Raw genomic sequence first — 70,302 nt, 5'->3', positions numbered from 1 at the left:
CCTGAATAGTGAGCTTCCTGCTGTAACTTGTATTCACAGCAAACCCTGATCTGCACTCAGGGAATGAGTACACAGCTGAACTACAGGACCACTCAGAATATGCAGATGAAGATGGATTGGAGAGCATTCCTTTCACTGACCACCCAACTGAGGAGGGGTCAATCAGCAGAAAAAAAGGTGGAAAGCTGAAATCCACCCTGAAGCGCACACACTAGGCAAGTTTGGTCATGTTGAATCAGCTGTTATGGCTAACAGGTTTGCACTGTATATTAAGCAGGCTCTGTCAGAATCGAGTGAGCCAGACATGAATTGACATCAGCCTGGGACCAAATACTCATCCAAGTCCAACCATAATGGATCTGTGACCACCAATGCAGCATCCACAAATGTGAAACAGGGCATCCATGGGAGCACCTGGAAGTCACCTCATGTCAGAATGGCCCCTGCAAGGCCAGATGCAGATGTTCCATCTCCTGATGCAAAGAGATCATGCAAGCAAACAGGCAGCAATCAGAAGTGGAAGTAGTTGTTGAATCCCTCAAACAGTCAGAGTGGAAACCTTTTCTGGAACTTGTGTACAGTCTATAGAGGGCTTAGCCTAGTGTGACACATTAGAATACAAGTGTATGGCATGTACAGTAGCTCATGACACCATGGTGGTTGTGAGGGGTGTCTTTGATATCAGAGAGGGATAAGCAACTGGCAGCTATCTATGTAGGGAGATATTGCTGCTCATCTCCCATGTATTGCTGTTACCCAAAATTTGGCTCCATCCACCATTGTCCAACCTTGCTTCCCATGGTGTGAATGATATTCTTGCCATTGTTCCTGTAAGTTTAAATCCTGATTGATCATCAACCTATCAGTGAACCCATCATTGTCAAATATGTCCACCAAACAGTCCTGCCAAGTTCATTTCCATCATCAAGGTGAGGTTGTCTCCATTGTTGGATCCAGTGACCTAAGCCATTCACAGCTAATGTAAGACCAATTGAGCCAAGGTAATCTAGCTCCTGCATGAAGCAGTCCAAAAATCTGGAGGAGACACTAGTACAATTGCATGAGTTGTGAGAGCCAACTTATCCGCATTCCACCTTTGAAAATTGTCCCAAGCCATTCATTGCCAGCCAATCACACCCATCTCACCAGTCTGTGGTAGAGATGGGTATCCTCTACTTGGCATGCCAGATCGAGGTGGCCTCTGTACATCTGAAGCAGACTGCCAATATCATGGGATGGCCTGTGCATTGGTTTGCAAACCTAGCAATGGACTTGGTAGGTTTTACATCAATTTTTCACAATGTGGGACTGATACATAGTTCCTTCAGAATCAGCTTAATAGCTTGATTCTGGTGACAGTGTTGTGTGCCAGTTATACTCCTCCCCTCCTGGTGTGCTACCATGCATACCTCAGACACCAAGATGATGAGGTTAGCTTCTGCAATCAAATGCAGCTAATTCCCCTTAGCACATTTTGCATAATCGACAATATCAGCACCATCATCCCAAATTGGACCCCACACACAGCTGATCCCAATTCTGGCTTTGCATTCCTTTGGTGGCTATATCATTCTGAGGAATATGCAGCAGATTCCAAAAGATTGCAAGGCAAGGGATTGTTTTCTGTGGCCTGGGATTTTTTTAAGGTTTGCTGCTTATTCTTGTTGCTGCAAATAGTTGATGATGGCCCAGGGCTTATGGCCATTGCCTGAGGTGCCAATCACAGACCATCTCAATGGCCATATTGAGGAGCAGGTAAACTACTGCATTGAAAATATTTGGAAAAATGCTGATGTTGTCAATGGTCAGGGTCAACAAATTGACCATTTCTATGCTAGGTGGTGGGCATTGTGTGGGTTGTTGGGCATGCCACTTCAATAGTTTACATCTTTATGTTGTGACAGGGTGGCATCTTAATAGATGGGCCCATCTATGTGTTGTGACACTGTAAATGATATTACTGATGGGCCTGTCTTTATGTTGCGACAGGCATACATGTTGCTATTGACAGGCCCATCCATGTGTTGTGACCATGTAATTGATATTACTGATGGGCCTGGCTTATGTTGCGACAGGGGCATATCTTACTAGATGGGCCCATCCATCTGTTGTGACAATGCAATTGATAATACTGACTGGCCTGTCTTTATGTTGTGACATGGGTGCATCCTACTAGATGGGCCTGTCCATGTATTGTGACCCTGTAAATGATATATATTGAAGGGCCCATCTTTATGTTGCAACAGGTACATCTTACTATGGACAGGCCTGGCCATGTGTTGTGATGGTATAACTGATATTATGGAAGGGCCTGTCTATGTGTTGTGATGCTGTAAATGATATTACTGACAGGCCTGTCCATGTGTTGTGACCATGTAATTGATATTACTGATGGGCCCATCCTTATGTTGGGACAGGGGTGTATCTTACTAGACAGGCCTGTCTATGTGTTGTGATGCTGTCAATGATATTACTGATGGGCCCATCCTTATGTTGTGACAGGCATACATCTTGCTATGGACAGGCCCATCTATATTTTGTGACAGGGGTATATTATCCCAAAGATGGGCCCTTCCATATGTTGCCAACTCTGTAATCTATCATAGAGGGGCCCCTCTTTATGTTGTGACCCTATAAAGCATATGATGGGTGGGCCCATCCATATGTTGTGACCTTCTTCATGATACAATAGGTGGGCCATCCATGTCTTACAGTAGCTCAGCATACTTACTTGGTCACAGACCCATCTATATGTTGTGGCATCCTTACCCTCCACAGGCCCTCCCATATGTTGTGGAATTGCGCTTACAGGCCTGTACATATGTTGCTCTCACTATAGGCCCTCAGGCCTGCCCATGTGTCATGGCTAATCCATTCAGATGGGCCCATTGTGGGGTCTATATAAGTTTTGGCATTTTGGCATGCAGGCTACCTATATGTTGTGACTAAATGGACTACATGGGGTCCTCCTGATGGAACTTACCATTCCATCTGACCCATGCAGCCCAATACCTGACAGGACATCCAATGAAGACAATGCCATTTATCATGATAGCAGTTGTGGGCATACATCCAAGGAGCATACCCCTGTTACAACATATAGATGGGCCCATCCATAGCAAGATGTATGCCTGTCACAACATAAGGATGGGCCCATCAGTAATATCATTGACAGCATCACAACACATAGATGGGCCCATCTAGTAAGATGCATCCCTGTCAGCAATGTCATTTATAGTGTCACAACATATGGATGGGCCCTTCTGTAATACCATTTATACCATCACAACACATGGGAGGGCCCATCCATAGTAAGATGTACCTGTTGCAACATAAAGACAGGCCCTTCAATATATATCATTTACAGGGTCACAACACATGGATGGGCCCATCTAGTAAGATGCACCCAAGTCACAACATAAAGACAGGCCTTTCAGCAATATCAATTACATGGTCACAACACATGGGTGGGCCCATCAATAGCAACATGTATGCCTGCTGCAACATAAAGACAGGCCCATCAGTAATATCATTTACAGTGTCACAACACATAGACAGGCCCATCTAGTAAGATACACCATCCCAACATAAGGATGGGCCTGTCAGTAATATCAATTACATGGTCACAACACATGGATGGGCCCATCAATAGCAACATGTATGCCTGTCGCAACATAAAGACAGGCCCATCAGTAATATCATTTACAGCATCACAGCACATAGACAGGCCTGTCCAGTAAGATGCACCCCTGTCACAACATAAAGACAGGCCCATCAGTAATATCATTTATAGCATCACAACATATGGAATGGCCCTTCAGCAGTATCATTTATGTGGTCACAACATAAGGATGGGCCCTTCAGCAGTATTATTTATATAGTCATAACATATGGATGGGCCCTTCAGTAATATCTTTTATATTGCCATAAAACAAGGATGGGTCCATCTAGTAAGATCCACCCCTGTTGCAACATAAGATGGGCCCAACACCAATAGCACATATAGCATCACAACATATTGATCAGATCACAGCAAAATATTGAGGCAAGTGTCCCAACATGCCATAATTTTCCAACAAGCTGCAAGCAGCTCGCCCACTATACAACTCTGACCTCATCCACCCCAAGCATGAATACTATGCAAGACATGTCCAACACCCCCCACAGATGGCAAATGGAACTAACAGACTGCATTGCATCATACATGAAAGCCAGATTTCAAGAGGAAGTATTCCACAGACCTTGCACCCTTCCAGATATATTGATTCCATTTCTGGTGTTATGTGAAGCAGATTGCATATCATCAGTAATCTCACAGGCCTATCGTCGCCCAACTAAGTCCATCATAATGGTGCAATGGAAGTTTTCATCTTTCCACAGTAAACATCAGGAAAAATTGGGGTGGAAAAACCTGCAATGCAGAAGCTGCTGAGAGATACATGGAAGTGACTGAGCTGTTCATTCTGGTGACCAACTCAAACACCATCCATGTTTGGTATTTGCTGGACACTCTCAGCCCAAAAAGCAGGGTAAGGGAATGCAGAATCTCATATTCTACTGACTTAATGCAATGGCAGGCCAACATATGGAACTGCCTTCATCTTCTGAGGGAACCACTGTGGGAGAGCATACAGGCTTCCCCAAAGGCATGGTGGATGGACAAGTCATATTTCCACAATGATGCTGAGTTGAAAGGTGCCATCAACCTGTCACCTGCATGGTTTCAACAGGGTCATGGGGTGGGTGATCATTTCTTTCCTTGTGAATAAAGTGCTCATCTGTCTTGAAGCCCCAAAATGGCTTCCCAGAAGCCTCATGGTTGCTCAAATCCAGGACAGAAAACACTTCTACAAGGGAATGGGTCAACCAAATGTCTGACACCAATGCCCTGTTATCTGTGATCCTGCATGTCATCCATCTGTGAATGTATGCAGATGGCAGGGAAGTGTTGATCTGCCTTGGCAAACAAGTGGAACAGCAGGCAGATTTGGATATGAGCTCCATACTGCTGATATGGAGCTCCACATATAGCAGCATGTCCATGATGGTGAATTGGGCAACTTGTTACCACAGGGATATCAATGGACAGGATCCATGGTATGACATGCTGGTAACCATGGGCAACTACCTGCCCTTGGACTTTGTCATTCCAATGTTGAATCTGCAGCTGTGCTACAACCCAGGGATGATCATTGCATTTTCAGGTTCAGCACTGGAGCATGGGGTGGGAGCTGAAGAGAGCATGCCTGGTGTACTACATGCATGCCAATGTCCATCAGTTGGTGCATGTTCCCATGTGTCAATCACCACAGATGGATGACCTACTACCTAGACCAGTTGCAACTGGAGAACTGTTGATTTGAAGCTGCAAAATTTAATGTAAGATTTAGTAGGCAATGCAGATCTCATATTTTATTAGGAGATGCTGGGTCTTGAACTTTGGATGGGTGGTGTTGCCAAGATTTTGCAAATGGGTGGGTGCTTTGACATCATAGATTGGGCAGGTACTCAGAGCTAAAGGGTGTGCATCATAAACTTCAAAAAAAATAAACCTACTCAGGCCATCATGCAGATGGGCAGATTGTCAGACATCATGTGGATGGGCAGGGATTCAGACATCATGTGAATGGGTGGCATCTCATAAATGATTGACATTTACAGCAATGTATATTCAACCAACTCCACAGTCAAAAACATGTAAACTATTGAAGTGGCATGCCCAACAACCCATGCAATGCCCACCACCTAGTGTAGAAATGGTCAATTTGTTGACCCTGACCATTGACAACATCAGCATATTTCCAAATATTTTCAATGCAGTAGTTTACCTGCTCCTCAATATGGCCATTGAGATGGTCTGTGATTGGCACCTCAGGCAATGGCCATAAGCCCTGGGCCATCATCAACTATTTGCAGCAACAAGAATAAGCAGCAAACCTTAAAAAAATCCCAGGCCACAGAAAACAATCCCTTGCCTTGAAATCTTTCAGAATCCGCTGCATATTCCTCAGAATGATATAGCAACCAAGGGAATACAAAGCCAGAATTGGGATCAGCTGTGTGTGGGGTCCAATTTGGGATGATGGTGCTGATATTGTCGATTATGCAAAATGTGCTAAGGGGAATTAGCTGCATTTGATTGCAGAAGCTAACCTCATCATCTTGGTGTCTGAGGTATGCATGGTAGCATGCCAGGAGGGGAGGAGTATAACTGGCATGGAACACCATCACCAGAATCAAGCTATTAAGCTGATTCTGAAGGAATTATGTATCAGTCCCACATTGTGAAAAATTGATGTAAAACCTACCAAGTCCATTGCTAGGTTTGCAAACCAATGCACAGGCCATCCCATGATATTGGCAGTCTGCTTCAGATGTACAGAGGCCACCTCGATCTGGCATGCCAAGTAGAGGATACCCATCTCTACCACAGACTGGTGAGATGGGTGTGATTGGCTGGCAATGAATGGCTTGGGACAATTTTCAAAGGCAGAATGCGGATAACAAACAACTTCCATCAAATTGAGCATATTGACAAGTTGAAGGCCCTGAGAGGCTGCACCATACTGGTCCCTTGCAGCTGTGCCCAATTCTCTCGCAATGGCATTTGCAGCCCACACAAGGTGCCTCTTGAGGGTGGGATTGAACAGCATGTCACTGGGAGTGGTGTTTCTGTGATAGCGAGATACTGTGGCATGTAAGGCACACAGGACTAAAATTATCAATGTCAATGCTGTATCAGATTAAGCTCATGCCCATACCTTTATTGCATCATGGAACAAGTGCCAATCCCCATTGTTCCATTTGAAGAGATTGCTGTGTGGATGGAAGTTCACCTACATAATCAATGGATATCACTGATCACATGAATAGAATCAAATAAATGCTCACCATTGCATATTTCCTCAAAAAGATCCCTCATCTCTGATTGTTTGGGCATGCCAAAAGTCAAATGGTTTGTGCCATTGTCCTCCTCCACTGCCAAGTCAAAAGATTTGATGGGTACATTTGAAATGAGTGGGGGAGGTGTTGGTTCCCTCATATCCTGCAATTGAGCAAGCAGGTTAGTTGGAGAATCAGGTCAAGGAGATCGGTCCCTCAGATTTGATGATTCGAGGGTGATGGGCAGAGGAGATGGTTCCCACACATTCTGCAAGTCTGCCAGAAAATTGACCTGCATAGTAATGTCTTGTGCAGGTGTTGAAGACCTGTCCATCCTGTTTAATTTCTTGTGTGTGACTGGCAATGCTGATGGTTCCCATGCATTCAGCAATTGCTCAAGTAGATCCATGTTCATACCATCCACTGGGGGAGCAGTTGGTTCCTGTTCATTCATGAACTGATTCATCAAGTTGTCATGTGGATCTATTACTAGAAAATTAGTTTGTTTGTTAGCTTGAAGGGCAATTGTGCCAACTCACTAGCCATGATTCTGCCCTCTTCCAGAGCAGTTGGCTCCCTTTCCTGCAGGAACTGATCCACCAAGCTTTCGCATGAAGCTATAGCAAAAGGATGTTTGTTGTTTAGCTTTGAGAGAAATCATGTTCACTCACCGGCCACAATATCCATGTTGGACCCCACCATATCCACCCTTCCACTTGAGACAATTGGTGGAGGGGTTGGCTCTCACAACTCATGCAATTGTACTAGTGTCTCCTCCAGATTTTTGGACTGCTTCATGCGGGAGCTAGATTGCCTTGGCTCAATTGGTCTTACATTAGCTGTGGATGGCTTAGGTTGCTGGATCCAACAATGAAGACAACCTCACCTTGACAATGGAAACAAACTTGGCAGAACTGTTTGGCAGACATATTCAATGATGATGGGTTCACTGATAGGTCAATGATCAATCAAGATTTAAACTTGTAGGAACAATGGTGAGAATATCATTCACACTGTGGGAAGCAAGGTTGGACAATGGCAGATGGAGCCAAATTTTGGGTAACAGCAATACATGGGAGATGAGCAGAAATATCTCCCTACATAGATAGCTACCAGTTGCTTCCACATGGCCAATATGTAGACCTGTCCCACTCAGCTCTCCACTCAATTGTCATGCTCAACTATCCTGCTTAACTATCCCTCTCTCTGATATCAAAGATGCCTCTCACAACCACCATGGTGTCATTCAGGAAGATGGTGGGCTGCTATCATTTCCACTTGATGATGACCAAAATTCTTGAATGGCATTGCTGACAAGGGATTTCTGCATGCTAATCCTGATAGCACTCATTAGAGATTGAGGACACTAAATACTCTGGCCACTCATGGTAGTGAGCAGTCACAAATCCACGAACCATTTTTTGTAGTTGGTCCCAGCTAAGGCCCATGATTTCTCCTATCCAAATCTCTCCATCAGCATTTTTCACCAATTTCACAGAGTCAACCTTGCCAGTCCTTGTTGCTTTGGCTGCTGTCTTTTCCCAAGCACATTTGGGACTTGACTCACCATCATGCTCAGGCAGTGTTCCTGGTTCCTCAAATGTTTCCCCAAGGTACTCTCACCAGCTTCCTTCCAGTGTGTGGACATCATTGAAGGGGATTCCATCTGCGATTTCATTATTGAAGTCTATACTGTCATTGCATGAGTCTTACCTAGGCCTAGAGGAGAATATGGTGGACTCACATGCATGCCTGTATAGTTCCCTCCTCATTTTTCCACCCAGCCATACACACTATGCACATTCCACAATACCTCCACATCTCCATTGCAAAGTTTTGGACATACTTGTACCCATACTTGGCTGCATTCCTGGGAACCAGGATAAATTGAAGACTGGGAAGGTGACCTCATACAATCACACCTTGCTTTTGTCTCTGGCATGGGGCCTTCCCGCCCATTCCACCTTTCTGCTATATCTTCAGCTGCAGCCAATTGTTCCTCTGTCAGGTCATCCTGAATAAAAGCTGTCAATGCATTCTGATACTGTTGGATCTGCTTGCTTCCATGGGTATCACCTTCTTCTACTTTCATTTTTTCAAGCTTCTCCTGTATTTGCTCTTGGTACAATTCATGGACCACTGCCCACACAGAGTATTTGTAACTGGATCTAAGGGTAATGTGGGGCTTCTTTGAACAGAGGGGCTTGTTCAACCAATCTTGTATTAGCTACAAGGGTGCTTTGAATTGTGAGCATCTGAATCAGAACTTTTAGAGCATACCTTGCACTTGATCTGGACTTTGCTCCCTCTCAACTCCTTGTTCCTGTCCAATTGCTGCATCTCCTGCCATATGGATAGCAGAACTGCAGGCTTCTTCTTCTTCCCTGCTTGCCTCCATTCCTGGCATTGGCACCCAAGGATCTCCAACTCTTCCACTTCAAACCTTTCTTCCTCCCTTTCCCCCACATCTGATGGTGCTATGTCTTGCTCACCATCAGCATCATCTCTTTCTGTCTGATCCCAGGTGTCTGATTCATACTGGGACTCCATGGAGTATGATGTGGTATGATGTATAATGGTGTATAATAGATGGTTGGCTACTAAGTTTTTTCACACCCTTGTTTGGTCTCAATGCATTTCAGTACTAGTGCAGCCATGCCAAGGAATTTGTTCAGACCTCTGTGAAGCAACTGAAATATCCAATCAGGCTGATCTCTTTGACAGGATCCCACCCAAAGGTGGATTAGCTCCCAGTTTGCATCTGGGCTGTCAGTTGGCTTGCCCAATCATATCCATACTTATATTGATACCAAACATCTCATTTCACCTTCATCAGCTAATATAGCTCCAAATTCACCATCATAATCCAGGCAAAGCACCCAGGTAATGTTGAAGCAGGAAGGGAATGTGTGGGCAGGGATTGAGCAGTACTAAGAAGGCAGCACCATGCATTGTGCATGGCCAGTGTAGTTGCATTTGTATTTATGCCCTGACATGTGTTAAGGTACTGACATCAATAGAGCTAAATGATAAAGTGACTTGCACTAGCAGTAGCATTTCTAACAACTGACCTCATACTGTGAAATCAGCAACCTCCAGATGGCCAAGGGAAGCACTCAAAAGGGTATGAGAATGATTGGTCCTACCCCAGGCCATTGGGTGAAGCAGCTGGAAGTCAAGACTCAGAGAACTGGAGGTAGATATAGATTGCAATTGGTAGAAGTCACAATCAAACAGCCAGATCCAACAACCCCTGTCCATGGTCCCTGATCCTCACCATCCAAGCATTCAAGGTCTTGCTCCCACAAGTACTTTGATGCATGGGCAGATTCAGCCTTCAATGGACATGAAAGCATGAGCCCACTGGTCCAGCAACTGATGTTACTATGGACATAGGTATGCAGCAGTTTGCCAACCCAAAAGTGGACTTCACATGGTGTGTCAGATGCAGAACAATTACATCTGTGAATGGGTTCCACAGAAGAGGGAGTTCTTGAAGATACTCCTGGAGCTCAAAGCCTAGGAACTGCACCTGGTGTGGCAATGATGGGGTATACAGATGTCTGGATTGCTTGCATCAGCCCCTATTCTGCACAGAATGTTGCTGGAAGAGTCATGAGAGCCTGCCTTTCCACAGGATCCAACAGTGGACAGGGGACTTCTACAAGGAATCTGCCCTCCACATGGTGAGAGATCAGTTGGTTGCCCAGAATTACATTCACATCAAGACTCACAGACTGGCATTCAGATGCACCTAGGACATAGTGGAGCACCCTGTCCCCATGCAATCACACAAGCCCAGCAAGCAGCAGGTGAACCTCTGCCCATGGATGATCAAGAATGGGAAGATGTGGAAGATATTGAAGAAAACCCAAAGCACCTCCATCCTCCAGCAGGGTCAAGATATCTCACTGTTGTGGATGTCACAGGTGTTCATTTCATTGTAGTGAATCAGTGTGAATGCAAGACTGCAGAAACCCGATACATACAGTTACTCAGAGCCAAACTATTTCCCTCAATGTTCGAGAAGCCAAGCACTGCATTCACATTCACAGTTCTGGATGACATCCTGAGGGACAACCTGGAATGTGGAACATCCAGTATGAACTATTACAGCAAGTTGCATCAGATCACATCCAGTGTGTTTCCACACCTCATTCCAGTAAGATTTGGTATTTTGGTTCCAAGTGTTGGAATGTCTGAAGGGTCAATCAGGATAGATACCATGAGCTTCTACAGGTTGTGCAGAAATGGCAATACCTCAAGCTACTTAAATGGAATGGATTCTGTGGGACAACCAGGTCAGCAGAGAAAGGTGGACTGGCATTATTTTGCACAGCATGCCCCCAGCCTGGAATAAATGTTGATACTAATGAGGATTTGGACCAGTAAGTGGCTCCAATAATGCAATCCTCATATGCTGACATTCTCCAGCTGGCAGTTCACCTGCAAAGTAGTAATGGATGGAAACTTTAAAGCAGAACACATGCATGAGTGGAAATCCAAAGATCAGGTGTGGTTGATGGATGGACTAGGTTATATGGTGACCAATCTGCACTACACGGACTATTTGAAGGCCACTCCACATATCACGGAGGTATGAAATCATTCAACCTGTGCAAAACATGATCTGAGCTCAGGCACAGAAATCCACCTGCAACAACCACAGAGCTATCAGTCAGGCAAACTCAGCCCAGGGAAAGCTTCATGTGACTGGAATTGGGGCAACTGCATGCACATGGCATGGATGCTTTTATCCACATTGTGTTGTTGACTTCCAAAAAGGAGAAAGGTATGAGGTTGAATCATCAATTTTGACACCCACTGATGGCACTGCAGACAGTTGAACATGGACTGCTCTTTGGCAAATGCATTGGGATACAATATGGAAGGGATCAAACAAGTGGTTTGCTTCTATGACATTAACTGCTCCTACATGACAAATCTGCAGAAGTGTGTGGGTCAAAGTGAGATGATTGATATCCCATTGTCACTTTGGATTATCCCTGGAATTGGCATATGGCATGTGCATGGGCACAAGAAGGAATGTTATGCACAGTATGCCCTGCTGTTCATCAAGGGGGCTGGATGGGTAGATGGAGAAATCATTGAAACATTGTGGTCCATCCTTAACATGGCATCCACATGGGATGACCTCACCACACTGCCAAGAACTGCTGGATTTCCAGATGAATGATTCCAACTTCATGAAGATGATTTGGATTGGATGGTCTGAGGATCCACTTGCAGTGCACTCTCTGACATCCAAGATTAAGTGGATAGCCTATTGCAGAAGCTCAAAGTGGCTTGAGCAGCAGTGCCATTGGTGAGGCAGGCATATATAAAGCTAGATGAAGCCTTGACTGCAGAGCAGCAAAACAGCTGGCAAACACAAGAGATTCATGCACTGCATGATTGTGTCAACAACCCATCTGTCATGGACATCTTTGAAGTTCAATTAAGGGCAGGTATGGCATCTGCCTTTTTGGATAAATGCAAAATACTGACATATCACAAGAAGCACCAATGGTGTGTGCCATCGAACTAGCATTATTGGAGGAACCAAGACCCAGTGGAAGCCTACATGGAGCAGCTAGTTGGCTAGCATGTGGTTTACACTTAGAAGAGGCCATAACCTCACTTCACATGGACAGAAAGGATGTCAGGGAATGGGCATTGGAATTGAAAAAATTGGCTATGGAATGCCATGCTGATTGCATTGCATCTGAACAATCAGGTTTTATTGCAGATGCCATGATTTACTTGAAGCTGCACTTTGAAGCAGGCTCCAACACTTCCACCAGTGAATCTGTACAGCAGACCACATTTCTTGATGCAAATTCAGAGCAGGATTATGCTTCAGATGATGGTTGGCTGGACAATGTGGGGGATGAGTTGCCCACTTCAGATGGAACCCTGGCAGGACTGCAGGACAAATTGCCACTTCCATCTGCTCTTGGCATTGATGCATTTCAAGCTCGAGGGCTTCAAAATCTTGCAGAAATGGAGCTGAAGCTTCACACAGGTCAAGCTAATGATGTGCTACATGGCCTCCATCTTACATTGGCAGACAAGGTGGCTGTCTTTTGGGGGGTGGTGCACACAGCTAAGAGTTATTCTGTGAAAACTTGGGCCTGGGATATGATCTGCACTATCAATGTCTCAGTAAAACAACAGGCCACAATTTATAATTGATGCAGAGATGCCATGGTTGTACTTGGCACAGGTGCAGATGTCTTAGGATGTTATCAAGAGCTTCATAAAGAAGACCTGGCTGTGCAGACAGCAGCCTTCTCCCAAAATGCACAGGAGCACTGTGGAACCCATCTTCCATGGTTTTGGTTGATCGATGTCCCACAGGACACAGAATCAAAGAGTTGGATGTCTGAATGTATGTTGACCTTACTGTTCAACAGTGCTTTAAGGTTGATGAACTTTCTTCAATTAGTTTATTGCATTCATTGGCTGCAAGCACAATCCATCAAAGATCATTGGGAAGAAGAGGAAGAGCTCATAATATCAGAATTTCAATGGGCTATAAGTTTCTTCAGATTTCAAGCAAAAGAATGGCATAAGATACAGATGGGAAGCAGTGCTATTGGAGCTCCTGGGGTGCGGTGTTATGCAGCAAAGCAGAGGATGATGTATTTGAGGTTGGCTGAGCATGCTGAATGCAAATGGCAGGCTATGAATGCGACTGATATTCAGTTTGTTCTGGAGAAAGATTTGTAGTTAAATGTTAGCTTAATGTGAACCTGCAGTTTCCATTCCCCACCCTTGCATTCTGCCCTGTAGCTGATGGGCAGGTCAGCAGGTACTTTGCAGGAGACATCCAGTGGCAAGCTAGCCCATTCATTCACCTTTTGTATGATTTATTTCCATTGTGGATATGTCTGGCATGACATGAGTATGTATGTTGTTTGTCTTGAAAGGCTCATGTGTCTGCAGGCTGAGATGAATGGCAACAAACCATTGTTGGGAAACAGAATACTCACTTCTCACTACAGAGGGTGAATTGGTCACTAGTGACTGGCTAAATGCCCTTGGTTGTATTTCCATCTGCAGAGAAATATTTATCTGCTCATTAGCCAAGCTTCCACCTATCGAAATACATTGGCTCCTGCAATAGCAGAATGCAACATTTTCCCTGAATTGAACCTTGCAAATCTCACAATCTGCTTGTTTGCACATGTCCCACCTGTGGGCATACCTTGGATCCTACATTAGCACAATGAGAATATTGCTTTGCATTTGCATCTCACACAGTCTGCTCATTTTGAAGGGTTCTGTCTATCAGGATCCATCAAATGCCATGTTAGCAGGTCAAGACAGTCCATATCAACCTTGCATATTGCACAGGCCACTCATTTGGAAGGGTTCCATCTAGCATAGCCTGCTCATTCACCAGGTGTCTGTCTATTCAGATTCATCAGCAGCTGTATTAGCAGACTGAGACCATCCTGCTATCTCATTTTTTAAGTTTCAAGTAAACTATTCTATGTCAAAAAGCCATGCATTCACTAAGCTTCCACCTATTGGGATACATTAGCAGTTGTTTTAGTAGAATGAGATTATCCTTTGCAATTCTGTTGGCTGTCTAGCCATTATTGTCTTTTTCTCACTCTCAAATAAAGGTTGAATATACAATGTGGCACAAGTGGTCAATTAAAACGGAAATACAAAATGACATTGTATGTACTGTGGAGGAGTAAAATGATAGACAGCCTTGTTCACCCTGCTGTCCTATCCACCCTTCTCTCATCTGCCAGAGGCCCTAAGAGATTGATGAGATCATCACCCAATGCTTGTCCATATACCTGAATACACAGAGCCTCTAGCTTGCGAGCCATCCTGTCCAGCATCTGCATGGTTTTGTCCTGTTGTATTTGGAAATCATACATTCAATCCTCATAGTATTGGTGGTGGGCCTCAGCATCACAGAGTTGACATTCCAAATCTTTGATTCACTCTTCAATTGTGTTGGACATTTGTGACACCTCAGTGATTGGGGCACAGATGGGTGACAGTGCACTGGGAGTTGCAGTGGTTGCAAGTTGGATGGGTGCTGCTGTTGTCGATGGGCAGGTGTCTGCTTTGAATACAAGGGTTAACTGTGATAATTCGCATAAATGTAGATTGATTAAATGTACCTGCTGCTGTAGATCCCTCTACCTCCTGCGCAATGGATGGGAAAGCCTCAATGATCAAATCTGCTCATACAGTGGCTGGGATTGGGCAGGAATCCCTGTATTTGAATGCAGGAATACAAATCTCTAAATAAAATTTGAGTCAGCATAAATACATGAAATTGTGAACATACTGAGCGAAGATCCCTTGGGGATTGTCTCTCCCTGGTTGGAGGGCCAAACCCCAGTGTTGATGGCTTTGGAAGCCATCAAAACATGTTGCTTTGGGGGACATTCCTTTGGACTTTGGGATTCTTGGGCCTCCATCATTGGGGACAGACTTTGGGCTCACTTTTTTCCCCTGGCTCATGATGGATTCCATTGAGTCAGAGCAGCAATCCTGCCTTTGGCATGGCTACATTCAATTTTGTGACCATCGCACAGGAAGCAGGACTTCCCAGGGTTCTTGTAGCATCAGACCTTGCATCTGCAGCAACAAGTCACAGGAATGGGGGTTGGGGGAAGGTGTCCTTCTGGCAGCTATGGCAGTGCAACCATATAGTCTGTCCAACAGTGGATGAGGCTTGCATTTTGATTGGCCTTGAGTGGGAATGTCTTTGTCATTGTCAGTTTCCACTGTTGCCTTCCTAGAGCAGGATTGATGTCTGGATCAATGGGATGTCATTTTCACAGCAGCTTTGCACTTCTGCCTGCCTCACACTTGTTCTTCCTCATTGTCCTCCTTCTCTGGCACCTCATCTTCACCCTCATCATCCACCTCCATCCTGTGTGAGCTATCTGCTATCATTTGCTCCACCTCTGCCTTGGTTGCTTTCCATTTTCCTTTGTTGCTCATAGGCATTTCAGTCTCTTGAGTGGGTGGTGTTGGTGTTGGCACAATGTGGGGCATAGGGAGGCCCAACTGGTGGTAGTCATATTGACACTTGACAATGTTGAGCCACTTGTGGTTGGCAATGTCAGTTTTGGAAGGGGATAGCATGGTCTTCCACTCAGGCCATGGGTGCTCGATCAAGCTGAGGTCTTCATGCCACTTTAAGCATGTGTCGATGCTGATGAGGGTCATTGGAATCTCATCCATCCTAGCAATGAGGTCGCATACAGCATCCTGAATGCATCAGTTAGTGAAAAAAATGTGAAAATGCTATGACACACTAGTTCATCATTTATCACCTTGATGGCACCTCTCCACTTCACAATCTTGTCTGCCTTTCCCAGCTTGCTGCTTTCCATGATATCCTTGAAGTAAATTTGAAGGATGTGGTTGGCCACAGCATTGAGCTCAGGTGATTTTTTGAAGAGCTTGCAAGACAACAACAACAACATGTTTCTGATGATGAGACGATGGAGTAGTTTGATGGTGAGAGTGGTGATGGTGATTGGAGAGTGGAAGAGTCAGAGGTTAAAGACAGATGATGAGATATGCAGATGTTGCATTTTTTATCCTGCCTATGAATGATTCCCACAGCATGATGGCAATACCAGTACAAGTCAATAATCCTGAATGCATATATGAAGCAGAAGCTCAGATAAAAATATGATGCATTGTTCTGGAATAGCATTGCTGTTTGTTGTGCATGTTTCCCATCTGCTCCAATGGTGGAGCCTGGCTCGCAGCTACATAGACCAGTGCCTGAGATTCCAACTAAATAGGCATATTGTCCCATGTGAAACACAATTTATAGTGGGAAATTCAGATACTCTATAGTGCAAGAGGTTCCACTTTCTTCATTTCTTGTCTTCCTGGGCCCATCTTATATTGTGAAAGGGGGATAACCCAATTATGGATAGGCCCATCCATTTGTGGTGAGCTTCTATGATATGATGGATTGACCTGTCTTATGCAGTGCCAAGGGTTTGTAATCCTGTGATGGATGGATCAGCCCATCTTATGTTGTAACACTGGTTTTTGTTTTCCCTTATCTGCTGCCTGAGAATACCATGGATGGGCCCATCCTTATGTAGATCCCTTTGATCTCCCTTTCTACTGCCTGAGAATGCCTTACAAAGACTGTCGTTATGTAGATAGCTTGGATATCCCTTTCTGCTGCCTAAGAATACCATACACAGACTTGTCCTTATGTTGCAACAGGGGTGCATCTTGCTAGATGGGCCCATCCATTTGTTGTGATGATATACATGATACTACTGAATGGCCTGTCCTTATGTTGTGATGCTATTAGATGATATTACTGATGAGCCCATCCCTATGTTGTGACAATAGAAACAATACTACTGAAGGGCCTGTCCTTATGTTGTGACACTATTAAACAGCATTACTGATGGGCCCATCTTTATGTTTTGACAGGGTACATCTTACTGGGGCTGGGCCTGCCCATATGTTGTGACAATATAAACAATACTACTGAAGGGCCCATCCATATGTTGTGATGCTATACATGAGATTACTGACAGGCCCATCTTTATGTTGTGACAATATCAATAATATTACTGAAGGGCCCATCCATATGTTGGGACTCTATTAAATGATATTAGTGATGGGCCCATCTTTATGTTTCGACAGGGTACATCTTGCTGGGGCTGGGCCTGCCCATATGTTGTGATGCTATGCATGAGATTACTGATGGGCCCGTCTCTGTGTTGTGACAATATAAATAATATTACTGAAGGGCCTGTCCATATGTTGTGACTCTATTAAATGATATTAGTGATGGGCCTGTCTTTATGTTTTGACAGGGTACATCTTACTGGGGCCAGGCCTGCCCATATGTTGTGACAATATAAATAATACTACTGAAGGGCCCATCCATATGTTGCAACTCTATTAAATGATATTAGTGACAGGCCCCTCTTTATGTTTCAACAGGGTACATCTTACTGGGGCCAGGCCTGCCCATATGTTGCAACAATATAAATAATACTACTGAAGGGCCCACCCATATGTTGTGATGCTATACATGAGATTACTGCCAGGCCCATCTTTATGTCTCATCAGAGGTACATCTTACTGTGGACAGGCCTGTCCATATGTTGCATAATACTACTGACAGGCCTGACCTTATGTTGTGACTCTATTAAATGATACTAGTGATGGGCCTGTCTTTATGTTTCAACAGCAGTACATCTTCCTGTTGACAGGCCTGTCTATATGTTGTGACACTATGAAATGACATTACTGACAGGCCCATCTTTATGTTGCAACAGGGGTATGGCTTATTATGAATGGGCCTGTCTAGATGTTGCAACACCATAAATGATATTACTCCTGGGCCTGTCCATATGTTGCCAACTTTGTATTCTAATCATAGACAGGCCCATCCTTATGTTGTGACCCTCTCCATGTTATGATAGGCAGGCCTGCCTTGATGTTGCAACAGGGGGGTAACCTACCAGGATGGGCCTGTCCATGTCTTACAGCAATTCAGTATGCTTAATTGGTCATGGGCCCATCTAAATGTTTCAACATCCTTACCCACCATGGGCCCTCCCATATGTTGTGGTAATGCCCTTACAGGCCCATACATATGTTGCTCTCACTTTAGTCCCTTGGGCCTGTCCATGTGTGCTGGCAAATCTATTTAGGTGGGCCCATCTCGGGGTCTATATGAGCATTGGTTTTTTGGTGCACAGGCTGCCCATGTGTTGTGACTAAATGTGACTACACTATGTGTTCTTCCAGTGTCCCTACCTGTGCACCCAACAGGCATTCCTCTGTAAAAGAGCATTTTTGTAGATTTTACTACATGTCTGCTCTTTATCTACAGTGTTGTTGGTGTCCACATTGAATATATTCATATATATTTGTATCTCGTTTTTCTGCAATTTTGGTGATTGGTGGACTTGCTTGTGTTGCATGGTTGAAATAACCTGGGAATTGTCTACATAACTCCGCATCACAGCAGTTTGTATCAATCAACCCCTGCTATTCTGGACAGCGACAATCTGATATACCCATTCTTTTTGCTGCTCCTGATTTTTGTCCGAAACCTACATTATCCATCTTCGCCAGTGACGGAGGCTCTTCCTTCTTAGCTGCTTCCTCGCTGTCGTGGTCTTCTACACAGCCGGCGCATGCAAAAAATATCTGAAATTTGATTTTACCTTGGCGTACTGTACCGCGTCTCGGGCCACAACCAAGATGGGGAAGAAATGTGTGTCAGATACAGTGCCGTTCATCCTTTCCCTCCATGTTCCTAAAAACGGCTTGCCCCGACTCAATAGTGGATGTGCTGTCCACGCGCACAGGCCCCGACACCAATATCAGCCGATATATATCCTCTTTTAGAACGATCTGGTCCCGGCCTTCAAAGTAGAGACAACCATATCTGCCGTATCGGTCTGGGTCGGAGGACGAAATTGATGCTGCGATAAGCTCTTGTTGCCCTTTTCCTTCAGTCTTCTCCTCGATCCACTCATATTTGCATTGAAGCTGACCATCCACCATCAGATACCATGAGTGATAAACCACTGCGTGATCGTTTCCAGCATGTCAAATGTCGAGTTCTCGTCATCGGTAGGGCGAATGCAGGGAAGACGTCCATCTTACAAAGAGTCTGCGAAACGACGGAGAGCCCGAAGATATACAGGGTTAGCGGAGATTTCCGTAAAGAGGTAGCGTAGCGTCTTGCCTAGTTTTGAATGCTCCTGACCTTATTATTTGGTTAGATTCACCTCAACCCTACTATTCAAGTAATTCAACCATCTATAGGTGATAGGCATTTTCTAACTGCGCCTCGATTAGCGTGGCAATCACGATATCGAGGACGAGCTTATATTCACCAATCACGAGGGTTATGTTTTCCATGACTCTTGTGGTTTTGAGGCTGGCAACGAAGATGAGCTACGAACAGTCCAGGATTTTGTGCACAGAAAGGTGACTAAGCGCCGGTTGCGCAACAGGCTACATGCCATCTGGTGTGTTACACATTGCTAACTCATGGGATTGGCGAGCTCACGAGCCACTTCTAGGTATTTCATTCCAATGGAAAGTGCTCGTCCAGGCTTGGACATGAAATTCTTTGACGCTGTTTGTTCAGATAAAAATGGTATGTCTGAATTGTGGGGTCACTCAAGTTGAATCTGATACATACATATGTGATACACAGTGCCTGTGATTGCAGTTTTCACCAAGTATGACCAGTTCAAACTAGATGTTGCGCTGGATTTGGAAGACAGATCTGAAGGAAATGCTACTCCAACCTTGGAGGATATCAATGAAGAGGCAGAGAAGATTTTTCTGGATCAATACTGGAGTGTAATAAAGGGGAGTTCACCAAAATATGTCAGGTTGGAAAGTAAGATTCATCTATGTTTACATTAAATTTGATTGATTGATAAGGGTCAGATATGCACAAGCCTGGTGCAAGCTGCAGTGCCTTGATCATAGAGACAGCAAATGCATTGCATGATGATGTGCTAAGACATGTGCTAATTGCAGTGCAAAGGGAAGGTCAAAAGATGAGTGTGGAAATGGCAGTGGAGAGGTAAGCATCAGGTCATCCAGTAAAAAATTACTTCACATATTGCAGTGTAAATCTTGAGAGTGATGGAAGAAGCATTCTTAGGACATGTATTGGGTGCTTTCCACACCTATGGGTATGTACACAAAGCTTGTGCTACATGGCTGATGCCTCATGGTTTCCCTGCCATTGATGTTCTTCAGCTTGTAAGTGATCTTGTGGATCACAATGTACTGGAGTCTCATGGTTGCTCTACCACTGCTGTTCTTCAGGATGTAAGTGATCTCATGTGATGATAGTGTACTGAAAGTTCATGGTTTCCCTGCCATTCCTGCTCTTCAGCTTGTAAGTGATCTCATGTAATCAGAATGTGTTGGAGTCTCATGGTCACTTTGCAACTGTGGCTCTTCAGGATGTAAGTGATGTCATATGATCAGTGTACTGAAGTCTCATGGTTTTCCTGTCATTCCTGCTCTTCAGCATGTAAGTGATGTCACATGATGACAGTGTATTGCAGTCTCATGGTTGCCTCATAATTGCTGCTCCTCAGGTTGTGTGTGATCTCATGAGATTACAGTGTACTGAATTCTCATGGTTGCCCTGCCATTGCTGCTTTCCAGCTTGTATGTGATCTCATGTGATGAGAGTGCAGTGAAGTCTCATGGTTGCTGCTCTTCAGGCTGTAAGTGATCTCATGTGATGATGATGTGCTGAAGCCTCATAGTTTCCCTGCCATTGCTGTTCTTCAGTTTGTAAGTATCTCATGTGATGGTAGTGTGCTGAAATCTCATGGTTGACCTCCTGTTGCTGCTCTTCAGGATGTAAGTGATGTCATGTGATCAGTGTGCTGAAGCCTCATGGTTTCCCTCCCATTGCTGCTTTTCAGGATGTAAGTGAAGTCATGTGATTGCACTGTGCTGAAGTCCCATGGTTGCCCTGCCACTGCTCCTCTTCAGCTTGTAAGTGATGTCATGTGATCACAGTGTGCTGATCTTTAATGGTATCTCTGCCATTGCTGCTCTTCAGGCTGTAAGTGATCTCATGTGCTCCCATTGTGCTGAAGTCTCATGGCTTCCCTTCCATTGCTACTCTGCAGGATGTAAGTGATCTCATGTGATACAGTTGGCTGAAGTTTTATGGTTGCCCTGTCATTGCTGTTCTCCAGGATGTAAGTCATCTCATGAAATCACAGTGGGCTGAAGTTTCATGGTTGCCCTGCCATTGCTGTTCCTCAGGATGTAAGTGATCCCCTGTGATCACAGTGTGGTGAGGTCTCATGGTTGCTCTGCCATTGCTGCTCTTCAGGATGTAAGTAATGTTGTGGGATTACTGTGTGGTGAAGTCTCATGGTTGCCCTGCCATTGCTGTTCCTCAGGATGTAAGTGATCCCCTGTGATCACAGTGTGGTGAGGTCTCATGGTTGCTCTGCCATTGCTGCTCTTCAGGATGTAAGTAATGTTGTGGGATTACTGTGTGGTGAAGTCTCATGGTTTCCCTGCCATTGCTGTTCTTCAGGAGGCTAGTGATGTTGTGTGGTGAAGTCTCATGGTTGCCTTGCCATTGCTGCTTCTCAGTTTGTAAGTGATGTCACATGATCAGTGTGTTTGAAGTCTCATGGTTGCCTTGCCATTGCTGCTCTTCAGGCTGTAAGTGATGCCACATGATCAGTTTGTTTGAAGTCTCATGGTTTCCCTGCCATTACTGCCTTACAGGATGTAAGTGATCTCACATAATGGCAGCATGCTGAAGTCCGATGGTCACCTCATCATTATTGCTCTTCAGTTTGTGAGTGATCTCATGTAATGACAATGTGCTGAAGTCTCATGATTTCCCTCTCATTGTTGTTCTTCAGTATGTAAGTGATCTTGTGTGGTCATAGTGTGCTGAAGCTTCATGGTTTTCCTGCCATTACTATAGCAGCTGGCAGATTTCAGCCATTTTACAGATGGATGAAGTGTGACATTAAATTGCCATTGCAAAAGGGGACATCATTGAGATAGAGGATGAAGATGCTGACATCAACGATGTCTCAGCAGGTCCATCACTCTTACATGCTGATCTTTTCAAGTTAGTATGTAGGCAGCCAGAGCTGAACTAACTGCTGAGTGAATGGCTTCTGGATTGCTTGGGTTGTAACTAAGTACATGGGGGTTTATATACTGTGGGGGGAGTGCAGCCTATGACAAACAAGCCACAAATGCTTGGAAAGTAACAAGTAAGGACTGTAAGCAGTGAGTAATCCTGATGAGTAAGTGAGAAATGAAAAGTAAGCAAGCAAAGAGGATTAGTAAGTATTGGCAATGAACAAGTCAAGAACAGTCAAAATACCACAGAATGAGTCAAAATAATGGCAGAAACTGAGTAAGCACACTGATATCACATTAGTGGGTGGCAATGCATGTCAGATCTTGGTGGAGACATGTCTAGATCCAAAGATGGCATGACAGATGGACAGTGTTTCCAGATAGGGAAGTATTAATTCCAGAATTGAAGGGAATGAGTCAGACATCAGAGGGCTAGGGCATTGGGGGTCTATGGGGCAATGGGAGCATAAGTGATCACATCTCCCACCCATTCATCCTCTCAGTGGAGTTAACAAAAACTTCATGAATGGGGCTCTGATGGATGAGGAGGAGAAGGGGGGACATCTTCTGTTGGATCTTGCAGTAAGAAGGCAAGATGCATGTATACTCATCATGGATGTGATCAGGGAGGCTGGAGAAGAGTAGACTATGCTGCAGCTGTTGCAATGTGGGGAGAATGATGGACAAGATTGGAATAAAGATGGTGCAGGGAGCAGGGAGGAATAATCCATACACTTCATCAAGAGGGGAGACTGAAATGACCACATAAGACCTTTTTAACCAAGTGACAGACCTGAGGTGACCAAAGAATGTCCTTCTGGAAGTCATACTGACAAGGAGAACATGCTGACTAAGCTGCATGGGATGAGATGGGGCTGACAATGACAGGATGAACCAGGGGGCTTCAGGATGGAAGCTGGTGGGAATGGCTGGCAGACATATGTAGCCACTGTCTCTGGCAATGAGACAAGTGAGATGATTGATGAAGAGGCGGCCATTTCTGATGGACCTAGTGAAATGAGTGTCTGATGGATGGAGTGCTGTAGAAATATGTAGGGTGCAAGGATCCTCTCCAAATTTGGAAGGCAGAATTCCATGGCTGAGCACTTTACACAAGTGTGAGAATGGAGTCAATATCTTTGGAAATGGTGGAGATATGATGAAAACTGGAATGCCATACACAGGTGCTAAAAACTTTTAATGTACACTTAACTTGCTTCCTCTTTTCTCTTTATCACTGATAACTTGTTCTTGTGCAAATGATGACTGCTAACATCCAGCAGTCTCTCTATGCATGAGGCCTTTAGTCTACATCTGCATGCATGGGCATTACATGCAACTCATTGATGAGTTAGGCAGAGTCAGCTGTAACCATGTCCACAACACCTTTGGTGTGTGACACTGACCCCCATGCACTTGCCTTCCCCAGAACCAACTCCCTCCCCTCATGATCCTTTGCCAAGCCCCCATCTCTTCTTCTGCAGGGCTACTCCCATGCCTGGGCCATCATTCAAAGCCTCACCACCCCCTATCAACAAGCCCCAACCAACACCCCCCATCAACAAACTACAAGTCAAGCATGAACCATTGTCTGTGACTGCAACCAGATTACTAAATGAACCTGGAGACATCAAAGTGCCAGTCCAGAGTGGCACTCGATCAGTTGCAGAAACTCTGCAGGTCATAAACCCACATGAGTGGTCAACAGCAAACTTTGTTGAACACCTGTGAGTGCTTGAGGCAAGAGCTGAGGACAAGGAATTTGAGCTGGAGCAGTTCCACTGGCTGCTAGAGATGCTGGTGAGGTGGGTGACACTGCAGATCAAGGCTGTGTGGGCCAGATGGGAGGAGTTGCATAGGTTGAAGGACAAACTCTGGGAAGTGTAAATAGCATACACGCATCTGCAGAATTTTTGGTACTAGTATGTTCCAAGAAAGTAAGACTCTTTTGTGTGCTGTTATTAGTACTACAGTAAGTGAAGGAAAAGTAAGACATCTGAAGGAAGAAGTGTTGTGCCTTTTTTTTTTTTGTGACACTTGTTTTGTGGACTGTTTCTTGTGAGTGGTGTGGTTTTATATATATATGAGATGAAACAGGTATTGATAAGAGAAAGAATGGAGAAAGAAAAGGAAGGAAGTAAAGAGCAAGATAGACTACTCATCTGACTTGTCCAAAGGGACACCAGCAAGTGTAGGGTCTGCAAATGAATTGTCTTTGAGGTGATCCAGGTCTTGTATGGAAGCACCAGTCAGCTGGGTGACTTCAATATGAGCATTATTCCATGGGAAATAGGGGTATAGGTGAAAGGCAGTGAAGCAGAATTTTGAGACAGAGCCATCTAATTCCACAAGTATGTACAAGCTGCCTTTGGTGTGTCAGATGACAGCCATTGGTCCCAGGTAGTGTGGTTTGGTTTTCTGGTCAAGTTCTAGTTTGATGTGGGAATTCTGAATGAGGACAAGTGACCTTAGTTCAAAGGTGAAGTCTTTGATGGTGTGCTTGAAATGAGCAATGAAATTCATGGCTGACATGAAGCAGGATTTCAGGACTACCTTGTGGATGCAAGCAAGGTCTTTGGGACATTTCTGGAGCTGGCAAGCATGATGGGCAATGATATCAGTGGTCAAATAGAATTCTGCCTCAAAAGGGGCCAAGAACATCACTTTGACCAGATCAAAAGGGAGTCTGGGTTTGACACTGTGAGCCATATAAAACAGAGAAAACCCAGTTGCCTTATGGATTGTAACCCTCTCTGCCCAAAATACCACAGGGGTGACTTCTGACCACTTTGATGCCTCCCCACCACAACTCTTTACCAGCACCTCTCTTACATCAAAATGCTGCCACTTGACAATTCCATTAGCCTGTGAGTTATAAGGGGAAATATGTATGTGGTGAATTCTGAAGGTCTTGGAGAGCCAGTCAAGAGTGAGGATGTATGGTCCCCCATTATCTGTGACAATCTCTGCAATGGCACCCCAGCAGCACAAACTCTGTTCAAAGATGAACTTTCCAATGGACTTGCCTGTCTCTACATGAAGCATAGCCCATTCAGGATAACTGGTGAGTGAACAAACAGTGAGCTTGGGTGACATAGTGAAAGCCATTCAATTTCAGCATTAAGAACATGTCCATGTATGCCTTGTAGAACAGGGGTTCAGGAATGGCAATGACTGGCAGAATATGTACATGATTGAGATGGAAGATCTGGTACTCATGGCATGTTTTAACATACCAGCAGACATCCTGCTCTAGCATGGGCCACCAGATGTGAGTCAGCAAATGCATGCAGGTCAAGAAGATACCCTTGTGCCCCAGCTCATCATGAGCCTGGTGGAGAATTCCAAGATGTTTGTGTGGGTGTACCACTAGCTGATGCTGCCCTTGGGGCTCCTTCCTCCACAGTTCCCCTCCTTTCATGAAATACTGAGTCACAAGATGCACTAGGCTTTCCAACTCTCCCTCTTCCAATCCTTCTGGCATTTTCTTTGTCTCCAAAAACTCCTTCACCACTCTCAACCTCTCCTCTCTTTACTGTGCTTTTTCTGACCTTGGGATTTTGGTCTTGAGGATTTCTGATGTTGACTCTTCAGTGGTAAAGGTACCTAGACTCTGTGGCAGGGCAAGGAGTGAGTCTGAAATGACACTTGGAATTTCTGAAGGGTAAGGGTGAGACTCAAAACACAGTTCCCTATGGTTCAAGAGCTCAACAGCAAAGGCACCACACTCATCTATCCAATCCTTGTAGTCCTCTTCTCCCTCCTCATCCTCTTCTGCTTTTGGCCTCCTCAAAAGTCCATCCAGCACAGTATGCTTGTGTGCTGGAACATGTACAAGCTCAAAATTGAATAGAAGAATCCTGGTGATCCAATGGTTTATGGTCACATTAGGCTGGGATTGTTTATCATCCCTTTGATGTACCATGCATCTACTTCAACAACTAAATTCTGCACACCAAAGATATGAAGTCTGACATTGTGCAATGCACAGAAAAGTCCAAATAGGTTGAGCCTTGCTTGGCTGTAGCAGAATTTGCAATCATTGAGGGTAATTGAGCCAAACCTAGCAGGGTAGCATTTTCTGTCTTCCCCCTCCTGCATGAGGAGGTACCCAACAGTGATGTTAGAAGTGTCAACTGCTAAGATGACTTTCCTTTCAGAATTATAGTCAATAGTTTGGAATGCAGGGGATGAGACAATTGCCTGGCAGAGGTACTCCATCACTTCCCTATGTTCATGGAATTTGAATGGGACATCTTTCTTGGTCAGCTTGACAAGGGGATGAGTATGCTTGGCAAAGTCTTTGATGAAGATCCTGCAGTACAAGCAGAGACTTAAAAATCTGTGCACTTCAGTAATGTTTGTGCAGTAAGGCCAATCTTTAATCTTTTGGACTTCAGTTTCATCCAGAATTCTGCCATTGAATGACACCTTGTGCCCAACCACTATGATAGACAGCAGTGATGACACATTTCTTCGCTGATATGGTGGCTCCTGCATGATGCAGATGGTGTAAGACTTGGTTGACATTCTGCAGGTGCTCCCAGATGAAGCATCTAATCCCAGAATTCTGTGGGATTGTTTCATAGGTACCATCTGGATTTTGGTAGTGGGATTTGGGGCCTTTGATAGGACAGTTGTTGATAAATGGAATGGTGACTTCTGGAATTTCATCCTTCAAAATCCAACAGACATCTCTGTGGAAAATCTGGACAGCATTTGTGTAGCCCATAGGAAATTTGGTGAGTCAAAGGGTACTGATAGGGGTTTGGAAGGTAGTGAGGTTGCAGAAATTGTTGTGGATGGTGCAATGATTGTACCCAACCATAAGATCTAAGATTCTGTAGACTGAATGGCAGGTGAAGGCTTCAGCAATCAAATTGACAAAGGGGGGAATGGCTGAGTCCTGAATGGAAATGGCATTTAGAGGTTGTAAATCATGGATGAGGTGCAGAGATTTTCTATCCTTCTTGACTACACAGAACCATTCTGAGTGATAGGATGAAGTAGATGGTTTGTAAACCCCTGCAGATATCTTTTCTTTGATGATGTTAATGACTTCACAGAAAATAGCTGGAGGAATGGGAATATTTTGCTTGACCCAATGCTTGTGGGCTAGTGTAGGTATCTTCAGAGGCAGGAACATGTCCTCTTGAAATGTCCCTCTTTCCAAAGCATCCCAAGCAAAGGCATCCTCTTGCTCCCTGACCAACCATTGCACTAGGTCTAATTCTGTAGGCCAAAGGAACTTTGCTGGGTCCAGATTGAGTTCATCAGCTCTTTCCTGAGTAAACCTGGAACCTGGCATGAATGGAGGGAGATGAGTAGGTAAGACAGGCAGATCTGCAAGTGGGTCTTCAGCCTCCCAACCTTCTACCCAGAATTCCACTGGCATCAATGTTCGTACCAGCCTCACCTTCCTTGCTACAGGTTTGTACTTTAAGACGTGATAAATGGGATTGAACTGATAAGTAGAGCATAAGGCAGAGGTTTTCAGTGGAGAAATGGTAGTAGCAGTTGAAAACAAGAAAGGATCAGTTGGAGAAATGGAACTGGTGTCAAAGGGATCGACAGGGGGCATACTGTTGCCTCATAATTCATAGATAAGCACCACAGTGGAATTTATGGGAGTGTCTGTGGGAAAAAGAGTGGTAGACTTCAAAAGGTATAAGGGCAGATCAGAAACATAAAGAGAACACACAGAGGAAGTGCAGTCCTGGTCTCCTTGCAGTTCATATGAGTCCTCAACCAATATTAAAAACCCTGTTCAGGTGGATTCATGTGGTGATGCATTTGTTTTCATGTGAAGAAGTCTTCTTCATCTTCAGAATTTAGTAATTGTGGAAGGGGTTGTAGTCTGTTGCAAGGACACATCAGAATTAAAACTGATTTCCTGGAATTAGGGTCACAGATTTCTAGAGACTATTCTCCATCAGGGAAACCATGAAGGATGCTGGAGAGTAGGCAGAAGATGGGTCGACTGAGCAGTAAGTCAAAAGGTGTGCAATCAATGACTTGGATTTGTAGATGGGCTTTGATGTTTCCTATGTGCAAGGTGGCATTCTCTATGACCCCAAGGTGCTTTCTTTGGATTGGTTAGCAGCCTCAAGGGTCATGGTCATGTCAGTATGGAGAGGGGCCTCTAAGGCTTCCCACAACTCCCATTGCAAGGCCACTACTTGGCATCTGCTGTCCAGAATACATTCAACATGAAGTTTATCCATCAAGATTCCCTTGACAGTGTGCAAGGGAGCCACAGCAAGGCCCATGCACTTCCCTTCTGTGTCTCTGACCCAGTACTGTTCATAGGATGCCCAGGCAGCCAAGGGTGTCATGTCTGATGTGGTTTCTAAACTCCCAATCATCATCTTCTTTGTCACAGCCAGTTCTTTGACCTGCTTGTGAATCTCCAGGCTGACAGCTAATAGGTCTTTAGTGGAGATTTCCATCTTTGGGTCTAAGACCTGGTTTATGATCCACTTGGTTGCTGCAGCCTCATCAAAGCTGCTTTGGTAACAGAATTGAGGCATGGAATTTGTAGAGGGCTTAAGTTTCCAGAGATCTGTAAGATTAGGAGCAACTGGAGTTTTTCTGGCTGCTGGTGCTTCTGAAGAAGAGGCAGGGTGAGCTGGAGTGGGATTACCAACTGGGATAGGGGCCACTGGCATGTTGGCCAATGCTGGGACTGCTAGTGCTGGTCTTTGATGATGAACTGGGATTTCTACACCATTGAAGTGAGCTGTCTTCTTTTTCTTGAGAGCATTCTTCAACTCTTCTACCTGTGCATAAGCGCTTGCTAAGGCACATTGGTCCTCTTTGTCAGTGCCCTCCTCTAGGTCTTTGTCAAATAGATAGGAGGGATGTAAGTTGACTTGGTATTCTGAGGCATCCTCATTGCTGCAGAACATTGTGCTGACAAGCTAGGGAGGAGTATCATGCCCACAGGACAAGGTTGACTACTTGCTGGGTCACTGAACTGAGACAATGTTTGCCAAGGCAATGATTGAGTCATGCATGGTAAGGAAGTCATCAATCTTTTCTTTGAAATTCCAACCCACAGCTGTCCTAGGAATGTCAGAGCCATCTGGAAAAACACTCTTCCCCAAATCAGAGAGCATTTCCCAGCTTTTATGTATTCATGACACAGTGCATACTCTGCAGTTCTGTGGCCATCTGTTCCCCTGCAGAAGAAACACCATAGATCAAAGGAATGGCAAAATTGGCCTTCTTGACCTTCTTTAGGAGGTGGGGCAGAGACTGGTTTCTGAGCAACATGAACATACTCTTGTTTCAAGATAGTAGGAACAGTTGGTGAGGAAGTTGGAGTGGAATTCAGGGGAAACAGTGCTGACAAGTCTGGCTGAGGGAGGTTTGTTTGGCCCCACTGAGGAGGTAGTTGGCATGTTTGTAGACTGTATCAAACTCCCATTGTTTGTTGATGTCATGATCTAGGTCAGAGAGTTGCAATCATGTGAGCAAAGAATTCCAGAACCTCAGGGGAAACCCCTCAAGGAATTTCTCATTGATGTAGTCCTCAGGGAGTTTCTTCTTCTTCTGGATGAGGCTGAGGATGTGTTGGAATTCTTGGACATATTTCCCAAGATCTTCCAGTGACTCCATAGGCTTCTGAACCTGATGGTAGAGTAGAGTTTTGAGGTTGGCTTTGTTATAGTGATGATCTTTTACCAAGGCACCTGGATAGTAGTTCAGGAGTTCTTTGGAGAACACATCCCAGTCATTGAAGCCATTGGTTGCAGCATCTAAGTTGGACCAAAATTCCACCTTGTTGTGGTCAGCATAATGAATGACCCAGTGGATCTTATCTTTTCTGGAAATGAGACCAGTGTTGAGACAGAGTTGTTCAATGTCTTTGAGGTAATGGGTGATATCTTCAGTATGCCCAGAAAACTTCAGGGCTTTGTTGGAACCCCTGAGCAGCATATCTTTTGCTCCAGTCGTTATGTGAAGTGGTGGGGGGATCTGGATCAGAATTTGGGGAATGGTAGGAGTGAAATTTGAGAGAGATGAGGCAAGGGTATTCTGTAGGGGTATTTAAGTAGAAAGGGTGATAGCAGAATTTGTGATTAGGGAGTAGGAAGGAAGGAGAAGCTGTTCAGCAGCTAGTTCTGAATCACTGGATGGCAAGGGTGACAAAGAAGTTAGTTCTGAAAGAGGTGAAAGTTCTTGACACTTGGCAGGAGGAGTGAAAGGTTCATCAAAGTTGAAACCTCCAGGAAATGCTGCATAAAATGCTGGGGACTTTGGGCTCTGAAAGATCTCTAGGATCAGCTACTGGGATTAAGATTTCTGATGAAGAAATAGATAGTCTGCAGAAGGGCTCTAGGAGCTCTTCAAGTTCAGTTCTTTGACAAGTGGGTCATAAGGATCTCCTTTCCAGATCTACAGACCCCTCACAGTGGGCTCCAAAACATTGTGTGACATGACTTCTGGGAGGCATGTGACTAGAGGAAAGCTGAAGGGAGAATTCCCTAGGATTTCCCCAAGGGGTGCTGTGTGGAAGGAGAAGTCAAGGGTTACCCTAGAAGGGGTAGGGAATATGTGTGAGGTTCATGGAATTAAATTCTGATGACTTGTTGATATGCAAGCAACAGTGAGCTGGGTATACAGAATTCTGAGTGACAGATATGTGATGAGAAGATAGAAGCTGAGTCACAAGGCAGGACACAATAGACTGGAAACACAAGTGGTGTAGGGGAAATTAGAGACACTGTGGATGCTGTAGACTCAATAGACACTTTTAGACTCCAAGAACTCTTGAACTTGTGAGACACACACAGATAGTGACTCCAAAGTGGGTGGTATATTTTCAACATTATGGCAGAATTATATAGTACAAGGGACATAGGTATGAGTCAGAGTCAGGTGGGGTGGAAAAACTAAAAGACTGGAAAATAAAAGAAAGAGTGACAGATGTCAGTGAAATACAGATGCACATGAAATGGTCTAGCAAGTGGTAAACAAGAGTAAAATGGGACAATGGTAAGGGGTATCTTCCAACAGAATGAGGGTACATGTACAGGTGAGAGGTGGAGCTGGCAGGAAGGTGGAAGCACAGGAGGGCAGAGCCTACTAGCATGAAGACTGGCTTGCAGAACTTGGGGTGACAGGGACAGTTGGAGTTTTTTAGAGGCAACTGGCACAGATGAGTGGTGATGTGGCTGGGTGGTGACTTGGCTACTGATTTTTGGATGACTCTGGGTGAATGCAGAATTTCTGGATCAGCTTATTGATGACTGAGTGACATGCTGAAGGTCAGGAGAAAATCTAAAGGCAACAGGGGCTGGGAGGAAATACAAGGCTATGAGTGGGAAGAATTCTGAAAGCATCCAAAGGCATAGAGCAATAGGGGTTTGTCACAGAGGCAAGCAGAATTTAGTGACAGATTCCTGTTTCAGCCTCAGGGAGAATACAGCTCCTTACACTGCCCTGCAACAACTTTATTCCAATCTTGTCCATCACTCTCCCCACATTGCAACAGCTGCAGTATAACCTACTGTTCTCTGCCCTCCCTGATTACATCCATGATGAGTATGACATGCAGCTTGCCTTCTTACCACAAGACCCAGCAGAAGACATCCCCCCTTCTCCCTCTCCTCCATCAGAGCCCCATTCATGAAGTGTTTTATTAACTTTGCTGAGAGGATGAATGGGTGGGAGATGCAATTACCTATGCTCCCATTACCCCACAGACCCCCAACACCCTAGCCCTTTGACACCTGACTCATGCCATCCATTTCTGGAATTTGATGCTTCCCCATCTGGAAACACTGTCCATCTGTCATGCCATCTTTGGATCTAGACATGTCTCTGCCAAAATCTGACATGCATTGCCACCCCCTAATGTGATACTAGTGTGCTTACTCAGTGTCTGACATTCTTTGACTCATACTGTGATATTTTTGATTGTCCTTGACTTGTTTGTTGTCAAGACTTACCAATCCACTTTGCTTGCTTACTTTGCATTTCTCACTTACTCATCATGATTACTCATTGCTTACAGTACTTACTCATTATTTACCAAGTGTTTGTGCCTCATTTGCCATAGGCTGTGCTCCCCCTACAGTATATAAACTCCCCTGTACATAGCTACAACCTAAGTGAATCAGAGGTCACCCCAGAAAATTACATGCCTTATTTCCCCACATCAGAAGAATGGATGCACATCAAACTCCCAGCCCAGTCAACTAACCTGATCATACCCACAAGACCCCCAACCATGACACCCAATGTCAATGGCCCACTCAGACAAATGACATTAGGGGAAGTGATGAACCCATGATCTGGCCCACCAAGACACAGACAATTCAACAGAATACATGGTGGAAGAGGTGGCCCACCCATTTGGCACAACATCCTTCACAACACCTCACCAACCTCCACACCCACTTCCACCCCAACACCCCTCCCCCCTCCAGCCTCCAGCAACAGAAAACCAGTTAGAGGACCCAAACCCAACTCCCCTGCCAACTAATGCCTGAAGACCCACTGCAAGCCAACGCACTAACTAAACTCTGTATATGGCAACAGAATCTCAATACATCTCACATTGCTGTTCATCTATTCATGCTGGAATCAGACTACTGGCCTCGAGTGCCTGGATGTATGAAGATAACTTCAGGATCTTTTGAAAGGCTCCACGAGGAGTGAATGCAAGGCTGTATGTTCTCCAATTGGGTGGCAGCAACTCAGGCATCTCTGATCATTGTCAGCGTCTCAACTGGTGTAGCCAGATTGCTCCAGGAATGGATTATTCAACAGACACCAACTTCCTGCATTTTATTCCTCCTGCGGGTTCTGGAACCTGTGAGTCAGATTTCTGATGGAAAGAGTAATGATTGAGCTTGTAAGTTTGTTGTAAGCGTGTGCATGTGTTCGGCAGGTAGCTGGTGACCAGTGACCAGCCTGTCAGTTCGACGACTTTGTGTCCTATAGGTGGGCAGGTCCCAGAATAATACCCTGAGTGTCAGCCTCCCAGAGAATCACGTCCTATAGGCATGCGGGTCCCAGATTAATACCCCAAATGTCAGCCTTCTGGAGAGTAGGCTCTGCTGCAAGCCTCTGGGGAAGACAGCTCTTGTACATCATCCAATACATCCATAACAACCATTGGCCTCCATTGGCCCATTTGCACCTGCCATTGTGCCAACTGTTCAATTTTGTTTCAAGTATCTCAGAAATTTATTTTGGGGCTTCTAGCTTAATGAAAATGAACCTGTGCTGTTGAGATATGTGCCAGCACTACCCGTAAAGGCCATTCACTAACCAGCCTCTCAGGGCCTTTGACTTGTCAATAGGCTCAATTTGATGGAAGTTGTTCATTATCCACATTCTGCCTTTGAAAAATGTCCCAAGCCATTCATTGCCAGCCAATCACACCCATCTTGCCAGTCTGTGGTAGAGATGGGTATCCTCTACTTGGCATGCCAGATCAAGGTGGCCTCTGTACATCTGAAGCAGACTGCCAATATTGTGGGATGGCCCACACATTGGTTTGCAAACCTAGCAATGGACTTGGTAGGTTTTACATCAATTTTCACAATGTGGGACTGATACATAATTCCTTCAGAATCAGCTTAATAGCTTGATTCTGGTGACAGTGTTGCATGCCAATTATACTCCTCCCCTCCTGGTGTGCTACCATGCATACCTCAGACACCAAGATGATGAGGTTAGCTTCCACAATCAAATGCAGCTAACTCCCCTTAGCACATTTTGCATAATTGACAATATCAGTGCCATCATCCTGCATTGGACCCCACATGCAGCTGATCCCAATTCCAGCTTTGCAGTCCCTTGGTGGCTATATCATTCCAAGGAATATGCAGCAGATTCCCAAAGATTGCAAGGCAAGGGATTGTTTTCTGCAGCCTGGGATTTTTTCAAGGTATGCTGCTTATTCTTGTCACTGCAAATAGTTGATGATGGCCCAGGGCTTATGGCCATTTCTTGAGGCACCAATCACAGACTGTCTTGATGGCCATATCAAGGAGTAGGTAAACTACTGCATCGAAAATATTCAGAAATATGCTGATGTTGTCAATGGTCATGGTTGACAAATTGACCATTTCTACACTAGGTGGTGGGCATTGCATGGGTTGTTGGGCATGCTGCTTCAATAGTTTACATGTTTTTGACTGTAGAGTTGGTTGTATATACATTGCTGTGAATGTCAATCATTTATGAGATACCACCCATTTGCATGATGTCTGAACCCCTGCCCATGCATGCAATGTCTGACAATCTGCCCATCTGCATGATGGCCTGAGTAGGTTTATTTTTTTTGCAGTTTATGATGCACACCCTTTAGCTCTGAGTACCTGCCCAATCTATGATGTCAAAGCACCTGCCCATTTGCAAAATCTTGGAAACACCACCCATCTGAAGTTTGAGAGCCAGCATATCCTAATAAAATACAAGATCTGCATCACCTACTAAATCTTACATTAAATTTTGCAGCTTCAAATCAACAGTTCTCCAGTTGCAACTGGTCTAGGTAGTAGGTCATCCATCCATGGTGATTGACACATGGGAACATGCACTGACTGATGTACATTGGCATGCATATAGTACACCAGGCATGCTCTGTCACCATCTACAGCTCCCACCCCATGCTCCAATGCTGAAACTGAAAATGCAATGATCATCCCTGGGTTGTAGTGCAGCTGCAGATTCAATGTTGGAATGACAAAGTCCAAGGGTGGGTAGTCACCCACAGTTACCAGCATGTCATACCATGGATCCCATCCATTGATATCCCTGTGGTAACAAGTTGCCTGATTCACCATCATGGACATGCTGCTATACATGGAGCTCCATATCAGCAGTATGGAGCTCATATCTGAATCCACCCACTGTTCTGCCTGTTCACCAAGGCAGATCAATGCTTCCCTGTCATCTGCATACACTTGCAGATGGATGACATGCAGGATCACAGATAATAGGGCATTGGTGTTGGACATTTGGTTGACCCATTCCCTTGTAGAAGTGTTTTCCATCCTGGATTTGAGCAGCCATGAGGCTTCTGGGAAGCCATTTTGGGGCTTCAAGACAGATGAGCACTTTATTCACAAGGCAGGAAATGATCACCCACCCCATGACCCTGTTGAAACCATGCAGGTGACAGGTTGATGGTGCCTTTCAACTCAGCATTATCATGGAAATATGACTTGTCTGTCCGCCATGCCTGTGGGGAAGCCTTTATGCTCTCCCACAGTGGTTCCCTCAGAAGATGAAGGCAGTTCCATACATTGGTCTGCCATTCCATTAAGTCAGTAGAATATGAGATTCTCCATTCCCTTACCCTTCATTTTGGGCTGAGAGTGTCTGGAAAATACCAAACATGGATGGTGTTTGAGTTGGTCACCAGAATGGACAGCTCAGTCACTTCTGCATATCTCTCAGCAGCTTCTGCATTGCAGGTTTTTCCACCCCAATTTTTCCCAATGTTGACTGCAGAAAGATGAAAACTTCCATCACACCATTATGATGGACTTACTTGGGCAATGATAGGCCTGTGAGATTACTGATGATATGTGATCCACTTCACATAACACCAGAAACAGAATTGATATATCTGGAAGGGTGCAAGGTCTGCTGAATACCTCCTCTTGAAATCTGGCTTTCATGTATGATGCAATGCAGTCTGTTAGTTCCATTTGCCATCCATGGGGGGTTTTAGATGTGTCTTGTGTAGTATTCATGCTTGGGGTGGATGAGGTCAGAGTTGTATAGTGGGCAAGCCACTTGCAGCTTGTTGGAAAATTATGGCATGTTAGGACACTTGCCTCAATATTTTACTGTGATCTGATCAATATGTTGTGACACTATACGTGCTATTGGTGTTGGGCCTGTCTTATGTTGTGACAGGGGTGGATCTTACTAGATGGACCCATCCATGTTTTATGGCAATATAAAAGATATTACTCAAGGGCCTGTCCATATGTTATGACCATATAAATAATACTGTTGAAGGGCCTGTCCTTATGTTGTGACCACATAAATGATACTGCTGAAGGGCCCTTCCATATGTTGTGATGCTATAAATGATATTACTGATGGGCCCATCTATGTGTTGTGACACTGTAAATGATATTACTGATGGGCCTGTCTTTATGTTGTGACAGGCATATGTGTTGCTATTGATGGGCCCACCCATGTGTTGTGACCGTGTAATTGATATTGCTGAAAGGCCCATCTTTATGTTGTGATGTGGGTGCATCTTACTAGACAGGCCCATCCATGTGTTGTGACCCTGTAAATGATATATATTGATGGGCCTGTCTTTATGTTGTGACAGGTACATCTTACTATGGATGGGCCTGCCTGACATTACTGATGGGCCCATCTTTATGTTGTGACAGGGATGCATCTTACTAGATGGGCCCATCTATGTGTTGTGATGCTGTCAATGATATTACTGATGGGCCCATCCTTATGTTGCAACAGGCATACATCTTGCTATGGACAGGCCCATCTATATTTTGTGACAGGGGTATATTATCCCAAAGATGGGCCCTTCCATATGTTGCCAACTCTGTAATCTATCATAGAGGGGCCCCTCTTTATGTTGTGACCTTCTTCATGATACAATAGGTGGGCCCATCCTGATATTGTGACTGGGGCACACCCTACCATGGATGGGCCCATCCATGTCTTACAGTAGCTCAGCATACTTACTTGGTCACAGGTCCATCTATATGTTGCAGCATCCTTACCCTCCACTCACCCTCCCATATGTTGTGGAATTGCACTTACAGGCCCATACATATGTTGCTCTTACTATAGGCCCTCAGGCCTGTCCATGTGTCATGGCTAATTTATTTAGATGGGCCCATCACAGGGTCTATATAAGTGTTGGCATTTTGGCACACAGGCTACCTATATGTTGTGACTAAATGGACTTCATGGGGTCCTCAAATCTAAGTTGATGACTGTAATATGTGTTTTCTTGGATAGACAGATTTGTCAATTTACAGTTGGTGTGCAGTTGAAACAGGGGTCACTCAGCTACCCTACTCTCGAGCCGAGCCACTGATACACTATATCAATGGCACGAAATGCTTGCCCGCAGCCAAATTCGGTGACATCCTATTTTCGTTCGACAAGCCAAACTGATGGGCCGCCCTCCTAGATCACCCTGCATGCTCTGCTGGACACCAATAGTTCATGACGGCCCCCGTCCTTCAATCAGTACTCAACGCTCTATGAGCGGTCGGGTATGCGTCAGTACAAATGAATCAGGCGAGATTCTTCCGAGTCTCGCTTCCATTTGTCTGGGGTCTAAAACATGCGGTGGGAATGCGGGCAACCGGGAGCCTTGCAATCCAGGCCGGTATTTGGGCATTCACCATGCCCGGGGAGTGACCGAGATAGAGACTCCCAATCTGGTTCGATCCATGGGAGACTAAGTGGAGTACGGCGAGGTATACGTACCTACGTCAAAGCACTTGTGTAAGAGAAAGAAAAGAAAAAATGGGGGTTACTTTTCAGCTTGTTTATACAGTCCCTGCAAGACGGAGCCAGCTCGGCTGACAGCAAACTCGACTTTTTTCGTGCCAGTGAACCCACTGTAGTGTACAAAGAAGAAGAGGATTCTACTTCAAGGATTCTGTAGAGATTGTAATACGCTGACAGGACGATCCATTATCTGAGCCCATAAATGGTCAGTTCGAAAGGAGTTCGAGCTGTCTGACTTCAAATCTGCATCGAACTAGTCACAATTTCGAACCGAGGCAAACGTCAGCTCGAGGCCGCCTCACCCCGGCAGCCACACCAGAAAAAGTGTGAACATTTTTTTGACAGCTCCGCTGCAATCGATTACTGCAGTTTGCGAAAATGATGACAACTGTCAAATATTTGCAAGTCGGGTCGTGAGGATTTCCAAATTAGGAAATGAATCAGCGCACGACACAGTGCCGCCGTGTCGCAGAGCTAGTAGTACATTAGAGACCCAAGAATGGCCAAGAAACAGTCAACGGCGGCGAAGAAGCTGTCAAAGGGCATGGCGGGGACTAGAACAAACGTATATTGACAGAGTCCTGGACTACTGTAGAGTACGAGCACTCCTATACGTTGCATGTATTTCATTTCCTAATTTGGAACACTCACGACGCGACTCGCAAATATTTGACTATTGTCATCATTTTCGCAAACTGCAGTAATTTCGAGCTCCGACACGACGGTTTAAGTGTTTCAACAATGCCATTTACAGTAGAATATCAATATCGGTGACTGCAGGTCTGGTAGGCTATTCTTTCATGCATATTCCTATCGATCGACGGCGGCCTTGGATGATCGGTGATGGAAACCCTGGTCGTCGCGGCCAAGTCGTGGGTAGTACTGATGCGTCTCAATAGTTCCCGTCGCCATCGAGCGCATGTGTTCAAATTTGTATGCCACACAGCAACTCCAGCATTTCGAGTGAATAAAATCCTGCTTGGATAAGAAAAAATAATACAGTGTACTGTATGAGGTATGATGACAACCGTCCCCTGGATATACATTACAATGCCATGCTGTTCTCTGATCGCATAAAACAGGCACGCACGAGTTGGTGAATAAACGTGCTTCACAACGTATGGTATAGCCCCTGCGACTGACACGCTCGCATAGCCATCACGATGATATATTCCCCCATCACTCTCCAGGCTGCCTTCTTCATACCCGCTCATCCAATGCGCGCGGACCCTGTGACCAACGCAACCCAAGAGCCGACAGGACGTCCAACGCAGATGAGACGTTCGTCATCACCATCGCTGTGGTTGTGCGTTCGGAAAGTCGGCTCTGGTTCGCTTTTGCGTCCGTCTTCGAATTCACGTGGGGCGCGTTTCCAGTCTTCTTCGCGGTCGTTTACTCTCCCTCGTCTGGACCGCTCTTCATATCCTCCCTCTCCCTCGCTTCTTTTTCCCCTTTCCCTCTCTTCTCTTATGGCACCCCTCGTCCCCTCGCCGCTTCTGTGACCCTTGCCATCTCACTCACCCTTCCATATCCATATAACGTCTTCACGATCGCACAAAAATAAACAAGGCCCAAGAAGAAATGGGTTGAGACGAGTACCCGAGGGCCGGTGGCTGCATTGGGGTTGGTGAGGAGGGAGTGAATGGATCGGTTGTGGATCCGGAATGCCATATGAAGGAGACGATAGAGACAATAAAAAATATCACGGACCTACATGCATGCGTGATGAGAGAAAAGAAGAGGAGAGAAAGAGAGATATGAGAGGCACACCAAGCCAACCATATCCGGACAACGCCAACACCACCCAGATGTTCTACAATATAAATATTATAGTTTTCTGTCTCCAGTATCCACCTCATGACCTTACGCATGCTTTTCATGGGCGCGAATCGGATGATGTATACACACCCATAAAAGAGGGGCGTGGGTGTGGAGGTAGCGAGAGAAGTGCTTTTGTTGGTATGAGCGGGTCGTAGACCATTTCTTAGTTTTGGAACAGTGATAAAACGGCTCTGAAAATCAGAAAAATCAGAATAAAATGGGTGTGAGATACACATGACGGTCACTTATGAGAGTAGTAGTGCGAAGACGATGTTGGGTGTCTTCTATTCCAGAGGAGAGAATCGAAGAATGACTCCCCGGAATCCTTGAATCTGACGAGCGCAGCACCCACGTTCGCCGTGGTAAAAGGCAGATCGTGATCGTGACGATGCACATTGGGCGTCTATGGGATCGGGCTCATCCTCGCTGTCGATATCTGGTCGACTGACCTTTGCTTCTCCAAAGAACCTGGTGACCCCCGAGAAATACAAGGAAGGGAGGCTCAACATGAAGTGTGGATATACCTGTCTCAGGAGCATGTCTGTGAGAGAATTCCTTGGGCACTGAGCGCGTTTATGAACGTGGTCTGCAGGATTTGGCCAAGGGGGGAAATCAAAAGAGATATTATTCGCACGCGATGGGATTGACAACGAATAGTCGCTGGTCTTGTTCGATGCTCAGGAGAACCCGCGCAGTCACCTGCTAAAAGGGTTTAGTGGTACTGTTTCGCGTTCGCGGTCCCGGCGGGGAAGGTCCACTAAAGTATGATCCCCAGCGTAAGCGAGGTGGGTCGAGAACGGGGTTGAGAGTGCTGTGATCTGGGCGAGTCAATCACGCCGGGCGGCCTGCGCAGGCCATAAATAACGCCGACACGATAGTAGACTCGGTGGATGATCGATGAATTGGGAAGATTATTACGTTTCACTTCTGTGCACCAGAGTCAGACTTCCTTGCTGTCCATACACTCATACATGGCTCTTTCAATTGCCTCCCCTCGGCCCTCTTGGCCAATATTGTCTGGACCCTAGACTATCTATGTAGCTCAATCCGAAATGGAATATTGGGACCGGACAGCATGGATGTTAGATTTGAGAGTGGGGCAACTTGGGGCAACTGTCAGCCGTGAATTATGATCATGATGGTCTGTCTGTTAGACGAGTCCAAACCTGGACAAGGGAGTCCCTCGGCATTCTTGAGGGTATTGCCCTGCTGGGGATTTCCTGGCCTATGCACCAGATCCCCTTGCTCTGCACGCTCGAAACATTCAGGTTTGCCTTGTTGACCACCTACGAGTTGCGTCTAAAAACGGTCCGCACTGACTCTTGCAGTACAAAACCCTTGCGATGCATTACGCCACTTGTATCAGTACTCTTCATCTTTTCAAGGGAGTTGACCACACATCCTGCACCAACGGAGTTGCTGGGCAAACAATAAATTGCATGACGATGCCTGAAGTTATGGACACCCCAACGCTACGTACTCCATCTGACGGGCTGCAATGATCTTGTCAGCAGTGATGATTTCTTCAGGCCGAGAGTCACCTTTTGGTGCGGATGGAAGTCATGCACATGTTTGGTTGATTCATCACATCCGCATCCGTGCTATACCGTTCCACAGGACGGCAAAGTGCAAGCGCAACACCGATAGAGACAGTATCACATTCCACTGGTACTGGCCTTGAGGACACGGTTTCATCTCACAGCTGGGGCCTCCAGCAGCCAATTTGGCCAGTTCGAAGTAGCGCCCACAGCTGCAATTCTTTTGCATGGCTGTCAGGTACACTCGAGTCATGTGGCATGAGCACTTTTTAAATGGACAGGAGATTGGCCACACCGCGTTTTCATGCCAGAAGCTTATCGGGCTCGCAGCATTCATCGGCCTGAGTACATGTTACGTGCTCAAGCGGAAATACCAAAGGGCCAGCGAGCATTCTTACAATAAGTGTCTTCCACTGCCCTTGCTGCGCTCTTGCACGCTTGTATGCTGACATCGACCAGCAGGATGTGGAAGACTAAATGACACACCTGCGAGTATTGGAAAGTTGCGGCGATTAGCTATGCCCACCTACCTAAAAACCACCTTCACCTGGAAAGTTTATCCCGAGCTCTCTTTTGTCATTGCGGGCTTATCCCGGATCTCTGGTTCCTGCGATTCTTGAGCCCTCCCATGGTAACGTGTTCGGGCACATGCCTGGCCGTTTCTATCGGAACACACGATGCTTACTGATCTGTGTTTATCGTGCTCCACCGTACTCGAGCCCTCCCATAGTAGGGCAAAATCGTACCTGGCATTTCACGCCCACTACGGACGTATAGGCATGGCGCCGACGAGGGAAGTTAGTTTGTTACACTTTCCGCCGTTTGAGGATCGAGTTACCTGAACACTAGTGCACCTCCCCGAGTTTCTTCAGTCATCGCTCCGGTACACCACGTCAAGGATTAAGCAGCTACATGATACGTCCGGTTCCTGGGACAAACCGCTCGAAACTAACGTTTTTGGACTGATCGATCCTCATGGGCCGCTAGTCCTTTTCCAGTCGCCACCCATTTCTTTTTCTCAGGATTTAATTATAAACGCTTGTCTTGCGGTACTCGTGCATGAGCCCTCCTGAGCCCTCCCGACAGTTACACTACTACTAAGCATTTTGATTCCAACGACTACATGAAAACGGGGATCTGAAACAACACCGCGCAATTCGTACCGAAAATGTGGACTCTTTGAGCGTAAGAATCAAGTTTTGGGTGGACAATATGCTACACGGTGCGGCCCTCCAATCCACCTACATCAAATTCTAACCAAGTCAGGTGTACTTTCCCGGGAGCTTTAGCAGCAAAATATACCTACGGGGTGCCTGTATGCCCTTTTCATTATCATGAAGCCATTTGTTTGGAGACGACAGGTGAGTGTGATACACGGGTACCAGTCTCGCGTTAACCTGCCCTTAGATGGCGGAACCAATCCGGGTAGTCCTATCGTCGACCTTCTATTGCCTGGCCCCCGACCTCCCGCTCCACTTCCCATTCCGACCTCCCATCGTCTGGTCTCGGACCTTTCCCACCGACCTCCCATTCTTTGGCCTCACACTGGGACCGATAAAATGCCATGGCTGATTCTTAAACGTCAAAACCCTCCATCCTGTGTGCCCACTAAGCCGTAAGACATGCTCTCTAAGGATCGAGGGAAGCTCTGGCACTATGCTGGTCCCCCAATCGGGTGAGCCATTTCTCTACAGGCTTGACACCTTCTCTAGCTGACATGGAAGTAGATTCAACAGTTCACTCGCCGATAACACCCCGCCGACCCTATGGCCAAACAGTCTGGAATGCTATGCAGATTCAGAAACTAGGTGTGTCGTCCCTCTATTGGTCAAGCAACTTCCCCGCTGATGTAGAAGTGCAGTACCTTTGACACTACATTTGAGCCACCTCAAATGACAAGCAACCCCGAAGACCATACGGATGTAGGAATCAGGTTTGCCATCCTTCCATGGGCCAGTAAACTTCTCCGGCAGACGCTGAAGTACAGTTTCTTCCCTGATTTGGGCAGTGCTTTCGAACCTCAAATGGAGAGCAACCACCAAGAGTGTGCGGATGAATGGACCAGGTGTGCCTCCCTTTTATGGTTGTGGGCCAGGAAGCTTCTCCGGCTGACATTGAAGTACAGATCCTTCCGTGCTTTTGGCAGTGGTATGCAACCACCTCAAATGGGAGCCAACCTCGAAGTCTATACGGATGAAGGAGCTGGGTGCGCCATCCCTCCATGGGTCAGGCATCTTCTCCGGCTGACACTAAAGTACAGTTTCCTCCCTGATGTTGGCCTCGCTATCGAACCTCATATGGAAAGCAATCCCCAAGCCTATGCGAATGAAGGAACCAGGTGTGCCGTCCCTCCATGGGCCAGGGATTTCCCCGGCTGACGCTGAAGTCCAGATTATTCCTTCCTGTTGGCGATGATATCGAGTCACTTCAAATGGAGAGCGACCCCCAAGCCTATGCGGATGAAGGGTCCAGGTGCGCCGTACCTCTATGGATCAGGAAGCTTCTCCGGCTGATGTAGAAGCATAGTATATCCCCTATCTCGGGCGGCGGTACCGAGCCACCTCAAACGAAAGGCAATCCAACCGTACGTTTCGTCTGAGCCGTGTATACTGGGATAATGTTAACTTATTTTAAAATGCACAGAATCAGTATAGTCATTGTCCACCTCGAGTTTGTCGTTACAATCAAGACGGCGTGGAATGCGGGCAAGATATCACATGCAGTTCTGTGCCACAACATTTTAGGGTCGTCCATGGTATTAAGGGCATGTCCCGTAAAGAAGAGATTGCTTGCAAGTGGAAGGACTGCAAGCAGGTGATTGGGAGGCATAATTTCATCCGCCACCTCCGTACACAGCACATGGGACATCGGCGAAAACGAGGTGGTGGCCACAATTAAGGCTAGTTACTTTGTGGTGGCGATCCGTACTGAAACAGATGGTGCCATTCCCGATAGCGAATTGATGGAGAATGTGGAACCGAGAGCCGAACTGGAGATATCTCACAAATTAACTTTCGACTTGTGATAGCGACATGGAGAACGACCCTTTTTTTCTACTCCCCTTGTTGTGTATTGGATTGAAGTGTTAGTTACGAACCACGATTCACGTTCTATATATATCTTTACTGCTTACTCGAAGGTATGGCTGCGACACGTCCCTGACATTTGTACCAACCTCAGATCATGACAGACCGCTCAGAAATTATTCCAATTGTATTGCCATGTAATTCCGCTTCGCTGTCTGCGGGACTCGCCTTGCTCTACTCCCCCCTGGTAAAGAATCAAATGGTCTCCGTGCACATGATCTTCGAGTGCACTGCCACAGATGTGCAGCATCACCGCGGCCTCGGTGTCGCCTCGATATCTATTTCGTCGGTGCCTGGATTGGAAGAACAATTTGATGGAAGTTCTTTTGATAGTATCTCTCTCTCCTCTCCTCGACGAAGCAGGTGCAGGTGGCACCAGGACCCGCACCTAGTGAATCTCAGCACCATAAACGTCTTGCTGGGACTTGGCTCTGCTATCCCTCAGTGGGAGAGCGTGAATGATGATATATATGCAGACAGCCTGATGAAGTCATTGGAGACATTGTAGGCAGGCGGAGGCACAAACAAAGGAGTTCCACCTGATGCCTCCCTTAAGTCAGACGTCACAGCTCGAACGAAAGAGGATCCTTGAGAAGGGTAGAGTCCGGTATGAAGTGGAAGGGAATGTCACTTCCCGAAGCGGAGTTAGTGCCAGCAGTGAATTTGCCACCGATGTGGACACGAGCAGAGAGCAAGGGACAAAGACTGAATTCTGTTGCTTTTGAGTCGTCAGATGGATGTTGCTGGATCATAGTTCGTCGTGTTTCGTGCAGACTGGAAAGTGATATCAATACTCTGTATGAATCGACGATGTGGGTAGGAACTGACTCAATATTTCGTCATATGAATGTGGTCGTTATCTGTGTCCCTGGTGCCGACCGGACCAGTAATATACGCATCATATACGCACCCACGTGCTAGGCGATCGGTGCACACTTTAGCAGGACGGCGCTGTCATGCTCACGACTATGTCATTTTGCTGGGGATTACAATGTCAGACATGCCAGATCGAGGAGAAGGGAGGGAGAGAGAGAGAGAGGGAGGAACACAGACAAACGTAGTAATACTGGGAAGCGCTGAGCGTTTCCATATTCGCGGAGAGCCGGTGATTCGATGAACAATCTCTTCGGTGTTGTCGCTGTAGGATCGGATAATGCATTTTTCGACATCCGCGGAATTGACATATGTATTTTCAGGCCCCAGCAAGGTGATCGGAGTCATTTATGTAGAACTGATAATCGATGTGATCGAACAGAATTGTCGCAGTCAATATATGTCTGCCCAGCCCTCATTTGCTTCGGTCACGGATCTGGTCTTGTACGTTATTGGACCCACGGTGTATGTATGCCGACAACCGTCCACTGGATATATAATACAAACGCCATGCCGGTAAGATAAAGTACTCACGAATTAGGGAATAAACATGCTTGGTATTATTGCCCTCTTCTCCCAACACCGGGTGCCTGCAACTTACACACTCACAGAACGATCACGACGGTGTCTTCCCTCACCACTCTCTAACTTTCATTCTTTATCCACGACATCACGAGCCACACGTCGAATACGCTGCTGCTTGTGTCCCCGCTCATCCGGCACGTGTGGACTCTCTAACCCACGCAACCCAAGACCAGCAGGACGTCCAAAGCGGATGAACCGTGGTCGTCATTACAATCACCGTGGTTATACGTTCGAGAGAGCTCTGGTTCGCTTTCGTGTCCGTCATCTTCTTGTGGGGCGCACTTCCAGTCTTTTTTTGCGGTCGTTTGTTCTGCCTCACCCGGGCCGCCTTTCGCGTCCTCCCCCCCTCTCGCTCCTTCTCTCCATCCCTCACTTCCCTGATGGCATCCCTCGTTTCCCTCGCCGTTTCTGTGTCCCTTGTCACGCCGCTCACCCTACGGTACCCCTGTAACACCTTCGCGATTGCACCAAAATAAACGAGGCCCAAGAAGAAAATGGCTGAGATGAGCACCTGTGGACTGCTCGCTGCGTTTGGGGCTGAGTGGGGAGGTGTGACTGGGTCGGATGTGGATCCGGACTGCCATACAAAGGCGAGGATGGAGGCAATAAAAATATCATGGACCTGCGTGTATGCGTGATGAGAAAGGGGGCAGGGGAAGAGGGAGGTGGGAGTCGCACCAAGCCAACCACATCCTGGGCAACACCAACATTACCGAGACGTTCCACAAAATGAATGTCATGGTTTTCTGTATCTCCTGTGCCCGATTCGTGGCCTTGTGGATGCTTTTCATAGCGGTGAATCGGATGATGCATACGCATCCGTACAAGAGGGACATGAGTGAGCAGGTGAGCGAGAGGAGTGCGGTCGTGCATACGAGGGTCGTAAGCCATTTCTTGGCTTTTGGAATATGGATAAGATGACTAAGAAACTATGTGATGAAATGGGTGAGACATATTGATGACCACTTACGAGAGTAGTGGTGCGGGGGCGATGTTGAGCGTCTTCCATTCTCGGAGGGGATCGATGAACAACTCCTCAGGTTCGATTTTCAACGGTCACTTTTCTTCTCGGTCGCTTTTTGTTTACTTTTCGTTTTGCCGTATCCTCTCTGATGCATGGTTCTTTCCGCACGTGGAAATCTCATACGCATACGCCCTCTTTCGATCATGCATGTTTTTAGTGTTTTCTTTTCGCTCTCTGCCTTGCTTCGCCCTCTTCGCGTGTGTTCACTTGAGGAGACGTATTGGAGCCAATGGTCACGTGCTTGACGCGCATGTACTTATACCTCACTTATTGTGTCTACGACGCTGAGGTGAGCACGGTAAGCCCCTGAGGACGCGTACGTTCACTTACCTCGTATAGCGTATCCGAAAAGGTACTGATGATACAGTTGTTGTGTCTGAGTGGTTGAGTGCCTGGGTCATTATATATCGAGAACCTGCGTAGTCGCCTGCTTAAGAGGTCTACTGGTACAAACGGTGTGTCGAGATCATGTGCTTGGCGGTGAAGTTCCCACTGGAGCATCCTGCCCATGGATGAGGTGGTTCGAGAGCGGGATTAAGAGTGCTGTGATCTCGACGAGACGATCACGCCGTACGATCAGATAGTAGTGGATACATTGATGCATAGAACTGAGGAGGGGGGATGGACGGGATCGGTTAAACGTGGATCCAGAGGAATGGGTGGTGGATTTGGGATCAGGACGTGTGCTAGGGGCGTTGACAGGGTGTCCTTCGTTGAGTGAGTCTGATGGATGAATAGGTCACTGGGCCTCCTAGGTATTATAGTTCTCCTGCCAGCATTTCCCTGGCGTTATCCTTGTCTGTACACCGGATTCCTTTGCTTTGCGTTGAGTCAGCATCAACATCGGCATGTCCTGCGCAATTGTTACCTAATAAAATGCACCAGGCGGGAGGGCGCGAGGCGCGTTCACGTGACCGCTTCCCACGCCCAAACACCTCTAGCAAATTTGGGCAGGTCTCTTTGCAAAATACCCATTTATTTCATGCATAATTACATGGCCTACATCCAGTGTCATTCAATGACATTGAATCTTTTTGGAGTGCAACAAGGGTGCATGCCTCCTATGGTCATGCAAATGGTCTGATAGCATTTTGGCCTTGTGTTATGTGGAGGGTGTTGTGGGACATCTTGCCAGACAGGGGGGTGGGATGTCCCAACTTAGCCTTAGAGGTTGCTGTGGGACATCCCACTGCTGGCCAGGTGGTTGGGAGGGATGCACCAATGTAGGCTTAGAGGCTGTTGTGGGACATCCCACTGCTTGCCAGAGGGGGGGAGGGATGACCCAATGTAGCCTTAGAGGCTGTCATGGCACATAATGTACCTACTTTGTACCATATCATACGACCAAATGAGGTTGACAATTGGCCATGTTGCACAGACTGGCTAAAGTGGAGCCCACCTCTGAGTTTTCATTGTGTCACACAGCATAGCCATGATCATTGGATGTCACCATACTGCACAGTGTGGCTGAGGGGTGACTACTATATACATCTTGCCTGGATAATCCTGGCATGGATTCTGGCAAGTTGGGAAAGATCTGGTACTAACCTGGTCTGGGCTCACTGGCATGAGCCCAGCATGTGTCAGTGATTGCCAGTGGGTCAGAAGGCATTCCACTGTAATTCTGTTGGGTTGGTATGAATGTTGGGCTAATTCCAGTAAGCTGGGACAAATGCTGGGATAATGCCAATAAGCCAGCAAACATACTGGTCTTATGCTAGTGGTCTGGCACAGATGCTAAGGTGGTGATGGTCAGTTGGCATGGATGCTGAGCTAATTCCAGTTGGCTGGTATGGATGACAGCCACCACACTATTTCCAGTGGGTTGGAAGGCATACCAATGTACATCCATTGGGCTGGTATGAGTTATGGCCACTTCTAGTGTGCTGGGACACATACCAGCCTTATGCAGGTGGGCCATGATGGGTGCCTGGATTATGGCAGGTAGTTGGAATATATGGCTAGCCAGCTTTCATGCCAGTATTTGTAAGCTGGGACCCATACCAGTGTAATGCAAATATGCCAGAATAGAGGATAAGCTGGTGGTGGTTTGTGGGCATGGATGCTCATCTAATTCCAGGTGGGCCAGATGGATCACAGCCTCCAGGATATTTCCAGTGGTTCAGAAAGCACACTAGTGGGATTCTATTGGGCCAGTATGACTTCCTGACATTTCCAGTTAGCTGGGGCAGATCCCATGTTATTGCCAGTGAGCTGGAATATCTACTGGGCTGAATCTAGGGGACTGGCAGGGGGCCAAGGCCAGTGACAGTTGATTGGCATCAATTCCTAACTAACTCCAGTTGGCTGGGATGGATCACAAACTCCAGGCTATTTACAGTGGTTCAGAAGGCATTCCAGTGGGACAGTATTGTGCTGGTATATGTTCCAGCCAAATCCAGTCAGCTGGGTTAAATTCCCAGTTGATGACCATGACCTGGGACACCTACCAGCCACAATATAGTGGGCTGGCACAGGTCCAGGGCTGGTGGCAGTTGTTTTGCATCAATTCTGAACCAATTCCAGTTGGCTGGGATGGATGACACCCTCTGGGCTATTTACAGTGGTTCAGAAGGCACTCCAGTGGGATTCTATTGGGCTGGTATATGTTCTGGCAAAGTCCAGTCAGCCAGGCCAAATTCCCAGTTGATGACCATAACCTGGGACACATACTGGCCTTATGATAGGGGACTGGGACAGATGCCCAGCCTATGGTAGTTGATTGGCATGGATGCCCAGTGAAGGCCACTTAATGTTACCAGTGTAGATGATGGGCTAGTCTTTTGGCATCCCCTGGTGAATGGATGAGCCATACAAATAGTGTCCCATATATATTGGCTTGGCTGGGAAGCTATTGTCTATGGGGCTTATGTATCAGTGGCCCATGCAATAAGGCTCAGCTGGACCTGCAGTGTTCCATTTGGAATGGTAGGAGCATATTTCAGTGTGCCATGTGCATCGGCCTCAGCCCAAATAGGAGTGCCCATGTACTATGGAGGGCTTATAGTCCATTGTACCATGTCCTTGGGGAGGGCCCAGATATTATGATCCCATAGGACAGGCTGGATGAATACTCCAGTGTTTCATGGTGTATGGGAGGCCCATGATATGGTGTCCCATCTGTCTTGAATCAGCCCATGTATTATGATCACCAATCCATGTGGTCTGGCACATATGCCACAGTCTTGTGCACAACAAGCAAGCCAATCTCCCAGTGTGCCATCTGACTGGATTCAGCTCAAGTTGAAGTGTTCTGCCAATTATGGGCCAGCCATAGTCAATATTTGGGGGAGGTATCTGGAAAATAACTTGGCTTGGGATGGCATATAATATCTATAGAACTACCTTTACATGGACCCCCTATTGGATAAGTGTAGGTTATATGGAATGTCCCACCAGACCTGCAGGCATCAACCAAGTCTGGACATTCTGAACTCTCATCCAATCCCCACAGGGTATCCCTATCCAATTGTGTATGTTGTCCCTCATGTAGTAGGCAAAGCAACATTGGTTCCCACCCACAGAACTAACCCCATGTTGAAGAAGCCTGCTGGAAAATGCAACTACAGTGCTGGGGTTGTAAAGGAACTGAAGGCCAAGTGTGGGGATATCCAATACACAATCTTCATAATTGCCAACTGTGACCAGCATGTCATACCAATCAGACTGTGAGTGTGGGTCCTGGTGAAAGGGTGTGGTCCAGTTAGAGATTATGGAGACATTAGTAAAAACTGATGGCCAGTGCTGCAAGACATCATGCATATCTTGGTTATGCTGACTTGACCATGTGTCCAACAACTGCATGGCTTGCCTTCCAGCATCATACAGGCCTGGGTGCATAATTGAAAGTGCACCAGAGGGGATGGCAGCTGGGAGGTAAGACTGCTGGGACCATTCATGACCAGCATCCATCTGTAGGTCAGCAGAAACTGATGGGGAAAAGTTCATGGTCTGGATGCCACTTGAGAGACATACCCCTGAGGTAATATAGCCATACCATATGCCCCTGTTGGTGCCTGGCTGGGGAAAACTCCAGGCACCCCAGTGACTGTGAAGTGTGATTGAAATATTCAGCATTTTTCTGCCAGGAGCCACTTGTCATACTCTTGGACATTGCATGGTGAAGGGGGTCCAGAGTGGCAAGCATGTGTGTCTGCAGGGATGCCTGAATAATATAGAGTGTGAAGGAAATGTTCAAACTGACTTGCAAATCATTGGTGATGGCACCAGGAAGGTACCACAATGCAATGGTATCACTGGTACCAAGGATTACCATAGGTTCATCCACAAAGCCAGTGAGACTTGATGGATGTGCTGCCAGGTGGCCTGCCTCCCAGGTTTCATCAACCCCAAATTCCATAGCTGAAAGGCACTCAGAAAGCCAGATCAGATTGATGCCACTTTGCTCTGCAATACAATTTACGTTTGACTTTACATTCAGCTGGGAAATCAGCTTACTTCTATTATTGTATGCTGCATGCATGCTGGCCACTATCTGATTCATAGCAACAATGCCATGTGTTGGAATGTACAGTGGAGGATCTGGTTTGGGGGCATTCAGTCCTGGGAAGGTTTGACTGGAAAATTCCTGGCACATATAGTGTGTAATATCCCAGTGTGAGTCAAAGTGTGGTTCAGTGGTGAAAACCAACCAAAACCAACACAAAAGACAAAAAGAGTGAGTGGTGGTGTGCCTATGTGGTACCTAGATGGTAGAACCTGTTCTTTGGGAGGGTTTTTGTGAGCTACAACACTCAAAGATGAGTGCTGAGGGTTGGGAGTGCTCCTGATGAAGAAGAAGCAGGAATGCAAGAGAATGTGATAGGGTAGACTGCTGTCAGCCTACAGAAGAATGGATGACAACTTAATTTGATGTCCTAAGCTGCACTGAGCTCAGGGAGGGCTTGGAGTGAAGTATATTGATGATAGACAAGGATAAGCAAAGTAGATGATAGTTAGACCCTTAATAAAGTCTCAACTATTGAAGCTGCTGAATGAATTACTGAGTGATGATAAAATGTGAGCAAGAGGGGCTCTCTGACATCTTTTTTTTTTTTTTGCTATCTAAGTACAGTGATTTATATACTGTACAGGGGTGTTGCCCTTGGAAAACAAGGTGCAAACACTTGGTAAGTGATTGGTAACTGATGAGTAAGGAATGTAAGCAATGGGTAATCATCTTGGAAAGCATTGGTAAGGATTGGTAAGGATTAACAAGCCAAAAAGTGAAGAATCAGTAAGCAAAGTCAAAAGATTGGTAAGTATTGGCAATAGGCAAGTCAAAGACAGTCAGAATGTCAAAGTATGAGTCAAGTAATGTCAGGAACTGGGAAAGCGCACTGGAATCACATAAGGGGGAGGCTGTGCATGTCACATCTCAAAGAGATCACTTCTAAGCCAAGGTGGGATGACAGAGAGGCAGCGCCAACCTGATGCTGATATAGTACATCCAAAAGTGGACAAGGTGAGTCAGATGTCAACAGGGGTCAAGCTTTGGGGGTCTGTGGGGTGACAGGAGCATAGGGGATCACAACTTTCCCCCCCAAACCATCCTCTCAGGGAAGTAAATAAAAACATCATGAATGAGGCTCTGTTGGAAGAGAGGATGAAGGGGGAGTGTCCTCTGCTGTATCTTGCAACAAGGAGGCAAGATGTGCATCATACTCATCATGGATGCAATCAGGGAGAGTGGAGAACAGTAGATTATACTGTAGCTGTCACAATCTTGGAAGAATGATGGATGAGACCAGTATGAAGACATTGCAAGGAGCAGGGAGGAAGGATCCATATGCTTCTTGGACTGGAGAGACTGAAATGACCACATAAGACCTTTCCAAGTGAATGACAGACCCAAGGTGACCAAAGAACATCCTCCTAGAGGTCATACTGACAAAAAGAACATGCTGTCCAAGCTGGATGGGCTGAGAGGGCACAGACGAGGGTGGGATGTACCAGGATGCTTCAGGATGGAAGCTGGTAGGAACTCCTGGTAGATATATGTAGCCATGGTCCCTAGCAAAGGGGACAAGTGAAATGATTGATGTAGAGGCAGCCATATCAGAAGAATTTAGCAAAATGAGCATCTTTTTGGAGGGAGTGCTGTAGAAATGTGTGGAGTGTGCAAATCCTTTCCAATTTTGGAAGGTAAGATCATGTGGCTGAGCACTACAAGTGAGTGTGGGAATGGAAATGGTAGAGATATGTTGAAAACTGGAATGCTGCACATGGCTGCTTAAGAATTTTAGCCAGCACTTAACTCACTCCCATTCTTTTTCTCTGGCACTGATGACTTGTTCTTGTGTGAGGGATGACTGCTGACATTCCTGGCTGTCCTTCTTTGCATGAGGGCTATGGTTTCCATCTCCATTCATCAGCTGTATCCATGTCCACCTCACCAAACACCTTTGGTGTGTGACACTGGGTTGCACTGTGATTTATTGCCATTAAGAACAGAAGATGATATAGTGAGCATGGTGTTGATGATGGGTTATCTGGTAGCTGTAGTGTGTAGTATGGAACTGTGGCTATGCATGCCAGTGTTTTCCAGACCATAGTGAAGCTGCCATGGTTACACAGTGTTGGTAAATGACCATTCCAGCCTTCGAAAACAGGTGCCACCATGGTGGCATAGTACCTCCAGCTTCCACATATTATTACAGCATGGTATGGGTACCAAGATAGAGGCAATAGATGGCAAGTTCTGCTATGGCTCCAGTGCTAGCTACACTTCCTACCACACTGGTTCTATTTCATGGTGTTCATGTTCCTTTATACACCATGCCAAAGCATTAGATGATGGACCAGGGCTTTTCAACCTAATTTTGTACTCCACAGCCATTGAGAAAACATGATGCAGCCTTTTCTAGTACAGGTCTGGCAGTGCTAGTAATGCATGGATACAATGTTCTGCTACAGGTCTGGCACTAGCTACACTTCCTACCATGCCAGTCATATTTCAGCATGTGGACCTTTCATTATACACTGTCCACAAGCATTGGATGATAGCCTGGGGCCTTTCCAACTAATTGCCTATTCCACAGCCATTTAGAAAATGCAATGCTGCCTTTCCCAGTACTGGTCCAGCAGTGCCAGTAATGCATAGATACACTACAGGATTAACATTGGTCTTGTTCAGATTGATATCCAGCCACTTGTCCCATGATAACTGCTGTTCCAGGATAGGCCACTTGCTATTCTGGCCTCTTGGGATGTGATTATTGATGATCTCTTATCTTGCAGTCATCACATGTGTCAGCCACATTGCTATGTAATCACATTTGCAGCTGATCCAACTCTACTCTGAATCACCATGGATGTCAGGACTGCTAATCTATCCTACCTGTCCATGATAATCCAATACATAGGTGTCTGATTTAGATGGTTCACATATGCTTTGCAGCAGGCCAACAACCCAAGTGATCAACTGCCAGATGACTGGTATTGGCAGGTTCAGGTGGAAACAGTGAGTTTGTTGAAATGGATGCCAGTTTGCTGTGTCAGACACTTTTCCACAGCATATATTGAAGCAGGCCCTGGCTACCTGCAACTCATATGGGACAATCATGAAGGTTCCATATGTTGCCAATGAACTGCTTTGGTGGACAGCTGTACAAAATATGGGAGAGACTGCCCTGCTGGCACACATCATGGAGTTGAATGTGCTGTAGGTCAAAAGAGGAAAGGTGAGATGTATGATCCACACTGGTCCTATGCCACATACCTGGTGGACAAGGGACCCTACCCATCTGGATGGGTATGATCATCAGTCATTGGAGGAAGTTTTCCAGGAGGCCAAGGAATTCTTTGTTGGGGTTGAGGTGTGCAGTGGTCATTTTTCAATCATTCCATTGAATCCATCCATGCCATAGGAAGGAAAAGACAGTCTCCCACTGCTGTATGACATGGACCAGATGCCATCAGACAGCATTTGCCAGTTGACTGAAAGCTGTGACAAGATGATCCATCAGGAGGAGGAGATTTGCCAGCTCCATGGTGTGATGGAATTCTGCAGTGAACAGCTCACCCTTTTTGACAGGCTTGGACAAGTACAGGACCAGCTTGAGGACTTCTGAGTCAATTCAGTTACCCAGCCTGGAGCCACCAATAAGTAGGGTGCTGTCCTCATTACACATCTCATTAGAATCTTGATATGTAATTTCCCCAGTTTCATACTATCTAGAGATATATGCACATTACTCTTCCAATTCATATCTTGAAGTACATCCTAGTGTTCTGGCTAACTCCCAGATACATCTGGGACTGCCTAGCCATATAACATGCAAAGCCAGTATTGCCCACTGCCAATGCCTCCATATGCTGGCCACTCCAGAATTTCTCCTTGTGTAAGAAGAATTTCTGTGTCCACCCAGTCTCCAGTGTGAGTAACTCTAGCTCTTCTTCCCAGCAATCCCATAGCACTTTTGTATGCAGCCAGTTGACTTGATAAACTGTGATAATTCAGTCAGTATATCACACAAGCCCTAATTGATCTGCCTACATTCTGACATTCCTGTCATTCATGGCAGAATCCTGGGGAAGGTCCACAGTCCAAAACCAGGCCAGAGTGTCATCATGATGACCTCTTGCATTTGGGTCTGCAATTGTGGCACTCACAGTCAGGTCTGCCCTATTCAATTCTTGGTATTTGCCAAGAATGTCCTCCCCAGCCCCCAGTGCAATGAGTTGCTTTCAGCACTGGTGATAGATGGTGGCATGCTGCTGAACCATTGCCTCTGCATTGGATATCTGCCCCCATGCCCAGGTTGTCATTTTGTAGTTCCCTCCTTTCCAGACATCTGTATGAAATATCACATGCCTTGTCCACAAGGGCCAGACACAATTCATGCAATGCATCATTTGCCTGGCCCTGTCTCAGATGTATTTCCTGTTCCACAAGACTGCTGAGGCCAATGTCATGGAAATACTGTACTCTGATATATGATGGCAGTGGAACATTGCTGACCTCCTGGTGACCAGGACGATCAGGGAGGAATGGATCATCAGTTTCATCATTACTGTCCCATGTCAAATGGGGCTATACTTCTGGGCCTTTGCCTGGGGTTAACTTGCCAGTCATTTCCAATGAACTGGGCTGCTCCATGTACTAGTGCATCAATCTGTGATTGCAACTGGTCTTGCCAGCATGAAATTGACAACCAGTCTGCCTCTGTTGCCCTGGTGTCCATCTGTCATGTATCCATAGCAAGCACTATTTGAGCCTGCTCAACCTTTAATGCCCATGCAATCCAAGTAGCTGAACCATGTGAGCTGCTGAATGAATGGTTGTTATGGATTAGGTCAATCTCAATGGCTTTCATGGTGGGTGCTACCATGATGTATGTAAGTTATGGGACAGATGATACAGTTGGCCCCCTTACCCTTCTCCAGCCAGACTTCATATATGTCCATGGCCTGCAGGAGTATTCTGCCAGCATGACTGCACCACAAGTTCTTGTTCCACCCATAACTGATGACAAGCCATCCAGTACCTTGCTATCCAACTTGTTGAATTTATCTTGGATTGTTGCTAATGACTGCTTGGCAACCTTGAACTTCTGTTTCAATGCCAATGCTATGTGCAAGTAATCAAGTGATGGTCAACCAGGTACTGTGATGACATATGCATCATGTATCATTTTGAGGAAGTTACTATCATTCATTTGGAAGTCCAGCAACTCCTGACAGTGTGCTGTTGCCATTCCCTGGGCTGATGGTGAGATTATGTTGAGAGAAGACCAGAGGGTCTCCATGATTTCACCATCCACCCTGGCTGGCACCCAGAATAAAGTTTGGAGCATATCTGGTGAAGCACTCTGTCTGATGGCCATGGACATGCCATAGTCCAATGCTGGGCTGAATCTGTAATCTGGAAGGCAGAGAGAGATATCTATTTTCCTCAAGCCAGCAGGCCAAGTTCTTGCTATACTGACAATTGATGTCATAAAAGGTTATGACCAGTTGCATGGGGTCCAATCCATGGTGCATGGCATGGACCAGAGCATAATCCATATTGACCTGCCTGCTATATTGTTAGTCATGACTGGGGACTATGAATTGGTGCATACTGCTCTCCCTTCTGAAAGTCGACCATTGCATGAGGTACAAAACAGCCATGCCTCACACAGGCACATCCACCAATCCCAGTCAATTCCAACTTATTCCTTTGTGCATTTGCTTGATTAACAGCCCAGGTGGTTATTGCAGTCAGATTTCTGCATGAATGCAATCAGTCCTGGTGCCTTTGGAGAGATCATGGTGCACCAACTTCTATTTGATTTATGGTCCTGGTCAAATATTCCTTGTATGGAGCTGATGTGACCATGAAGCCATTTCCATCCATGAGCCAGACCTCTTTGGCAGCATTCTTGGGCAGCATATGCTCAGCCTTGAAGTTGCTGTCCATCACAAAGGTCCTAGCAAACCACCAGCTACACAAGTCAGGCTAACAATGCCTTTGCAATAATGAATAGAATATGGACTCAGAGAGATCAATATCCTGATCCAGTACATTGATCCCTGGCTGGGGACAGGCAGGGCAGAAGAGGACAAGTTCACTGGCCCAGGGATCAGGGAACTGTTGATGGAATCCCTGCCATTTCAACAGCTTTAGGAGCCTCCACATTCTCAACACCCTGAGCAATTCCCTATACCTATTCTTTGACCAGCATGAGCAGATGTGGCATATGGTAGGCCAGGGGTGATTGCACTCACTGGCACTAGGTGAGGAAATGCACTTGAGGTGACTCTCTGAAGTTTGCTATAATAGTTCATGGCAGAGGTTCCACATTCAACATTGTCCCTGATGAAGTCATCCAGCACCTGGAAAGTGAAAGCCATCCTTGGTGCCTTAGTCATAGCTGGGAATAGGCCAGCCATGGTAAGCTGAAGATGTGAATCCTCAGACCCAGGGCAGTTGCAATACTGCACATTGCAAAAGTGCATGCCTGCCAGTGTCCACAACTGTCAGATAGTTTCTATCATCTGGTGGGTTGAGATGTGCCAGTTGTTGACTCTCCTTGATGTCCTCCCACTCTTCATCTACATGGCTGGCAGCATCCTCCCAAGAACCTTCTCCTGCTGGGCATGGTGCTCTGGCATGGCCCAAGTGTAGCACCAAACCAACCTATGATATCAGTCATCACAGATGATGGGTTGAAAGCTGGAACTCACCAGCCATAGAGTGAAGTCTTCAAAGAATCTTCCATTCCATTTTTGTACCTGATGGAATGGTCTGAGTTTGTGTTGCTTGAATGCAACATGTTTTACAAGACAATGGGCGATGAGCACAGTCCATGCATCTATATGGTGCCCCTTCTGCTTTACACACAAAACAAGCCATGACATTAGGGTGGGGCCTCCATGTCCAGGAGCACAGACAGGTATCTACTCTTATAGGGCAGCCACTCTTCCAGATAACTGTTCTGTAATACCATAAGGCACACATTGCCAACACTGGGATGTTTGATAATGCACACCTGGCTTTTTGGAATTCTTGATGTCCTCAGTGGTGATGCATCATCCATGTAGCAATATAGGTCAGCATCATTACCCTGGACTAAATTGGGTTCCTGGATGCTCAAAGATCCTGCCCTAGTAGGTGATTCGTTGCTTTGGCCAGTTGCATATCTTGCCTTCTTTCTCAGAGTAAACTTGACCATCTTTTCTTTGGATCCCCTGGTTGTTTTCACCTTTTTCCAAGTGACATGGGTTACCAGGGTGGCCACTGCAGCTTGGGTGATTCATGACTTGCCCATGTCTAGTATCAAGTCCTTGCAGGATGTCTGCAGGCCTCAGCCATACATGCCTTATTGTGATGCCTGGCACAACTATGATTTGAGTTGGATCTCAGAATCAATGTCAGAAGATCCAATCAGGATCAAACTATACTTTATCTATATATAGTAGCAGACTGGATGATAGATGAATTGGCTTACCATGTTTGGCCACATGGTACCAATTGAACTGGAACAAGACCATACTAACAATGGGTATGTATCATGACCAGAACATTCACTTAGTCCCATTGGAACTTTATTCAAGAATGGGTGACAGAAACTATGAGGAACAGACTCCAAATTTTCTTTCAACAGAGGGTAACATTACCTGCAACTAACCAACCCCAACACCTTCTCCAACATTCAGAATGGCCAGCAGCAATCACAGTACTAATTGTGTTAATACCTCAGATGAGGAGGACTTTTCCTCCAATGAGGAATCTAGCTTGGATAGCATGGAGACAACAAAATCTGCACTGGGAAAGCTGAGACTGGATGAACTTCAAATCCTCCAAGATGGTCTAAATGATTGGAAGGAAGCTGACACAAACAAAAGGGCCTCACTGATGGAGGGCATTCAGAACAAAATCAAATGGCTGGATGCCAACAAGAGCCTCAAACAAAATGAATGGAATAGAAAATGGACAGTAAGCTTGATGGTTTTGATGTGCTTGCAGTCATGTTAAGTATATTTTACAGGCCATCAAGAACTGGATGTATAACAACAGTCAGGTCCCATGCATGGAAGGCCCTGGTCAAGTATGGCTCCAAATGGATGGCCCTAAAGGTGATCAAGCTGCAGCATAAGAAGGATATCCAGCAAGTACTTGTGAAGGCTGGAATACATCCTGGGACATCAGCTATGATCAAACACTATCAGCCAGCTGTTCAGAAGGTAGTCCAGTCATTGACCAAGGCTGAATTGGACCAGGCAGCCTGTTTGGTGAAAGAGTGGAATGAGAGAAAGTTGCCACCTGAAGCCCAGGCAGAGTAAGCATCCAAGTTCTCCCATGGGCAATACTAACTTAAATGCAGGGTGGCAACAAGTAAGGGCCAGAAGTATGCAAAACAGTTTGCATATGACATGTGGAAGCAGTGTGGGATGAGGGTGGTGATCATGTCAGCATGGAAGGATAAGGAAGGCAAAGTGATGGTTGGAGTGTGAGTGCTTTCCTGACAGGCTTCACCATATCTGACCAGTGTAGGAATGACTTCAATGACAAGCTGGGTGATGGAGAGCTCTATTCAGATTGGGAAGACCTTCATGGAAAGTGGTCAGCCTACACAAAGAATGCCTTTGGGGCCAATGGTATGGAGGATGGCAGCAGAGAGGATGAGGCTGGTCAAACCACAGTAAAAGCATGGAAAGGAAAAAAGCAGTCTCAATTCTCCCTGTCCACCAATGATGATGGCATGCCCATTCTTCCAAATCTCTTGGACTTACAGACACTGGAATTAAAGGACATCATGAGGGTGTTTGTAACCAGCCATTATCATACATGCCAATTTCCATGGTCAATGAGTTACTAACATCTAAACACAGGCTTGGCTTGTAGGAAGACGAATGCCAGTGTACCTTGGGCTGCAATAGCTGACAACCAGGCATCCTATGTGTCTTCCAAGTATCTTCCTCCCAATATCCCATTCCAAAGAGCCCACCAGGCTGACACATCATGAACTAATCGAAACCTTGGAGTTCTGGAAGGAGTGACAGCAGGAGCACCCAGAAGATGTCTTCCAGTTCCAGAGGTGGAGATCTCAGGATGGTTCCCTGGAGGAGCCAGGTCACCAAACACCAAGCACTGGTCAGACAAAGCCAAAGGGAAGAGACCCTGGATGGAAGGTGAGGTCATGATCAATTTGGATATACATAACTGATCACACATTAAGTAAATTCTGTTGATGCTCCAACTATGGACATCACTCAGAGGAGGAACCAGCTCCTCCCACAAAACCTTCCACCAAATGGCAATGGATAGATGGTATGTTGGAGCTGGTCAGATTCTTTACTGGTAACCCTAACATGACCTTGGAATTGTGTGCCAAAGATCATCCCACTGGAACATCCAATGCACAGGAGGACAACAGATGATGGAACCAGTCCACATCAGACTGGTGCAATATGGCTACTGCATACCCAAAGCCAGCTGGTAAGTGGTATCTGGTGACAATGAATATTGCTGATAGAATTGTATCAGACAATCATGCCAATGATGGTGGCAATTCAACTGCAAGGAAGCCCAAGCCCAAGCCAAGAATCAGATCCAATGGTTGGTTTCCATGCATACTTGGTTAATCCTCTCCTTACAGCATTCTACAGCAGCCTAGAATGATAAAACAGTCATATCACCTAATGATCATAGGTATACATCCACAACACAATTACACACACTTATCTATGTCAGGAGTTGATCTGGTGGGTAGGAATTTGAATGCCAGGCCTAGACACTGTGCAATGGACAGGGAAGATGGACTGTTGGATCAAGCAGAAGAGGATGGTGTGGCTCGTCACCCAGAGCAGAATTGTAGGCCCCCATGGTGGCCAGATGATAATTATCCTACTCCAACCATGAGGAGGCAAAGGTAGAATTGAGGCTGGTACCTACTGTTTTCCAGTAGACTGGTGACAACCATATATATTGCACAGTGCAAAAATCACCAGTGAATTAACAGCCCCATAGCTACCATGTACTATAACCCACTGTCATAATCCAATTGCAGCCAATTTGTGCACTTCTCCAATTCCATTCAACATAATGTTCATTGAAATGAGTTAAATATACAAATTAAAGCTTGTCTAGTTTAAGATGGTAGCCTACACCTGCTAGCTCTTCCTCCAGAAGATCTGCTAACTGTTGCTGGAATCTGGTAAGCATGGCATGCCACTCAACATGTGATCACCACTCCCTGGTTGCATCCACCAGGGTATTGGCATAATACCTATATGTGGTGATCAGATTGGCATTGTGTGTGGCATTGATGTCTGGCTGATGTGCCCCACTCCTAGCCACAATACTGGAGATCTGCCTTGACATTTGAACTGGTAGACATGTTTAGCTATGGTTGCATAGGAACTTCTGGATGTATGCTCAGTTTGTGGAGTATCAACTCCCAGCTGTATGGTGAACTCCTGGGAGACTGCTAAAAGCTCTGAATGTGACAACAGGATTGGCACTGGTGATGGGGATCTAGCTGGTGGTATTGATGTGGAGCTGAATGATGCAGGAGCATCTGAAAGGTCCATAGGTTGACAAGGACCAGGGAAATTGCTGCTGGGCAATGCAAATGTTGTTGGGCTGGGAACTGGGATAGGATTGCGACAGGCTGGTGACACAGAGGGAGTTAAGGACCGAAATTGGCGCTCAGGCAATAGGATGAACAGTTGTGATGATTGGCCAGCTGCATGAGTTGGGTAGATGTAAGCTGACAATCTTGTGGCAGCAGGCAACTGAAATGCCAGTTCTTGTAAAGGACTGACTGGTGGGGACTGGAATGGTGGGGGAAACCCCCAAGGTGGCTCATGCAATGGTGTACCTGGGCCAACAGGTGGTGGTGATTTGTCCCATGCCAGCTCAAGTAACAGGGTGCTGTCAGAGAGGTGTGTTGATATGGAGTCCCAAGGAGGCTCAACCAATGGGCTGCTAGAGGAGGGAGACAGTGCCAATGACTCCCATGCTGGCTCTATCAAAGGTGATCTGGGAAAACCAGAGGACTGGAAGGAGGGTTCCATTCCAGTTGTGCATATTGTTTGAGCCAGGGGCAGCTCAAAAGGTGGCTCACATAATGGGGATGATGGAGCATCTGGCAGGTCATCTTCAGTAAACATTTGCTCATCCTCATTGAGAGATGTGAGCCACTGCATATCATGGCATGATGGAATTACTGCACACAGTCATTAGAAGTAATGGTCCTTGGACCAGTTGACTTACAGAGTTTATCTGGACTGCCAGAACTGAATCTAACATTTCTGGGAGCCATATGAAAGTTCAAAATGTTGTAGGTGCCATGGGGATTACACTGATGTTTGAGAATGATTTCAGTACCAGTGATAAGATTGTATTACACAATATTTTTTCACCAGTCATCATGCAGGATGTGCAAGTGCATACATAATGGAAATGGGCACTTAGTGGAATGACTGTCAACTGCCATACATTACTCCCACCAAAATATGTTCAATGGTTAAACCAGTACATTGACTATTGTAAATCACAGCATCACTGGAGTGAGCATTTGTATTGTGCTTATGTAAGCCTTTTGAATGGTGTATGCTAGCTGGCAAATTCACCACACTGCTCAAGCACCCACCACCTGCACACCAAAGCTTTAACAGCACTATGTCTACCACCAACACCAGCACCTTCATCCCAGCACAATTGACTGACAACATCCAGCCAGTCATCACTGCTGAAAATGCCAAGTGGATGGTTGAGGAGGCTACCAGGGTTACAATACAGGCACTGAGAGGACTTCAGGGCCAGGATGCTAAGCACTGAGGCAAAGCTGCTCAGCTTATGTGGGCCCAGCTGGTAAGTGAAATTGCAGCCATGATATCCATTCCTGACATCTATGTGGAATGGTCTGAACAGTTGTTGAACATCTACCCCTGGCATTTGAGATCCCTCTGCATCTTATTGCTATCAATATGCACATGGTTGACCTGGAAACAATCTTTGCCATGCAGACACAGCCACCTGTCAACCAGATGATGATGGTTCAAGAGGCTGATGTGAAGGATCATGCATGGTATTGCCTTCATCACCAGCCTAAGTCTCACCCATATTACAAGGTCATGGAGGAGCTTACCAGACCTTTGTTGAGGGTCAAGCACCAGGCACAGCTGGTGGATAAGGGGAAGGGGAAAGAGTTGGGTACAGATGAGGCTCAAAGGATTTGGCTTCCAGGTGAGCACTAATTCTGAGGAAGGCAATTGGGTAGACTGCTGATATGGGATCCAAAGATGCACCCACAGAAACTATGGCTAGAACCACTGGAGTTGTGATGCAGAAGCTGGGAAATGAGGAGGATCAGAACAGGGAGAAGGCATGGGGCCATAGCCAGTCAAGATGTGGCCAGCCAGCAGCAAAGCCTGTTGATGCCAGTGATCAGACCAGTAGAGGCCAGAGCCAGTCAAGGAGACCAACAAAGAAGGTGAAACCAGCAGTTGATGAGGATGTGCAGGACTGGCAAGACATCAACAACCCTCCTGAGTCCTGGGAGGTAGTGCCAGAAGCTGAGCAGTGCGTGGGATGCCAGGACAGGAGTTGGCCCTGCATGGTGCTAGCTGGCAGGGCAATGCTGGCAATGCCACTGTACCAAATACTCATGCAGCTTGTTCAAGGGGAGGGGAGACAAGTCCAAGATGCAGTGAAAAGGCTCCTATTCAAGGCCTTGCCAGGAATAATCCCCAGAAGACATGGCCAGCCTTCCCACCACTTCAACACTGGCTGCACCAGCTCCATTGACCAGTCAACAAACCAAACATCAAAGGGCACCAATCCAAAATCAATCTGCTGGTCCATCCAAAGTAAAAAGCTGTCATTCATCCCCTGGCCCATGGACTGGCTGCCCCAGTAAGTTATTCACAGTCCTATGTTTTTCACTAATTGGTTGAACTAATATTTCTATTGAGTAGTGGAAATTATTACTCTGTCATGGCTATCCTGGTCACAGTCTTGTGCAAGAAGCATTGCAACAGACCCACCCATCACTCCAGTGCCAACTACTACAACCAGTGCCAATGATCTGTGCCATTGTGATGAGTATCAGGAAGAGGTTACCATCCTCAAGTGGGAGAATGCTGACATGAGGCAGGAGATAGAAGTAACCTGTACTGAGCTTGCTGCTCTCCATTGGGTGGTAGATGCTATCCATAATCACCTATTCCCAGCCCCAGACATGCTTAACCATCCTCTGGTCCCACTTCACACTACTTCCAACCCTACACCAGTACCTCACATGCTGGTCATGGTGGAACTTGGCACTGCAACTGGTGTTGTCAAGGTTCAATCATCCCAAAGCAGCTCAAGACAGGAGTCCACTGAACCCCCCCCCCCCCCCCAGCTTCATTTGAGGGAGGTGCTGGCTTGGAAGTGCCTCCTTCAAATGTCGAAGCTGTGCATGGACCTGCTGGAGGTCTGGCAATCTCTATTACTCCACCACCACCAGCAGTCAGATCAGCACCCAGACAGGAAGGTAGGATGGAGGTCAACTAACATCAATGTACTTGTCATTTTGCAATCCATTCATGTTTTTTTTTGTCTTTGTACTTGTACTTTGTTAGATGCAGCAATATATTCTATATTGTCAAAATGTGATCTCCAGGAAGAAGTAGCTACTGCTACTGGTAGTTGTTACTGTATGATTCAGATACTGGAAAACCAATCTGGTATGGTGATGTCTGTACCAAGGCCATGGTGTTACAAGTGCTAAGGGCCAATGGAGTCGTGGATCACCTAGATGATTGAATGATGACTGGCTGGCATAACTCAATTGTTTTTGCTGTATAGCATGATGGTGACTTTCATGGTATTGTTCTGGCTTGCTGGAGGCCATAAGGCATTGAATTCACAGTTTAAATGTACTGGGTAGTTCGCTAGTCCTCTGGTCATTACCAGAGCCACCATTGTGGTAATACATGCATCTCCAGCATGGTACTGGTACCAGTATGTACATACACTGTGGACCTGCTCCCAGGAGGTCAGGCAGGTCAGGCATGGCATGGTATAATTTCTGGGTGGGCCTCCATGGCATTGGCACCAAGATGGCATTCATGGCATTGGTGCTGGGACAGCTTGACTGATGGCCTCATGGCATTGGGGATGTGCTAGAACTCATTACAATGGTGCTGTGACAGCCTGCATGATGGCTTCATGGCATTGGGGATGTGCCAGAACATATGGCATAGGTGCTGGGACTGCTTCCATGGCATTGGTGTTGTGCCAGAACACATTACAATGGTGCCCAGATAGCTTGCATGATGGACTCATGGCATTGGGGATATGCCAGAATTCATGGAACTGGTGCTGGGGCAGCTTCCATGGCATTGGTGTTGTGCCAGAACACATTAAAATGGCGCTGGAATGGCTTTAATGATGGCCCCATGGCATTGGGGATGTGCCAGCACTCATTACACAGGTGCTGGGATGGCCTGCATGATGGACCTGTGGCATTGGGGATATGCCAGAATACATGGAACTGGTGCCAGGCCAGCCTCCATGGCATTTGTCTGGTGCTGGTACACATTACAATGGTGCCAGAATGGCCTTCACAATAGGCCTCATGGTATTGGGGATGTGCCAGAATACATGGCATAGGTTCTGGGACAGCTTCCATGGCATTGGTGTTGTGCTGGAACTCATTCCAATGGTGCTGGGATGGCCTGCATGATGGCCCCATGACATTGGGGATGTGCTGGAACACATGGACCTGGTGCTGGTGCTGGCTCACAATACATTGGTGCTGGGACATCTTCCATGATGGCCCCATGGCAGTGGCGATGTGCTGGAATGCATGGCATTGGTGCCAACATGGCTTCCATGGCATTAGCATTGTGCTGGTTCACATTAAATCAGTGCCAGCCAGGATGGCCTCCATGGCATTAGTCCTGGGTTGGTGTTGGCCTGGCTCACATTGCATTGGTGCTGGGACACCTTGAATGGCATTGGTATTGGGTCTGCCCATGTGGAATCAATGCCAGGACAGCCAGCATAGCATTGGTGTTGTGCCAGCCTGCATGGCATTGGTAATGGGCCTGTTCATATTGCATTGGCATTGGCCTGGCTCACATGGAATTCATCCCAGGATCACATAGTGTAGTCACATTTAGTCACAACACATGGGCAGCCTGTGCGCCAAAACACCAACACTCATATAGACCCCAAGATGGGCCCACCTAGATAGATTAGCCAGTACACATGGATGGGCCTGAGGGACTAAAGTGAGAGCAACATATGGGAGGGCCCACAGTGGGTAAGCATGTTGAAACATTTAGATGGGCCCATGACCAATTAAGTATACTGAGTTGCTGTAAGACATGGATGAGCCCATCCTGGTAGGTTACCCCCCTGTTGCAACATCAAGGCAGGCCCACCTATCATAACATGGAGAGGGTCACAACATAAGGACGGGCCCATCTATGATTAGAATACAATGTTGGTAACATATGGATGGGCCTGGGAGTAATATCATTTATGGTGTCACAACATCTAGACAGGCCCATTCATAATAAGCTGTACCCCTGTTGCAACATAAAGATGGGCCTGTCAGTAATGTTGTTTCATAATGTCACAACATATAGACAGGCCTGTTGACAGTAAGATGTACTTCTGTTGAAACATAAAGACAGGCCCATCATTAGTATCATTTAATAGAGTCACAACATAAGGCCAGGCCTGTCAGTAGTATTATGCAACATATGGACAGGCCTGTCCACAGTAAGATGTACCTCTGACAAGACATAAAGATGGGCCTGTCAGTAATCTCATGTATAGCATCACAACATATGGGCAGGCCCTTCATTAGTATTATTTATATCATCACAACATATGGGCAGGCCCAGCCCCAGTAAGATGTACCCTGTCAAAACATAAAGATGGGCCTGTCACTAATATCATTTAATAGAGTCGCAACATATGGACAGGCCCTTCAGTAATATTATTTATATTGTCACAACATAAAGACAGGCCCATCAGTAATCTCATGTATAGCATCACAATGTATGGACAGGCCCATCAGTAGTATTATTTATATCATCACAACATATGGGCAGGCCTGGCCCCAGTAAGATGTACCCTGTTGAAACATAAAGATGGGCGCATCAGTAATGCTGTTTAATAGTGTCACAACATAAGGATGGGCCCTTCAGTGGTATTGTTTATATTGTTGCAACATATGGATGGGCTCATCAGTAATATCGTCTAATAGTGTCACAACATAAGGACAGGCCCTTCAGTAGTATCATGTATATCATCACAACAAATGGATGGGCCCATCTAGCAAGATGCACCCCTGTTGCAACATAAGGACGAGTTTGTGTATGGTATTCTTAGGCAGCAGAAAGGGAGATCCAAGCTATCTACATAAGGATGGTCCATGTAAGGCATTCTCAGGCAGCAGAAAGGGAGATCAAAGAGATCTACATAAGGATGGGCCCATCCATGGTATTCTCAGGCAGCAGATAAGGGAAAACAAAAACCAGTGTTACAACATAAGATGGGCTGATCCATCCATCGCAGGATTACAAACCCTTGGCACTGCATAAGATGGGCCAATCCATCATATCATAGATAGCTCACCACAAATGGATGGGCCTATCCATAATTGGGTTATCCCCCTGTCACAATATAAGATGGGCCCAGGAAGACAAGAAATGAAGAAAGTGGAACCTCTCACACTATAGAGTATCTGAATTTCCCACTATAAATTGTGTTTCATGTTGCATGATTTGCCTATTTAGTTGGAATCTGAGGTGCTGGTCTATTTAGCTGTGAGCCAGGCTCTGCCATTGGAGCAGATGGGAAACATGCAAAACAAACAGCAATGCTATTCCAGAACAATGCATCATATCTTTATCTGAGCTTCTACTTTATATATGCATTCAGGATTATTGACTTGTACCAGTATTTCCGTCATGCCATGGGAATCATTCATAGGCAGGATAAAAAATGTGACATCTGTGTATCTCATCATCCATCTTTAACCTCTGACTCTTCCACTCTCCAATCACCATCACCACTCTCACCATCAAACTACTCCATTGTCTCATCATCAGAAACATGTTGTCATTGTTGTCTTGCAAGCTCTTCAAGACATCACCTGAGCTCAATGCTGTGGCCAACCGCATCCTTCAAATTTACTTCAAGGATATCACAGAAAGCAGCAAACTGGGAAAGGTGGACAAGATTGCAAAGTGGAGAGGTGCCATCAAGGCAATAAACAATGAACTAGTGTGTCATAGCATCATCACATTTTTTTCACCAACTGATGCATTCAGGACACTGTACACAACCTCATTGCTAGGACAGATGAGATTCCAATGACCCTCATTGGTGTCGACATGTTCTTAAAGTGGCATGAAGACCTCAGCTCGATCAAGCACCCGTGGCCTGAGTGGAAGACTGCCCTATCCCCTTCCAAAACTGACATTGCCAACCACAAGTGGCTCAACATTGAGCATTGATATGACTACCACTGGTTTGGCCTCCCTTATGCCCTGCATTGTGCCAACACCAACACCACCCACTCAAGAGACCAAAATGCCTATGAGTGACAAAGGAAAATGGAAAGTGACTGAGGCAGAGGTGGAGCAAATGATAGCAGATAGCTCACACAGGATGGAGGTGGATGATGAGGGTGAAGATGAGGTGCCAGAGAAGGAGGATGACAAGGAAGAACCAGCATGAGGCAGGCAGAAGTGCAAAGCTGCCACAAAAATGACATCCCATCAATCCAGACATCGATCCCATGCTAGGAAGGCAACAGCAGAAACTGACAATGATGAAGACATTCCCACTCAAGGCCAATCGAAACACAAGCCTCATCCACCATCAGATGGACTATATGGTCACACTGCCATAGCTGCCAGAAGGATGCCTTCCCCCAACCCCCATTCCTGCGACTTGTGCTGCAGATGCAAGGTCTGATGCTACAAGAACCCCAGGAAGTCCTGCTTCCCATGTGATGGTCGCAAAATTTGATGTAGCCATGCCAAAGGCAGGATTGCTGCTCCAACTTGACAGAATCCATCACAAGCCAGGGGAAAAAAGCAAGCTCAAAGTCTGTCCCTGACAATGGAGGCCCGAGAATCCCAAAGTCCAAAGGAACATCCCCCAAAGTGACATGTTTCAATGGCTTTCAAAGCCATCAATGCTGGGGTTGGGCCCTCCAACCAGGGAGAGACAATCCCTGAGGGATCTTCACTCAGTATGTTCACAATTTCATGTATTTATGCTGACTCAAATTTTATTTAGAGATTCATATTCCTGCATTCAAATGCAGGGATTCCCACCCAATCCCAGCTGCTGTACAAGTGGATCTGATCATCAAGGCTGGCCCATCTGTTGCACAGGAGGTAGAGGGATCTACAGCAGCAGGTACATTTAATCAATCTACATTTACACTAATTATCACAGTTAACCCTTGCATTCAAAGCAGACACCTGCCCATCAACAACAGCAGCACCTGTCCAACTCACAACCACTGCAACTCCCAGTGCACTGTCACCCATCTGTGCCCCAATTGCTGAGGTGTCACAAATGTCCAACATAATCAAAGAGTGAATCGAAGATTTGGAATGTTGACTCTGTGATGCTGAGGCCCACTGCCAATACTACAAGGATTGAATGTATGATTTCCAAATACAACAGGACAAAACCATGCAGACACTGGACAGGATGGCTCACAAGGTAGAGGCTCTGTGTATTCGGGTATATGGACAAGCATTGGGTGATGATCTCATCAATATCTTAGGGCATCTGGCAGATGAGACAAGGGTGGATAGGACAGCAGGGTGAATGAGGCCATCTATCATTTTACTCCTCCATGGCACATACAATGTCATTTTGTATTTCCATTTTAATTGACCACTTGTGCCA

The 70,302-nt window shown here is 46.1% G+C and overlaps 11 protein-coding genes across 11 annotated transcripts; 7 read left to right on the top strand and 4 right to left on the bottom strand.

The window, feature by feature from the left end:
• Nucleotides 1–4,147: 4,147 nt before the first annotated feature.
• F5J12DRAFT_786826 (uncharacterized protein) lies at nt 4,148–5,320 on the top strand (the record flags this gene model as incomplete). Its single annotated transcript, XM_051743529.1, has 4 exons — nt 4,148–4,283; nt 4,381–4,529; nt 4,578–4,743; nt 4,935–5,320. The coding sequence occupies 4 exons, from the start codon at nt 4,148–4,150 to the stop codon at nt 5,318–5,320; spliced, it is 837 nt and encodes a 278-aa protein (XP_051594859.1).
• Nucleotides 5,321–19,161: 13,841 nt separating this feature from the next.
• On the top strand, nt 19,162–20,792 carry F5J12DRAFT_510950 (uncharacterized protein). Its single transcript, XM_051739782.1, has 8 exons — nt 19,162–19,598; nt 19,653–19,676; nt 19,729–19,901; nt 19,956–20,032; nt 20,093–20,281; nt 20,332–20,470; nt 20,516–20,652; nt 20,719–20,792. The coding sequence occupies exons 1-7, from the start codon at nt 19,440–19,442 to the stop codon at nt 20,637–20,639; spliced, it is 885 nt and encodes a 294-aa protein (XP_051594858.1). The 5' UTR covers nt 19,162–19,439; the 3' UTR covers nt 20,640–20,652; nt 20,719–20,792.
• A 13,063-nt stretch (nt 20,793–33,855) lies between these two features.
• On the top strand, nt 33,856–34,670 carry F5J12DRAFT_786824 (uncharacterized protein; the record flags this gene model as incomplete). Its single annotated transcript, XM_051743528.1, has 5 exons — nt 33,856–34,065; nt 34,118–34,219; nt 34,244–34,435; nt 34,467–34,540; nt 34,628–34,670. The coding sequence occupies 5 exons, from the start codon at nt 33,856–33,858 to the stop codon at nt 34,668–34,670; spliced, it is 621 nt and encodes a 206-aa protein (XP_051594857.1).
• A 4,056-nt stretch (nt 34,671–38,726) lies between these two features.
• Nucleotides 38,727–39,515, bottom strand: F5J12DRAFT_510904 (uncharacterized protein). The gene has a single exon (XM_051739780.1). The coding sequence runs from the start codon at nt 39,219–39,221 to the stop codon at nt 38,769–38,771; it is 453 nt and encodes a 150-aa protein (XP_051594856.1). The 5' UTR covers nt 39,222–39,515; the 3' UTR covers nt 38,727–38,768.
• Nucleotides 39,348–40,404, bottom strand: F5J12DRAFT_510915 (uncharacterized protein). Its single transcript, XM_051739781.1, has 4 exons — nt 40,074–40,404; nt 39,875–40,019; nt 39,778–39,820; nt 39,348–39,717 (listed from the first exon to the last, which is right to left on the bottom strand). Exons 1-4 carry the CDS (start codon nt 40,222–40,224, stop codon nt 39,475–39,477), a joined length of 582 nt encoding a protein of 193 aa, XP_051594855.1. The 5' UTR covers nt 40,225–40,404; the 3' UTR covers nt 39,348–39,474.
• Nucleotides 40,405–42,988: 2,584 nt separating this feature from the next.
• On the top strand, nt 42,989–43,965 carry F5J12DRAFT_898135 (uncharacterized protein; the record flags this gene model as incomplete). The annotated part of the gene is made up of 7 exons (XM_051748085.1): nt 42,989–43,041; nt 43,094–43,174; nt 43,228–43,431; nt 43,492–43,572; nt 43,627–43,704; nt 43,758–43,838; nt 43,893–43,965. The coding sequence occupies 7 exons, from the start codon at nt 42,989–42,991 to the stop codon at nt 43,963–43,965; spliced, it is 651 nt and encodes a 216-aa protein (XP_051594854.1).
• Nucleotides 43,966–50,371: 6,406 nt separating this feature from the next.
• On the bottom strand, nt 50,372–51,417 carry F5J12DRAFT_786820 (uncharacterized protein; the record flags this gene model as incomplete). Its single annotated transcript, XM_051743527.1, has 5 exons — nt 50,372–50,395; nt 50,466–50,863; nt 50,910–51,099; nt 51,139–51,341; nt 51,393–51,417. 5 exons carry the CDS (start codon nt 51,415–51,417, stop codon nt 50,372–50,374), a joined length of 840 nt encoding a protein of 279 aa, XP_051594853.1.
• A 2,826-nt stretch (nt 51,418–54,243) lies between these two features.
• On the top strand, nt 54,244–55,006 carry F5J12DRAFT_786819 (uncharacterized protein; the record flags this gene model as incomplete). The annotated part of the gene is made up of 6 exons (XM_051743526.1): nt 54,244–54,275; nt 54,312–54,396; nt 54,449–54,531; nt 54,602–54,616; nt 54,667–54,751; nt 54,803–55,006. The coding sequence occupies 6 exons, from the start codon at nt 54,244–54,246 to the stop codon at nt 55,004–55,006; spliced, it is 504 nt and encodes a 167-aa protein (XP_051594852.1).
• Nucleotides 55,007–56,530: 1,524 nt separating this feature from the next.
• F5J12DRAFT_907686 (uncharacterized protein) lies at nt 56,531–57,875 on the bottom strand (the record flags this gene model as incomplete). The annotated part of the gene is made up of 5 exons (XM_051748969.1): nt 56,531–56,640; nt 56,699–56,948; nt 57,199–57,375; nt 57,442–57,588; nt 57,645–57,875. The coding sequence occupies 5 exons, from the start codon at nt 57,873–57,875 to the stop codon at nt 56,531–56,533; spliced, it is 915 nt and encodes a 304-aa protein (XP_051594851.1).
• Nucleotides 57,876–59,076: 1,201 nt separating this feature from the next.
• F5J12DRAFT_898133 (uncharacterized protein) lies at nt 59,077–60,299 on the top strand (the record flags this gene model as incomplete). The annotated part of the gene is made up of 6 exons (XM_051748084.1): nt 59,077–59,355; nt 59,408–59,467; nt 59,511–59,698; nt 59,744–59,869; nt 59,914–60,187; nt 60,252–60,299. 6 exons carry the CDS (start codon nt 59,077–59,079, stop codon nt 60,297–60,299), a joined length of 975 nt encoding a protein of 324 aa, XP_051594850.1.
• A 2,746-nt stretch (nt 60,300–63,045) lies between these two features.
• On the top strand, nt 63,046–64,452 carry F5J12DRAFT_786816 (uncharacterized protein; the record flags this gene model as incomplete). Its single annotated transcript, XM_051743525.1, has 5 exons — nt 63,046–63,153; nt 63,220–63,237; nt 63,393–63,612; nt 63,681–64,281; nt 64,344–64,452. 5 exons carry the CDS (start codon nt 63,046–63,048, stop codon nt 64,450–64,452), a joined length of 1,056 nt encoding a protein of 351 aa, XP_051594849.1.
• Nucleotides 64,453–70,302: the final 5,850 nt, after the last annotated feature.

Source organism: Pisolithus orientalis, assembly GCF_024613125.1.
Source record: "Pisolithus orientalis strain OTSU chromosome Unknown F5J12scaffold_69, whole genome shotgun sequence".
NCBI lineage: Eukaryota > Fungi > Basidiomycota > Agaricomycetes > Boletales > Pisolithaceae > Pisolithus > Pisolithus orientalis.
This window is presented reverse-complemented; position numbering and strand designations above follow the sequence as displayed.

What these genes read in the sequence shown, in the direction of transcription:
- F5J12DRAFT_510950 (XM_051739782.1), top strand. Translation starts at nt 19,440, where the DNA reads ATGAGTGATAAACCACTGCGTGATCGTTTCCAGCATGTCAAATGTCGA. An exon ending in ACCTCAACCCTACTATTCAA is followed by an intron (nt 19,677 to 19,728) that starts GTAATTCAACCA and finishes CGCCTCGATTAG; the next exon opens with CGTGGCAATCACGATATCGA. An exon ending in TGTTTGTTCAGATAAAAATG is followed by an intron (nt 20,033 to 20,092) that starts GTATGTCTGAAT and finishes TGTGATACACAG; the next exon opens with TGCCTGTGATTGCAGTTTTC.
- F5J12DRAFT_510904 (XM_051739780.1), bottom strand. Translation starts at nt 39,221, where the DNA reads ATGAGCGGGTATGAAGAAGGCAGCCTGGAGAGTGATGGGGGAATATAT.
- F5J12DRAFT_510915 (XM_051739781.1), bottom strand. Translation starts at nt 40,224, where the DNA reads ATGTGCATCGTCACGATCACGATCTGCCTTTTACCACGGCGAACGTGG. An exon ending in CGCGCCCATGAAAAGCATGC is followed by an intron (nt 39,821 to 39,874) that starts GTAAGGTCATGA and finishes TTTATATTGTAG; the next exon opens with AACATCTGGGTGGTGTTGGC. An exon ending in GTCCGGATATGGTTGGCTTG is followed by an intron (nt 39,718 to 39,777) that starts GTGTGCCTCTCA and finishes GCATGCATGTAG; the next exon opens with GTCCGTGATATTTTTTATTG.